The 54,127-nt window shown below is 35.0% G+C and overlaps 3 protein-coding genes and 1 long non-coding RNA gene across 4 annotated transcripts; 2 read left to right on the forward strand and 2 right to left on the reverse strand.

Moving 5' to 3' along the window:
• Positions 1 to 4,795: 4,795 nt before the first annotated feature.
• Positions 4,796 to 6,238, forward strand: LOC135087548 (TM2 domain-containing protein CG10795-like). The gene is made up of 4 exons (XM_063982296.1): positions 4,796 to 5,211; positions 5,296 to 5,377; positions 5,496 to 5,661; positions 5,862 to 6,238. The coding sequence occupies exons 1-4, from the start codon at positions 4,980 to 4,982 to the stop codon at positions 5,982 to 5,984; spliced, it is 603 nt and encodes a 200-aa protein (XP_063838366.1). The 5' UTR covers positions 4,796 to 4,979; the 3' UTR covers positions 5,985 to 6,238.
• Positions 6,235 to 8,121, reverse strand: LOC135087547 (evolutionarily conserved signaling intermediate in Toll pathway, mitochondrial-like). Its single transcript, XM_063982295.1, has 5 exons — positions 7,549 to 8,121; positions 7,250 to 7,476; positions 6,967 to 7,174; positions 6,689 to 6,808; positions 6,235 to 6,451 (listed from the first exon to the last, which is right to left on the reverse strand). The coding sequence occupies exons 1-5, from the start codon at positions 7,931 to 7,933 to the stop codon at positions 6,288 to 6,290; spliced, it is 1,104 nt and encodes a 367-aa protein (XP_063838365.1). The 5' UTR covers positions 7,934 to 8,121; the 3' UTR covers positions 6,235 to 6,287.
• A 383-nt stretch (positions 8,122 to 8,504) lies between these two features.
• LOC135087549 (uncharacterized) lies at positions 8,505 to 39,541 on the forward strand. Its single transcript, XM_063982297.1, has 5 exons — positions 8,505 to 8,774; positions 29,987 to 30,113; positions 33,389 to 33,703; positions 37,457 to 37,571; positions 39,315 to 39,541. Exons 1-5 carry the CDS (start codon positions 8,720 to 8,722, stop codon positions 39,453 to 39,455), a joined length of 753 nt encoding a protein of 250 aa, XP_063838367.1. The 5' UTR covers positions 8,505 to 8,719; the 3' UTR covers positions 39,456 to 39,541.
• LOC135087551 (uncharacterized) lies at positions 24,712 to 26,746 on the reverse strand. The gene is made up of 3 exons (XR_010260861.1): positions 26,419 to 26,746; positions 25,794 to 25,963; positions 24,712 to 25,482 (listed from the first exon to the last, which is right to left on the reverse strand). It is a non-coding gene; the product is annotated as an uncharacterized LOC135087551 (long non-coding RNA).
• Positions 39,542 to 54,127: the final 14,586 nt, after the last annotated feature.

The following is a 54,127-nucleotide window of genomic DNA, read 5'->3' on the forward strand; positions in this document are numbered from 1 at the left end:
CCGTTTGGTGATCGCAAACAGGTGACCTGGTCTTGTACGGTGGATTTATCACAAGTGCTCATTTGGTAGATAAAACATTCTGGATGTTTCTAATAATAATATGATATACAATGATATGTAGATAATATAAGTTATGATTTACCTATAAAGATGCCACTTCAAAACTCTGTCCCTGGTTTGGGACAAAAGATGACTACTTAAAATTAATATGCCTAGAACTAAGGGGCCATCCATAAAGTACGTCACACGAATTTTATGATTTTTTAACCCCCCCTCCGTCCTTGTCACAGGTGGTCACATTTCTGAGACCCCCCCCTCCCTAGTGTGACGTCACATGTTTTGCAATTTCACATCGAAAAATTATTAAATTAACAGCAGTTCCGAAATTAGTTTTATTTCCATTTAAATTAAGTACTTTTTTTTAATGAAATCAACATTCTATCAAATATTTGAAACAATTGAAATGTGATGTCAAGAAACTTAGGACCCCTCCCACCCCTTGTCACACCATGTCACACTTTGTCAACCCCCTCCCCCCCTCTTTACGTGTGACGTACTTTATGGATGACCCCTAAACTTGTATCATTAAAAAGTACTGTAAACAGATGACAAATGCTCTTTACACACAGGTTCATTATTGCTTACATTTCTAGCTCTCTACCTTAATAACTTTAACGTCTTTACGATAGTAATTAATAAAATAAAACTTGACTTACTTATTACTGCAATCTAAACGCCTAGAAATAAATCACCGACAAACTCTTGTTCCTTAACTTTCGAAAGGAGATAAAAGATAAGATGTTGTTTATAAACTCGATTGATTTTAGAAACTAAACAAAATTTCATATCTTTTAGCACTTCTTTCATACCAATTACTTACATTCTTCATAATTTACAAAAAAATAATTCATCGTCTTGTTTGGGATTATTTTAAATGAACGTAACTTTATTACACGAAATAACTATCAAAATGTATTGATATTCTTATTGTTTTATTAATAACGATTGCGTATCTACAATTCATTTTTTGAGTAGGTATTTTGGAAGCTTGCTAAGAGCATTAATTATTATTAAGTATGCTAGGACGGATCTTTAGTTAACAAAGATTAAACAAAGTATTTTTCCCGTCGCTTTTACATTCTCATTCGTTGATAGACTTGCATGTACTAAACTAACGAAATTAAAGTTTTGTTATGTTAAAAATTACGTAAATTTGTAGTTGAAAATGAAGAATAAAACAAAGCGTAGCGCTCGACGTCATTCGATAGACGTGTAGACGTATTGCTTGACTGTGATTGGTCAGTCTCGCCGCGCGGGGCAGCGCCTTTGTTGCTAGTCGCGCCTCGCGTTGCTCGGCGCTCGCGCGGCCAGTTCGGTTTCTTCGATCGTCGAATGCGCTTGCGACTTTTGATTGTTTTCTCGTGCGGATAGTTAGTGTGTGAACGTGTAATAGTGAGTGTGGTATTAGTGAATGAGTGTTAGAAAGATGCCTAACCATACGTACAGTGCTCGTGAGTACGTAAACATGGTTTACTGTTATGGGAAGGCACGTGGAAACGCATCTGAAGCCCTGCGGGCTGTAGGTATCGGGCTGAACATCCTACAGCGCACCACCGTACTGATGCACGTATTTTTGTTCTGGTTGTACAACGTCTGTTGGACATTCAGCCGATTGTGCCTCCGTCCGCCTCGTCTAGGCGTGTATTGTGTCGTATTTGAGGAACTTAAATACCGGACTGTACGTGAAGGAATACTGGAGCGCGTACATCAAAACACGCTTTACCCGGCACGCGTTTGCTTGCACGTGGAAGGCCGTTCAGTTCGAGCCACAACTTGTCCGGTTGGAGCGGCCGATTCCAGACGACGTCGAAGGGGATTAGTCGGTAAGTACCTACTTAGTTCTAATCCTAAACAAATGCTAAAGGAATGTGTTTTTTAAATGTAGGAAGTGAATAATCTGGTAATTTTGTGTACAAAATACTTCTGCGGTCGCGGTAGGTAGTGGCGGGAAAGCGCGTACGCTCCAATACACTCACACACACATAGGCACGGTCATTGCGTTGCGTGGTGCGCTGTACATTGCGGGCTGCGGAATATTGTATTTTTTTTAATCATAAAAATAAAAAATATTTCCCACCAATAATATTTTGTAATATTACTTGGTTGGGTGTACAGAATGCGTAGTTTCAGTCTTCGTGATAGGTTTTTTTACACCCTGTATAAGTCATTAAAACGGAAGTACCTAACAGTTCAAAAATATTTTATTAGGTAGGTATTTTTTTGTTCAGCAAAGCATTATCGTTCAATAGGCGTATATTTGAAATAACGACATGGATCGACATATTCGCCGGTTTATAAAAATAACACGATCTTTATCGTTGTAATTAAAGTAATGCAACAAAAGTTTAAGTTGCTTGGTAAGTGTAGTTACTTAGTTAACTTTGACGCAATATTAATTAATTCGTGGCAAACCAAAATACCTAATTACCTACCTACAGGGTGTGTCAGAAAATTACAGTACAATAAGGCAAAGGTATAAGAAAAGACAATTCAGTTGGAAGTAAACAAAAGTTGTTGTTCCCGTAATGAGAACATTAGTCGTGGCGCAATTAAGCTGACGGCACACCTTGCCAGTTGGGGCGTTACAACCTCCTTCCATAATTAGGCCCCCTTTTCTGTCGCTAATTAACAACATAAAGTCCAAATTGCAAGATTTTTGTTTTCTTTCGTAATTTTACCTCTGCTTTATCATGTTTATTTTTGGAATCATTTTTCTTTATTTCCTAATTATGTATAAGTTTCTACAAGTAAATCAGTTTCAATTATCATTACTTAACGGTTTTAGAAACTGATCGAGTTATCTACCAACCCCTAATATTGTAATTATGTATTTTAATGCCATTAGTTAAAGGTAAGTACATCGTCTAAGTTTTAAAAGGATAAATTGAATTCTGGGCACTATTACATTATTAACTCGTCCGAGCGGAAATCTACTCAAAACATAAAGCTCTGCTAAAAAAGTTGAGTGGCGTCGCGACGTGGAGAGCTCTCAATCAATTAAAGAGTCGACATTCCCGAGTGTCAGTCAATTTCCAGTGCAAAAACAGCCCTTAAAAGTTCGCTGTTCACTATTTTTATCACTAGATGCCTAAAATCTCAATTTGTTCGAACATGGTGAGGCTTTTATGGATTTTTTTTGTATATTTCAAATTGTGAAACTTTTGTGTTCTGTAATTTTTTTAAAAGCTTAAGTACTTAATACCTCGTCTAAGCACGACGACGATCCGGAAAATATATCAAAATCGTTAAAAAATGCTCCGACTGGGAATCGAACCCCAGACCTTGCGTTCGAGACTTGTCTATTTATCATCTACCCACTATAAAAAGTAGGGTCGGAGTACTATCAAAGCTCGTTTTAGATTTTATTCTATTTTATCACAGCTATTAAATTAATACTTTTCAACTTTAAAGATGATTCCTTTAAAACGTTTCGAGTTTGATAGTCATTGAGTTGGCGCCTTAGGTTGGCGCATTGCACTGATGCCCATTGGAAAACTTATCGATTTGGAAAATCTACTGGTGATTTACTTTTTTTACAGAGGATGCGTTTGCTTTGTAATCAAAAGTAAATTAATGTTGCGAGCTTACAACTACAAGCAGTCGGCAGTGTAATTAGTGGACTCCAGTAGACGGAAATCAAGTTCCACTAAAATCAGACAGTGTATTCTTTGGGATTTGCACCATTTGAACGAGATTGGTTAGTGAGCTTGTTGATTGCCTAAGTTACGATTCTGGATTAGGGTGCGGTCACAGATATGGATAGATGCAGCATGTGTCAAAAATTGTATGAAGCCGAGCGTGCCACTTTTTAAACGTCATTAGTGTCATTTTAGCGAATTTTAGTGATTGCCGCAACGTAAAAGTAATCGTATCATCATACTGCATTTGCAAAGTCATCGAATGATATCGTGTGACTCGATTTGAAAATTAATTAATTTTCCGATATAACTGATAATTATCAGTTTTATCGGAAAATTTGTTAAATACAAAACCAAAAACATCTTTATTTACCTTTTTAAAATAAATTAATTCTTACAAATCGTCAAATCTCGTTATTTTTTTACCCTACCAGCGTTTCAAGACATAAATTTGTCAAGTGCATGAATACATGCATCAGTGTGTGTCTTATTGTTATGAGTAAGTACGGTTCCTTGGGATCGGTATGAGTGCACCATATACAGGGACCATGGTTTTAACTCTTAAGAGTACATCGCAGGATATGTATTAAAAACAATGCTACTTTATACTTCTTCTACTGCTACTTTATACTTCTTCTACTGTTACTTTATTCTAATTAATTATTTGTTACTTGTGCTAATTATAATTCTCAATCCGTAAATAATTTCTTCTTTCTACCGTGTTCGTACTACTGTCCTCGTAAAATCATCGTAACCGATTGTTGTAATCGGATTACATGAACATCACTCGACCATGTATGTCCATTTGGACATATCGGAATGGCACGCTTTGACGATCAACTTGCTGTATCTACTCTAATCCATATCTGTGGGTGCGGTGCAGTAAGAAGTTTCATACAAATAATACTGAATGGATCTAGTCTAGACCGCCTCTCAAGTCTACATACGGTGACGACCCCTTTTCAAGTTAATAGGTGTGCTATGACCTTTACGGCAATCAAACCTCGGTCCAAAGTAGTAAAACTAATAAAAAAAAATTAAATAAAAAAAAAAACAACAAATGTCATCAATTGTCAATGTCATTATTGTCATTTGTCAAAAATTTCGAAAAAAATTGTGTTGAGCGAGCGAGACGAACTATAAAATTTAATTTAATACTCATCAAATTATTCATAAAATATAACGCTTTGTTTTTATACATTAACGTAATTCCAAATATAAGCAACATATGTGTACATTTATGAGATAAGGTTAGATCTTAGGTGTTAGGAAGCTGGAGCCATGTCTCGTAAGGAGTTTGCTTGTTTTGTACAAATATTTTTACTGCTCATGGCATGTATAGATGCTTCTGATGAAGCAAAGAGTGATAAAATCGAGGCTGTGGACTGCAGCACATTGCGATTAGGACAGTACATTTGTCCAGATCCGAGTATAAACCCTATAGATCCTGACACGCAGCAGTACCGTGGGTGTACAAAGGGTGAAAAGATACCGTCTGAAGGAGAAGCTGAGGGTATATACTTGATTTCTTTCTTAAAACGTGTTATTAGTAGATGAAAAAATGAAACACAAATTCTAATGGATGATTTCCTTGCAGTACAATGTATAGCAGCAGACCTAATCATTTGTAAGGAGACAAATAGTTCAACATTCAAAAAGAAACTCCCATGCAAATGGACGTAAGTTTGTTTTTCACTTATTTATCTCTTACAATTTCATCTGATACATAGTGAAGCCTATGAGAATCCAATTAGATGTTAAGGTTGAAGTTCTTTGAAAAGTTGTTTTTTTTTACAGAAATGGATACTCTTTGGAGATAGCACTGTTGCTGTCAGTGTTTTTGGGCATGTTTGGCCTGGATCGGTTCTACCTCGGCTATCCAGGAGTTGGGCTGGCCAAGCTCTGCACATTGGGATTTATGTTTATTGGCCAACTTCTTGACATTATTCTTATAGCTGCTCAGGTTAGTTATTTTGCATTTATTGTATCAAACATTCCAACTTACTTTTACACTTTCTGGTCTGTTATGTAATTGGAAAAAATCAGTAACCCTCATAAATAAATATGAATTCTGTTAGCATAGATATTTAGCTAGGACCTGTTTTATTCTTAATAGTTCAATATAATTATAAGAGGAAATCAATCACAAAATTTCTGTTGCAGGTTGTAGGACCATCTGATGGTTCAGCCTATGTCATACCGTACTTTGGAGCAGGAGTGTCAGTTGTCCGCAGCGACAATGAGTCGTACCTGCTCCCCCAAGCCGACTGGCACAACATCACCTGACAGTGGGGCACCATATCCTTCGACGTTGACGAGGATTATGAATGGACATAATTCTAGAGTTTACCACCAGATTTATGAACTGTGTTCTGTGTTCTCTAGTTGTGTATTATATAGAACTGTTACTATTTGTATAAATAGGCATGTAAATATAGTCTAATAAGTGAATTTGTATATAAAGTAGTATAATTATTATAACAGTTATCTAAGCAGTTCAATTATGCTTTCTAGGAAAGTAAATAAAAATATGTAATTAACTATAACATTTATTTACATTTCACAATAAAATACACATTGCACTAGCAGTTAACTAACATTACTTTCATCTCTTTGAGGCTGAGTTTCTTGTATTGATATATCCGAAGGAGGTGCAGTTAGTGTGAATATTACAGGTATTCTAGATAAAACTGGGTTTCCATTTTTTTCCAGTAATCTAATCCATGATAGTAGAGAATCCCTTGATGAAGTACCTGGAATAAAAGTGTCCATTAACCATTGGTTTACACTATTAGTATTGGTGACTCAATGGATTTTTAAAGAATATCTTGTGAGATATAGCCTCCTTTTTTGCCTCTTCCTACTAAATTTGATTTTTTGCTACCTCAAAGTGTAAACTAAGATTAGATCTTTGTCTAATTTTACTGATACAAGGCAGGTAGAGCCAAAAAGCCTTATATCAGTAATATGTAATAACAAAAATCACATACCAGTAGCACAAATTGCAACAACGGTACCATCATCTTGCTCATGAACAGTGCACTTGACAGATGGTAACTTTGTACTTCCTATGCCAGGTATACCTGGAGGCTTTTCAATGTTGGAAACATCTGGAATAAAATATACATGAATTAATTACAGTGTAAGAAGGCAATACAGCATTGTAGACAGGTAACCAAATGAGCACCAAAGTCTCCGATTTGCTTGTGCTGGGATAAAATATTTCAATAAAACATTTTATAATTACTTCTAAGCTGTTAGCACTTACCATCAGGGTCAGTATCATCTTTTATTTCCTCTCTAATTTTTCCTAGAAGAGTGAAGTAGGTGACTGCTTGATCCCTTAAATAGACTTGATAAGGACCCTTTATGACTAGAGCTTCATCTGGTGGCTGTTCCTCTAGCAAAACCTTTTGGCTGTCACTCTGACCAGACACTATCCATGTCTTGTCTAGCGATGCTTCTATTTCTTCTGTCTAACATTAATGAAAAATATTATTTTATTATTTAAAAAAAATGTTAATATTGTATTATAATAAGTAATATGTCACCTGCCAGACATCTACAGCTGTGCCAGGGTCGACAGAAGTGATTCTTTGTATTGCCAACCTTGCCAATTCCAGAGTATCATTTGGCAATTCTGGTGGAAGATACCATGGGGTAAGATTCCTGAATTTAGGCATCCAATATAACATTCTCCAGAATTTTCTTAATGGAATACCTCGCCTACCAAATATATTTAGAAGCATTTGTTCTACCTCACTGTCTGGCATTACTCCTGAAAATTTTCATAAAAACTAGATAACAATTATGAAATATTTAGTAAAAGCAATGGTGTGTTATACCATACCATTGTCCTCCATTTGCTCTAACAAATCGACAGCACACTGTTGCTGTTTTGGATAATGCATGAACTCAGCCTGGAAAATGTTTGTAGGAATAAATTTTCCTTTGGGTAACACGTCTATTAAAGCCTTATAAACTTCTAGGTCTTTTTGTACACCAAACTCCTTCATTCTAGCCATAGCGGCGTAAATAAATTCGACATGACCTCTTCGTCTTGTGTCTCGTTCCTCGAACATTTTTATAACCTGTAAATACGTTGTTTTGTCTTTCGATGGCTTATTTCCAAAAGGGTCATACACTGTCACTGTTTTTTCAGTATTTTCGAATCTCTTTATCATAACCGATGATGGTTTTGTACGCAAAAGAGCCCTCAGTATCTTTGTAGCCATTTTAGGTTATGTTATTATTAGCAGCCTTGGATAATGGATCGAACACTTGCTAGGTTTTAACCAGTCACTTATTATAACATTTTTTTCACAAAATAAGTCAACAACTTATGTTACAAATTAAATTTTAACATGTTTTTGATTTTGGGCTTTTTTTTAGTCTGACAGTAGTGACAGTTCACCATACACCCGGGTTGTGACACTTGACTGACAAGTTGACAATCAGCTGTTTCGATCAAAGATCTTAGATTTTTTATTGTTACATGTTACAATTAAAAATATTTAAAAAGATATTTGAAATAGTTTTTCAAAACTTAATATAGGAACTAATTCGTATTTTGAATCATGCAAAAGTATCATCCATCGTCATCGACGTCATCGTCTTTACTCCGCAGCTTCGGGTCCGGGACTCAATTCGCAGTAAATAAAATATTATAATCTCTTTGACTTGTCGTCAGTTATTAACGACTTACTCATTTACTACTCACTCGTTCGTTTTCCCTTTTCCCTCCAATTTCTCGAACACCACACCACGTTGAAAGGTGCTGTTCGTTCGTTCATTTTCAAAACTAGTTGATTCGAACGTGTAGAGAGGAGTAGACGTCTCCTTGCAAGAACTTTGTGTACGTGTTCGAACACGAAATTAAAAAGTTTTTGCTTTAATGCAAAGTGTAAGACACTAGTTTGTAGTGATGTAATTAACTAAAAAACTAACTTAGATTATATCTTGTGTAAAAGTAATAGATTTTTAAGAATTTTTAGCCGAAGAAAGTGTTAAGTGTTGCGAAGATGTGTAAATTCCTGGTTTCTGGTTTTGTTGTAATATTTTTCGTGAATCTATGTGGTAAGTAAAAAATTATTCACTTTTCTTAAGAGGTGTACTATTTTATTTATGAAAAACTTTATTAAATAATAATGTATATTTAAAATAACTTTAATAAAACTTTAACGAATACCTTCAGCGTAGGTAAAAAAGTATAAAGATAAATGTAAAATTAAAACTTGCATAATTTACCTATATAAAAACTTGTACCTATATAAACTTTATTTTTTTGCACTGTTTGTACAATTTTTCCGTTCAAATATTAGCATGAATATACTCTAATGAAAACCAAGGTTAACGCAGAATTCAAGCTCGCGGTCGGTAGTAAGTAAGCCCAAGACGTTGCACGTGGAAGTAAGTGAGTGCACCTACAAGTTTATAAAGATAAAACTATATGCACTGTCGGCCAAGGTGGTCGCGTTTACGAGAATTACGAGGAATAAATTCATGATACGTTATTGGCTATAAAACACAGTCGACGGTTGTTGTTGGATGAAAGTTTAACATTATTGTAACTATGCGCGGGCGTTTATTGGTGTTTCATTCATTCTAAATGAATTATTTTTCGTTAAAATACCTACCTACCTACTGTTTCTTAACCCCCGAATAAGTTTTACATTTTGTTTACATACGCACGTGCAAAAATAATACAATATCAATTCTCTAGGTTCACCAGCGCCGGAAAATTTCCAGGTGTGTCCTTTAAATACATCGGCTTTTTTTTTTTTAAAACTGGCTTCAACCTGTGCGTACTATAATAAATCATTGGCTCTTGATGTCATCACGTCACATGTGGTATAATACATTAATGTTTACAAAGTCTCAATAACTTTACATTATGTTATCAGGGTACTGCCAGACACGAATGCTGACTACATTTTAGGACAAAGTAGATAAGATTTAAATAACAATACCTTACCAAAATAACAAAACAATTAGTTGAAAATAAACAATCCAAATAAGTTTATAAAGAATTAGAATAGTTAGTTTAGTAAAGAACTGGCCACAAATCTTTTTATTCAATATACTAGCTTAAAAATGTGCCCGACCCACAAATATTAACAAAAGACTACTTGGAGTCGGGCTCCTAGAAACTAGAAAATGTGAATTAGGCACTCTTCCAAGTATCCAAACTTTGCAGCCCAACGTGGTGTTATCTACATTTTGCTATAAGAGGTCGATTACCGATAGGTATCAATTACCGTATTCTAGAATGAAATTCGCTCTTGACCGTTTTATTTACGTGTTGTTTATAGCTCGAGGCGTGGCATCCGGGCGTCGGGCCAAGCGCCCACGGCTGACGTTGCTCCTCATTGATGTTATATTCGGAAAAACGCACGGTGTATCGTAAACACGAGCATGCGACAATAACAACTTTTTTAAAGGTTAGACTGAGAATAGACCGAGAAACCGCATTTTACCACTGTGATTACATAAGAACGATACTGTACAACACTGCAAGTATATGAACCGTAACTGTAACCGGTGATATAAGAGATTTATCTCTTAACTGTGTTGTATGTAATTATACTCTTTAAATTAATGAGCAGGTATACTTAGCTTTATGATTAGACTTGGTAGTTTACTTACAACATGGATCTCTCAGCATTATATTTTAACTACCTAGGTACCAACTTGACTTCTGACGCTCACGAGATTGAAATCTGTCACAGGGACAGGTAAATGATGAAGTTCATAGGAGTTATCAAGGAAAATTTCATCTTTTAAGTTTTTTGTAAACTCTTTTTTCTAGATCCAATTTCTCTCTACGTGTTCATACCTATCAAAACTGCGGTTTAACGCGCAGACAAAAATTATAATTTTAAAAAATGGAGCAAAGATTTATGTTATTAGAATATAAATTTGGTTAGCGCTGCACTTCAAATACCAGCCATAACTTGATATTAGCATATAAAATTCTTATTACTCCTAAAACTTTGATTATGCATTTTACACGCAGCTGTCTATGTGAACATACGAGTATAACTATTCGCCATTTACCGCGTCAGAATGAAAATTTATTACGTCCGAAAAATAATTTTGTCGCATTAAAAATGTATCGCGTCCGTTATTCATCACTTTAAAACGCCCAGAGTTTTTCCGCGGTCGCCCAGCGCCGAGCCACCACGGCGTGTTCAATTATGGCCCTATTTGATTCAATAGCTCTGTGATGAATATCGATGATGACCCATTTGAAATGCACTGGAGTACTCATTCAACCACAGCATTAAATTTAATATCTGTTCGATTCATTCCCGCGAAAGTAACGGGAAATGTTTTAATTTCCTATCGTAAATTTGGTTGGTAAAAACCACTATGTAATATGTATTATAATATTTACTTTGAACCATAATAAAGGACAATTGACAAAATGCATTTAGTGTTTGTTTATATTAAAAAGGTTATTATCGCGTAGATAAGTGATTTTCAAGTCTATGTTTGCCAAACTACATGCACAGATAGTATCGTAAATAGTAATATCAAGTTTGCACCAAAATTGAAGTGGCTCTTGAATAAAATACTTATGGTGGGTTAATAAGCCGGCAGACACATCAGTCAGTAACCATTATTATGGGGTGTTCTTCTTATCAAAGTTCATAAAATTTTTTCATAACAAATACTTAATACCACATATTTTATGTTGCATTCAACATCGCACCTTTTTGCATACATTTGCGAATGACATTGTAACTGAGTTATTGGAACTTTTGTTATGAAAGAGTCCCACAATTTTTAATTTCGAGCACATAAATATGGAAAACATAAATATTCAGGCATCGGGAATTCCACGGTCATAACGTAAAGCAGTTATGTTTTAATATTGTTTCCCTCTTTAACAAACTCTTTAGCGAGTTGCCGTAAAAGAATAAAAATAAGTACTTTTAGTTTTTTAGTAATGTTAAGAAAAGAGCAATATTAAACTTTCCTTTTAATTCTCATTAGCATAGAAATTGAATAATAGCAATATCAAAGCTTAACCATTGCGGTGAACATATACAGGGTGTTAGGTAAATGGGTATATGAGCCGACACTAGCCTATGTTAACATGGTCGTATAAATGATATGATGAAGTCAGAAAATTGATATCTTCACTTTAATTATTTTAATTTTCATACAAATCGGATTTTATAAAATTTATTTTATATGAAAATTAAAAAAATTAAAATGGTGATATGAAATTTCTGACTTCACCATACCATTTATATGACCATGTTAACATGGGCTAGTGTCGGCTCATCTACCCATTTACCTAACACCCTGTATATAACTGAGTTAATGCACACGAAGTCTGTGACAGTATTAACGTTACATGTGAACCGTAAAATTATAATGGTCACGTAAGTTGCACTTAAGAGCAATAATAAGCTACCATAATTTATGGGTTTCATTAACTTTATGAATTGAATAACAACATTCTTGCCCAAATCTGGGCCATATTATCTGAAATGAAAAATTATAACACTGAAAAAGTAGATTTAAAATTGGATAATGACGATTTTAATGAGCGCTTCAGCAGTCATTAAAAATTATAACCTCAAACTGTCAAAATAGACGCTCATTTAGCGCTAATGACGTTTTGTGCAACGCAAAAATGTGCAACGCAAAGCTAATGTGCAAGATTGACACTTCATTACTTAAATTTAATGAGGCATTAAAATCTTTGTTAATGTTGGTTTGTGCAACAAGTTAATGATTCATTAGAGTTTAATGAAGTCATTAAAATTTAAAGTCTGTTTCTGCAACTGGGTGTTAGTCTTTCTGATTTTACATTCAGAAATATAACGAATTGCTCAAATCTTGATTGATTGATTTGTTTTTGGTAAATATTTTGTTGTCATCTTGTACTTTGATTTTTTCCTGGACGTATCATCAATCTTAAAAAAAATGTAGCCTAAAACAAATTTCTAAATGTTTATCAGTCATTGTTTTTTCACTACTAAGCTCTTTTTAAAAAACTGTTTGTAACAGTGCACCAACTGAAAAATGGAGCTTTTTGAGGAAAATATTATGTCAATATCAGCAATAACAAACTTGTCCGTTTTACTAGAAAAATCGAGTATTTGTACTAAATTCGTATCAGGCCTCCGTTTTTAGAAAACCACACAGAAAAGAAGTAGAAATAGAAAACTGTCCAGTGTATTTATTGTACCTAATTTGCGCATCTTTGCAAATTGTATAGGTACCTTCACATTCCTTGTAGGCCGAACCTTCCTGAAAGAGCGCAATCTCCAATTACAAAAGGCCTATTTCCTTCAGAGAATATGCCCCTAGCTATTTGTTCAATAAACATTATTGGCGATAATCTATTGATTCATTCTTTCAGCCGAGGGGTAATCAGGATTTATGAGGTAAGCCGCATAGTTTGGGGTGCGATTCCAGTCGGATGAAATTGTTTTATCCAAATTTATTGGCCGCAGGAGGCGGCTTAAATATTCCCGAACAAAATCTGCAATATATAAATATAATATGGACGCATATGTGCGCTGTGGTTATTTTTACATTCATCATTATGTCGCTAATAGGCTAACATGCAATTCATGTTTTAATCGGATTGTATTTTCAACCGATTACCTACAAAGAGCAGGAGAATATTTACTCTTGTTGAGTGTTTTACAATAAATTACGTAGTGTAATAAACTTATTACATCTAGATAAAAAATAGCAATCTCTAATATCAATCTTCTAGTTGATAAAGAGATAAAATATTTTTTGATGGCTGGCGCCGTTGTGGTTCGTATAGATTGAATCTAGATTATCAGCAATAAAATTGCGTCTTTGAAAGTTCGCTAAAGTCAATTCGGTCAAGTGTTTTATCTTTTGAATACTTATGATTTTTGTGACCTTAATTTTTTTTGGAGCATGAACAGACAAATCAGCGACAAACTATGTTTTTAATCGAAATTTAAGATCACCTGTGATGTGAACGTCTATAGACTATAATTAATTTTAATGTATGTAACAACTGTTATTATGAATAAAAATATGCGCGTGTTTCTTAATAAGTTAATATTTAAACATTTTTTAAATCTACATTTTAGATTTATTATTATGTGACACGTGATGTGATTCTGAGCTAATACCCAATAAAGTTATTTGAAAGAGATATCGTTTTTTTCGATTATGATGACCCATTTCATCCTTTCGTCGTAACTTAAACTCCCCTCGAGTTTAAATGCGCAAATGAGATGATTAGTGGCAACAGTAAAGATCGCATTAGTGTCGGACGCGATAATGAGGCTCGATTTCCTTACAAAAGTTGGGATGGAGTCAGCGGTCCGTACAAAAAGTTATCCCATCCGACTGCGATGACAAATGACCGTGCGCAAGCGTTGAGACATCACTAAAATGGCCGATTTGCTCGCGATCATTCCGGTTTTATGTGCCCGTCCCTAGGGCCGTCCATAGACTCGTTATTGGGGACATCTCGCCCATTTTTCGTTACGTCTTCGCAAAACATTCGGATATTGGTGATAAATCTTTTGTTCTCGCTAAACAAGCGCAGCGTTTTATGGGCCTCGTAACTTTTTCATTTAACTTTCGACGTAAAGGTTTTTTAAATTATGAACACTGAATATTCGTACTTACTGTATTTGCTTTTCACCAATTAAAATGGCACCATGATTTATGACGTGCGTTGTTTTGTTTCCGTTTAATTGGGATTTTGACGCAATTGATTTCCCAGCTAGCGTTACTAACAAAATTATTTTATTGTGTAACCATTTTGAGAGAATTCTATCACATTATTTGACGACTAGGTATGGTTAGTATCAAAATTGCAAACATTGATAAGGTAGACATTGTAGTAAATAAGACCTAACTAGATAACAACAGACTAGCGTACGTCTGAGCCTTTATAATATACCCCAGTCTTTAGTATGATTCATGATGATAAGGTTATCGTTATTATTAAGTAGGGAAACTTCCTTAAATTGAACGTAATATAGCAATCAATGCTTATGATAAAATTATTAGGTAACGTAATAATTACAAGCTTTATTTTATCGTTTTAATTGAGCTAAACAATTAATTAAAACTGTTATTCGTTTTTAAATCGTTTAAAGCAATAATATAGTTTTTAGAACGTTTAACGTGTTTATTTATTAATTTAATACCTCGTTAATAGTATGGTTGAGTAAAGCAAATTATAATTAAGTAGTTAGTGTATCGTTTTAGTGAAATCACAATGAATTAGATTGGGATTTATATACCTACTTATTGATTTTATTTCGGTAATATTATGTTAACCGTCTTAAATAGCTAATACGCAGATTTGCTCCAATCAAATCCCAAATCAATGCATTTGTTGCAACAAAGTAACTGCAATCTTACTAGTACAAGTCCGTGCTATAAAGGCCAAGATCAAAGTAAAAAAAAACATTGCCAACGCTCCGAATAGAATGATCAACGACTAAAGTCTGAATGAGGAAATTATGTATTTTGAATAAGAAACGGGAAATGAAGGCGAATGAATATCAATGTTGCTCTGACTCTCATTTAAACCTTTTAACATCGAACTCTACTTTTAATAAACTGCATTCCTTCTCCGCAGAGATTTTTAATAAAAGCTTTATCATTAGACTTCATGCAAAATTACAATAATATTTAATTGAAAAGTCCTTTAAACGCCCCCCATTTTATGTATTCAAATAAAACCTTACTCAGCTAAACACGTGCTTAGTCTTACGTTTGTTTAAATAACGTTGTATGCTCTCATTTACGATTTATCACGCTTCAGAAGCATTTACTTTATTTACTTTTGTTCAGTGAGTAATTTATTTATTTTTGAGGAAAGATACCAACTTTCTGATAAAACTACTGATAGTATGGCGGCGAAATTCAAACAACTACCGTGATATTAAGTTGTGGAAATCCAAAAGTAAGTTTGATAACCTCCGCAATTGACAGTTCTAACCCCCGGGCCTAGATAGAGAGATAAACCTGACAAATTTGATTGAATCACGCCATTTGGGAGATTTATTGCGGGAAACTTCTATCCCTATCTAAACCAGTAAACTTTATTTTGAATATTCTGCGAAAGAAGAGTTATGAAATTCAAGCTTGAAACTTGTTAGAAGAATACAATCTTATGTTTAAGCTTTTATAGTGTCTTGTTTTGTCTCTTTCTTTTTGTTTACTTGATGCAATGATAAAAATAATGTTTCTGGTATTCCTGAAAAACTCAGGGGATTATTTAGAAATAGCATTTGCCCGCGGCTTTGCCCGCGTCTGTCTCAGGAAGTCTTTATCGCGCGTCCTTTGAGTAATCAAACGCGCATCCCGCGATCAAAAATACGGCAATAATAAAATATTCATCCGAATGATTCGATGTAAACGTTTATTTTTATGATGAAAGCAATTTCTTTCAATAAAGATTTAATGTTACTTGTTACTTTAATGTCCTACTTATATTGCCCATAACATAGTATTAGTATTTATTCAGTCCCTGAACTTCCATTTCGACGTAGAACTGGGTTATATTTTATTAATTTCAAATTAACCTTAGAATTTAGATTGTCACAAAGTTGGTCTTTATGACAAATTGTTAGATCGAAAATTCCATTTTGAAGGTTCATTTTAAATTAGAGTAAAGTTTTGACGTTTTTAAATTGATATCTGTAAGGTTTAAATTAATTTGTTTCTTTCTCGGAATTATTAAAACAGATGACTATTTAATACTTTTATTCAGAAAAACAAAGGAAACGTAGGTACCTACAGTATTAATGCACCAAGGCAACGCTTGAAGCATCACAATGAAAATGGTTTCATGTTTTAATTAATGCGACAGTACTTTAATGTTGTGGCCGATTAAGGGTCACGGGAAATTTGTTTGCAGATTAAAATGTAATGGTGGGCAATTTTGTTTTATATTTTTGTGTTTCAAAAACAAAATAATATAAGTATAAGCGTACCTACTATTAAATTTATTGTCTCGTTTTCTACCTGAATAATGCGGAGAAAACTTCAAACGATTTCAGTTCAAGTTTTCTGTTGACCTTACCTAGCGCTGTTTACATTAATAATTTTATTTTTAGTACCTAGACCTAGATAGAAGGCGCCCGCGACTTTCGTTTTCGTAAAGTAAATCTTTAATTTTGTCATCATTATCTATTAAGTTAGTTATTTATTCCATCCAAACTGCCGTACTAAGAATTTTCAGCCAAAAAATACCGTAAAAACGCTAAAAATTCTTTACATTTGATGTCCCCATAAAGTTTAAATGCTTTTGATAGCACCTGTTCCGTCATGCATACTCTACAAAGGTGTTTGGGCTTTATGATAAAAACTGTCATATAAGTGCAAATTGAGCGCGTCGCTAAGCTTGCTGCTGCCTGACCTTGCCATACCTGTTTTTGTTTCATCAGTGAATGTGCGGACGCAAGGCGGTTTTATTGGAATCAATAAGTAAATATTGTATCAATTATGGCCTTAAGAGCCATTTTACATTTTCGTGCAAATTTCTAAGATTTTGGAAGCATGAATTACTATCTTAAGCAACACCCAGAGATTATTTAATTACTGCGAAAGATAGTTCAATCCTTTTTGTTGACCAATAATGTAACGGATTTACTAAAACTCTTTTGATTAATTCTCAGTGCCCCATCTCCCACAACCATTTTACGGAAAAATTGCCGCAGACTCAATTTCAAAGTCCTGTATCTATTATTTATGCTCGTATAATAAGCTTAAAAATATATAGAAATCATCGGACATATATTCTTGTAGTCCAATAATCAAACGGATTCTTGAATTTCATTACCATTATTGAGTAAAATCTAAAAATATTTTGGCAAATTTTTAAGATTTACGTCACATTTTGATCGTGATTTTTGGTTTTAATACACAGCAATAACAGCAATAAAAGTATCCCAAAATAAAGAATATTCATTGGAGAATTGATTTCCACAGTTATTGTTTAAATATTAGTAACTACTTTGTCAAAATATTGATGTGAATATCAGTATAAATTACAATGCGGAAGCCGACATCGATTAGTACGGCGCGAGCGCCCGTCAAGGCAGGACCTGTGTCATTTTTCCCGCCATGACGTTTACGTGTGTTCGTGTCATGAAGCGGAGATTTATACGGCGACCAAATACTTTTGATACTATGCCGGGAGGTCCGTTTTGAGTCGGCCGTTTGGTGGTTCGAAACGGACTAATATGCCGAGAGGTCCCGGGTTCGATTCCCGGCCGAGCAGAAATTGAAATGATGAAATTTAATTTCTTTGACGGGACTGGGAGTAACTATGTATTTATGTATGAATTTAATTTAATAAATAAATTATAAAAAAGGTTGTAAGTACATAGTATATCCATTAAGCTAGCACCCTTAACACAAGCATATTAGTTGCTTATTTTGGGACTAGATGGTATTGTGAAATTGTCCAAAGATTTGTTTATTTATTTAACCGCTTTGAGTTTTGTTTCGTGAAGAAGAAAAAGAACCGTTTTGTTTCGAGAGGAAAGTTTTGTTGTTAAATCAATAGTAATAAAAGAGGAAAGATTTGATTATTTGTTTGTTTGAAGGCAATAGGCTCCGAAAAGAAATTCTTTCACTAAATGTTTCCTATGTTGGCTATAAAATATTTTCAAAAACTTTACTCCAAAATCTTCGATAATTAGTCGTTTAATAAATAAATTAGATAACATATGAATATTTTTTTATTGTTTCCAGTACGATTTCAGTACTAGTTTTTAGAAATTATTTTATGCATAATTTATTAACTTCTAAAATATATTCCCTATTGATAGATGACGTGCTTCGTATTTGGTTAAAAAGGTGTAGAATGTTATTTTGAAGATAACTTGCTTCCATAGAGATGTAGAAAGATGCTAAGTAATGCGCTGAGTTCGAAACTCAGTGTCAAAGAAATCAAAATGTGTGCTCATTATCCACTGCGGTATCAGTATTCCACGTTCGAATAATCTTTAGTAGTATGCAAGCAATGTAAACTGTTTACATTATAACGTCGCTGCTGTCATCATTGCTTTCACAAGCAATATGTTCTGTTTTTGGGCATATTGTTGCGACACCGGCTCCGCCCTCTTATCACATCTCCCTTTAGTTTCTGTGATCTGTGCTTGCTTCGAAGTTGATATCAATTAAATATTCCTTAGTGCTTTTGATTTAAATTATTTTTTTATTTTGACACGTGTTTGAAAAATCAAGTAATAGTCAATAATACAAATGAAAACGAAACATTGCATTGCAAGTTGCAATGTTTCAATATTGATAAGGAGATTCCATTGGAAAGTCTGTATCCCACCAAAAACATTAAAATAAATTCATAAAATTCATTCATAAAATTCATTTATTTTTGCAAATAGGCTTTAAAAAAGCGCTTTTACACTATTCTGTAAAAAACTAGCCAAGTCTCGATGGAGCTGCTTGTTTATCTCTAAAAAGTAATGAAATCTAGACAAAGTCGTGCCAAGTCTATGGTTCCTTACTGCGATTTCTTTATTATTATAGTTAATGTTGTGTGACTTGGCCGTTGAAGGGTACAAAACGAGGTGCTCCATGACACCATTGCGCCAATCTGTCGCCAGAACCGCTACCCATTGACGATGGAAAATTGCCACTTGGAAAACGTTGATTCAACAGTAACCAGTCAATTGTAGGTTTAATAAAGCTGCGTATTTCAATAATACTTATGTATGATTATCTTAATAAAGATTGTTCAACGGCCAAGTCACACAACATTAACTATAATAATAAAGAAATCGCAGTAAGGAACCATAGACTTGGCACGACTTTGTCTAGATTTCATTACTTTTTAGAGATAAACAAGCAGCTCCATCGAGACTTGGCTAGTTTTTTACAGAATGTTTTTGGTGGGATTTCTCTTCTTTTTGTAGAAAGTGGCAAAATTATTTAACGTCGTCGTTTTATCGAAATTTTTTTACGATATTAAACACAAATAAACTCAACGACCTTTAAAATGGACAACGAATCAGAATTTTTTAAATAACATAACCTTAGCGAACCTTACAATATAATAAACGAAATCAACGAAATGCAAATTACACAACATTCAACTTAATCGATGGGGGACTCTAGAAAGGAAAAAAATCTGGACACCGCTTGCTAGTGCTAGCGCCATCTAGCGGTGAGCGATACAGGCGAACACCACGGTGCCGGAGTAGTATTGATTATGAATGTGGTGTTACTCCAGATCTTCGATTTTCCTAGTTTTTATAGTTTTCCCTTTATTTGGCCATTAAACCCTAACTCTGTACCAAATTTCAGCTCTCTGAGTTTATGGGAAGTACTAGTTCTATTTTGATGATCATCAGTGAGTGAGTGAGTGAGTGTCGTAAATGCGAAACTTTGCTTTCGCTTAACTTCGGAACTAAATGACCTACAGATTTGAAATTTTGGATTTTAAGTATGTGATTATAGCTTACTAGATGACGAAAATTTCTGCGTTCTGGTTTTATCCAGAGGTTCTCAAATAGGGGCCTGAAAATGCGGCGAAATGGTTCCAGTAAAGGATGGTACGGCAGTGTTTGCTTCGCGCTCGACTTGGCGGGGGCACTGCCGTGTCCCCAGATTCATTCCTAGGATTCCCCTAACACCATCAAATTCAAGAGAATTCTAGAGAGTGCAGTTTCCCATCTCATGCTTAGGGGCCACGGTTTAAAATAGCGTGGTTGCATAGAGCCTGCAACGGGCAACCGCGTGCGCTGCTCATACTAATTTTCGATACAAAAACAAGTGTTGGCTCACGAGTTTTAGCGGAGTTCCATGTGGTAGCGGGAGTAGACTTAAGGGAAATCTATGCCTCTCCGACGGCCAGTTGTAAGTTGTATGCTCCAGAGTATGTGCACACAATAGCCTGGTGATTTTAGCACCCGAAGGAAATGTTTCAATTTTGTTGTAGAAAGATATCATAATTTTGTAAGTATTCAGATATTTAAACATACCTAATAATTTGTAGGTTTTATATTAACAAATATTATCATATAACAAAATTAATAATTTCTTAGAATAATTTAATTTTATTTGAACCAGTTTCCACTTCTTCGCGGAAAAAGTCGCGGGCAAAAAGCTAGTATGAAATATGTAGTATTGCCCGCGGCTTTACTCGCGTGAAATTTAGTTTGCTACAGATCGTCATAAATATATTGTTATTCCGGTCGACGCCAGGGATGGATGAGCGTCGCTGTCGCTGGCGACAGGGTCTTCTGGTTAAGGGTTCATGACGTAGTTCTCAGGCAAAATGAAATCCACTCATAGTAATTAATAAACTTAGTGTATTCACGAGAATAATTACACACAGCACTAGAGTCGTATCGGAACTGAGTGAACCAACGGTCTTGCGATAGGAACGTCCGACCCGAGTGATAGTTGAACACAAACTGCCTAGTACTGCTGTACTGTACTGTAAAGCTTCATCAAAATTTGTTCAGTAGTTTTTGCGTGAAAGAGTAACAAACATCGAAACATCCGTACAAACTTTCGTATTTATAATATTAGTAAGACTAGTAAGAAGAAAGATAGTAAGATGAATTTATTTTAGTCATTTGTTTAATAATAATAATATTTATTTATTTCTTAGCTCTGTCTGATAATGGATCTGGAGGAGTTGCAATGGCCACCTCCATTGCAACTCTATAACAAAACAATAGAACCCTATGGAGTTTGGGCTTGTGTAATTCGCCTTGACGAATACTTCGTCTAGGTAAATGATATCCAGGGTCCGGTGATGGACCTGGATGATAGCTGCAAGGGGGCAGATATTTTTCACTATGTGACTGTCTTTATTTTGTACTTAATAATATAATATATTTTACATATTATACCTATTCGTGTTTCATTATTAATCGAAATAAGTATAAAAATCTTTAAAAGACTAAATAAACTCTATTAAAATTTTAAATTAATTTATCATGTTTTAATACCTTATTCTACCTTAAAATTAATAACTTATATCAAGTCTTAATACGGTCACGGATCAAGATTTTTTTGTCCATTTCGGCGTTCTTTTTACTCTTTTGTCGTTGCGTTGACAGTTTGTAGCTAAATTCGCGCGGAATATTTTTGTGAAATGGCTCTTAATATCACCTTTATTATCATCAAATAAAGGTATACAATATTATGGTTAAAATATGCGTTTGATGTATTTTAAGCACTAAAAATTATATTTGTATTCAACCGTAAAAAACTAGGTAGGGTAAATGCGCTAGTTTTCGTCCAATTATCGGAGTTGCCAACTTTGTGATGCGAAATGAATATCTTAAAATACCCTTACTCATATGTATCATATGCCATTTTAGTCCTTATATAGTCTACTTTACGTTAATATTATATGACAATAAGTAAATACCACGGGTTTTTTTATAAAAAATATTTTATGTAAAAGAGGCGATTTCACTAGTTTTCGTCCAAAAAAATCAGTTTTCGTCCTAGTGTACGCTAGTTTTCGACCACTGTGTAGAAAAAAGGGTGCAGTTGAATTATTAATTTAAAACCAATTGTACAATACAGTAACAATTGATTGTGGTATATCATTTGAAAGGTAATTTTGTTAGCTTTCAAATGATGTCAAAAAGATTTAAATAAGTTTCTTACCTAAATTTAGGAAAATATTGCAATAGGTCGAAGGACAAATGGACGAAAACTAATCTACAGGAATAGCTAATTTTGGTTTTCGTCCACCCCAGTGCTTGCTCATGACGTCATGGACGAAAACACAACAACGTTTAAAGCTGTTTTTTGTTTTCGTCCACATCTTTATAACGGTTTTTATGGGTTTATCACTGTTAAAAAGTGGACGTAAACTAAAATGTTTAATGTAATAGCAATAAAGATCATATTGGAAGAAAAAACATGGTATTTTGTAGGTCCATTGAAGTAAAATGATTATTAAAAATATTAACTAGGTATCAGGGTTTCCGTCCACGTGGACGAAAACCAAAATCTTGCAAAATTGTTATGCTAGTATTAGTCCACTTAATTATCTAAGATTTCTATACAAAAACTTTAGTAAACCCTTAAAATAGTGTTTATTATGCTAATAATTAGACATACGTGCCAAAAACATAACGTAAAGTAGCTAAAACAGTAATTAAACATACCATGAAAGTTCCCTATCGGCACGTTTTTTTTCTAACTTGATGACGTTTTCCGTTCACCTGTGCGCAGCAGCAACTTCCGTAGATTTTTTTGGAGTTATTACTTGTCAAATTACATTTTCATGCAGGCAGAACTGTTACTTAGATATTAAAGATTGTAACAAGTCTAAACTTGCACGGAAAGTTAGGTTTTTATTCTAATTTTTTGTATTTGTTTGTGGCAAGTCGGTCAAATGGACGAAAACAGGAGCTGGACGGAAAACCGGCGCAATTACCCTACCAAATACCAAACAATCACATAATTACAATTCTAGCCTGAAGAATTTATGACGATAACTGAAACATAAACTGCTCCAATATCTTTCAAACCATTATTAAAAACAGAATGAAACCTGAAATAAAATATTTTTGGTCCATGTAATATTACGTAGGTCCATTTTAATAAAAACAATTAGACCCTTTTCAATTAAATAGGGTTTGGCGTAAAAAGGTTTTAAAACAGAATACTTTCAGAGAATTGGTCTGGATAAAGGTATTCTAATGGTATGGTGATGTCGAGTGTTTGACGCCGTTTTATTATTTGTTTAAAGTCAGCTTAATATACTGGTATTCCCTTTTAAACACAAGCCAAAACGTATTTTCCTTTAATCATGTAACATTTACAAGGGATAACATGTGTTTTAACGGAACTCGACCAGTTAATGATCTGAAATGTGGGCAGGAGTAGAAGGATAAGAATATGTAAAATGGTCCCCAAACCTAAAATGGACACCTATGACACCTAAAAAGATCGACGCGGCGGTTAATATCATGCTTTTCATTTATTGACTTTCTTCTATAACTTTCAACATTCACAGAATGAATAAGTAAAACACAGTTGTCATTATGTAGGCATTACCATTTGCATACATGACTTCGGATCCTATGCCCAAAACACGGACAAACGTATGTACCTACGTCACTGCCACTTTTTTAACCTGAAACAATTTTCGTCACCTTCTGTGACCGATAAAACGCTGCCAAAAGCCGAGAATACCCCGAATTATTTTTGAAGCAGCCAGCTTGATGTCAAAATATCCGCCGAGACTGCACACACGTCATGTTCGTTTTGTTCTTGTTCATTAGGCGGCCTGTTGCAATCAGGGTCTCCGTTTGACTCCATGTCAACGTCTGTATGGAGCTGCAGAAATAGAGAGATAGCGTGGATTTAACATAATGTTTTACTTCAAAAGGTAGAGTGCAAGACATTTTATCAGAAAATAACTCTTTTTCAAAAGAATAATAGTTGTTTACATTAGGTCTTGCAGAACTTGAAAGCAGTATTTATGTGACCTTTACCTACGTGTGATAAACTTTGGTAACCAGAGAGCGTTTTAAAGATGCCACTAAAATGTAGATCATCGTATTATGTGTTTTTTCAGTGACTTAAAACGTATATATTTTTTTATAAGAATATTTGAAGAAAATTCATGAATTTGGTGTCAAAGAAACCGTATTTAGAGGCATACTGCATCGACCATCGTGTTTTTTGTTACTCGATACTGTTTGTAGCACGTAATCGACAGTAAAATGGCTTTATGCCCAGTGACACCGATATACTCGTTTGGTCTAATCTAACCCCGCGTTCGTTAGTGCACTGGCACTAATCATTCATAATAATGAAGGATTATTCTCGTAAATAATGATACTGAGTAATAACAGAAATGTTGGTTTATCTAAATTGATGGAGAGAGGAATTAACAGTATAATATTGTCGCCTCTAAAAATACAACCATGAATCCTTATAATGTTATTCGCAAACTCATTGGCCTTTCGATTTACTCGACATTTAGCATTATTTTCTGCTATTGTCTCTTAATCGTTTTCTACTCGAATACAGTTTGTCTATAAAGTCGTGACATAAAATGAGGGCGCTTTTTTTCTTCATGTAGCAACCCTATACAATTTGACCAAATGAGTTTGATACTAGGGCAATTTAATTAAGAGTAGATTTTTCTATCCTTAGATATCTTTTGACTGATGAATAAACTTGTCATTTTGACATATTTTCCATACTAAAACTGTCAATGTGCCAATCTTATTCTTCAGTTAAAAGTTATCCGACGATTGAAAAATCAGCCCTTAACCAATTTAGACGACGATATTTTGTTTCTGTTTTAATACCTACAGTAGGTACCTATGCTTATGAAAGGTTTTACCAAGCATTTTTATTGAATCAGCATAAAAAAAAAACGCATCATACATAGTTAATAAAGACATTTATTAATCACTTTCATCATCGGATTCCAAATATTCGATGTTAAGAAAAGTTTCGTTGCCACCTTCATAAGCAGCGCTGTCATCATTCACATCATCATCTTCACTGCTGGTATTATCGCCTAAGCAAATAACCAATTGTCTTGGTACAGGTCCATAACTATAATGGATGGCTCATGAAGATTTGGTATTAGTTTTTCTTTAATCCACTTCGTAAAGTTATGCGCATTCATTTCTGAATGGTAGTCTTTCAAATTATTTCTGCCAGTGAATATGAGGAGGCAGTTTGAAACAAACCCCTTTTCGCTTCCAGCATGGACTATGATGTAACGCTTTCCTTTGAAAATGTCTTTTGTGATACCTTTGATGTTTAGAGATTGCGAACATTTTGTGACCTGGTGAAAAAATAAATAGATTCTTGTTAGTGAACATTTTATAAAATTATACATCCATACTAATATTATTAAGAAGAAAGATTTCATTGTTAGTTTGTTTGGATGGGGGTTTAAGGGGGTATAAGAGGGAGGGGGAGGGTGTAATTGGCTTTGAAACTACTGGACCGATTTGAAAAAATATTTCATCATTACAATCTAAAAAAACTGCTTAACATAGGCTATAATATTATATAGGTTACCTTATATGAAGAATGAATATAGCTCACATCAAACAAAAAACATGCAAAAGATGAAAAATGTTATTTACCTACCTCTTTTTGTACCGTGTAAAAAAAATATATTTTTTGGCGCAGAGCACAAATATTAAAATTATCCATTTCTTTCTTTGGTCGGCCTTGCCTGTGTTTCCCAGGAATTTTAAATTTTCCATTATTCTGAAAACCCTCATTGACTATGCGCCTAACCGTACTCTCTGATTTTCCTGAAAAAAAGAAGTTCAAATTTTAAAGGGATGGAAAGAATAACTACAATACCTAACTAATATTATTTATTGTTAAAGATTTACCAACAAGATATCATTTCACATGCATTTACATTATAAGAGCTAAATCATAATCATAAAAAAATATTGCAACAAATTATTGTTTTTGTAGACGGACAACTTGATGTGAAAGTGATGTCATACAGTTAACAATGGCCAAAGCGAACGGGTAATATAGATATGAAGCAATTAATTCAAATTCAAAATTCGTAGAAAACTTGACTGAATTGATGTATCAAAAGAAATGGTCGTACTACAATATATCCTACTTACAATGAAAATTTAACCTAAAAATGTCCTATGTAAACAATGCCTGTTTTGGTCACCAAATCGCATAATGCAGTAAATTTGTTACTTTAGGTAGATTATAAACAAGCAGTAACACGATTACGTACCCGTCAAAGATGCTGTTCGCCCTTAAACATCATCCAAATCCCACAAAATTTGACCAACTTGGTACTCCGCGGAACATTGCTGGAAAACTTTAAAAATCACTTTCCGCGTGGCACTCCAATTTACTTTACTCATTGTTTATACTTTTCTTCGTAGCTGAGTAATAATTTACTGGAGATTAGTCAAACAATAAAAACCACAAAATGAAAATCGTTCCACAACTTGTTCTCGATGACAGCTGATGTACATATGTTTAGTGAACTCTGGTGTTGCCAGACACATGAATAATGTTAGTTCCTCAAACATTCATGTCACGACTTTATAGACAGACTGTACTCTCAAGCTCAACCTATTTAAAATTACCTACTTTTTATTTGAAGATAGCTATTGTTGCAACTTTCCCGGGCCAGGAGAAATTGTTCGAAAGAAACGGAAAAGAATCGTTCATTAGATTAGACATAGACATTACTCACGAGCTCACCAGCCAGATTTCCTGAACAGTGATATAACAAAAAATAGGATTGTACAGTAAGAAATCTCATCAGTAACAACGCTGTCTTGGCAACGTTAGTCAAACTTAGAAATGCAGTTAGTGTTTACAAAATAAGAAATCACCAAGAAGAAACAATAGAAAAAGTTTTCGATTTAGCCTAAAACTAAGAGCAACATAAAAAGGAAAATTTCCAAACCAGAAAACTGTTGCTAAACACTACAATATTAATGCTAAGTGTGAAATATTCTAGACATTTACCAGCAGCATCTCGAAAATTCTATTTGCGACTAACTAAACTAGACCTTGTTGGAATTTATGCCAACTGCGAACGCGCTTATGAATTGATAAATGGTAACTGCCGCTTTGGGTGGGAGAACTAATGAAAAAGCAAATGCTGGTTAAATGTAAATACATTTTGTTCCGTTGGAGATTACAGATATTCATGACTATATTGACAAGTGAAAACAGCCCGAAGCTATTCATATTGAGCTAATAAAATTCACGTGCTGAAACGAATTTCAATGTTGTGCTAAGTCAGATACTGATGAATGTATATTTTCTGGAATTATACATATAGATAAATACCTGTCTCTAAACGTAAACATTCGATCCTAATTGCTGACGCAGACAGTTCATTACATAGTTGTTTATTCAGTAAAAGGTTAACGATCAATCAAAACAAATGAAGCAGAGGCACGCAGCGTCATTGTGTCAAGGCGAAATAAGAAGTACCGACTTCCTATGGCTTGGAGCAATCAAATCAGTGAATTGTCTCAAACATGCTCTGTATATTGGCGCTAGATTATGCTTCGATTGAGTGAGAGTGTGTGGTTTATTCGTACAGCACTCATACACTCGCAGAGATCGTACGATGTCTTTCGACCAATGGCGTCGAGCGGCGTGGTGGGCTCGTCACCCCACCACAGCTTCGGAATGCATGGTTCTGAGAACGGCACTGTTAAAAATAACTACCTGTTTATCAGGACGCACACGGCATTCGATGATAGCAGCTGTTGTCGTCGTGTGGCAGATCCGATCCGCGTATTTTGCTTTTTTAAGATTATGAATTAAGTCTTCTAATTAAAAAAACAAAACTTGTAGGTATTTTTGTATTATCTTGAGTTGTATTCTATTTATTTCAAAAACTTTTTTTTAAATATTTTTCTACGCTCTACTTTATTTCTTTCAAAGGATGGATTAATGATTTTAGATGTTGGGTTAATAAAACACTGTTCATTACTTATTTAAAATTTTTATTTACTTCTGTAGGTGGAGTTAATTGGTAAATTAATAACAACAGTAAACTTGCTATACCTGTAAATATCACAATTGTATACTTTTATTATGAAAGAAAATTGTGAAGTCTAGTCATATTTAATCAATGTAATTGATTCAATTCAATTCAAATTTTAAGAATCATCATCATCAACAGCCTTTTACAGCCCACTGCTGGACTATGAGCCTCCTCCACTATAATTTTAGGAATAATAACTTTTAAATAATAACTCATTAAGATACAAAGCAATTTTCGATCTTAGATTAAAAGGGTTATATTTTCCTAGTCAAGATTCGTAGCTACGATTGTAAAAAATCAAAACTGAATATAGTGTTTTGCTAAAAAAATATTTTTCCTTCAACAAAAGGATCAACCTCCAATAAACTCCTATTAAAAGACGAGAGAAAACCTTAAAAAGTTCCAACATCCAATTAACGGATAATTCCGCGGATCGGATACCACTTACGGTCGGATTTGTCTCGTGATCTCATCGCATGTGGACGAACAGCTGATCGCGCGTGCCGACCACGTGAACACGACCGCTGTCGCCACCCGCGAGCAGTGACGCGTTGTGTGCACAAATGTTTAGTCGCCGATAACCATCGAGCGAGTGTGCGTCAAACCTTACTTTATTTCTTTTTCTGCAAATTTTATTGCGTTGTGCCAGTAACCGACGTTTGAACGCAAGAATTTAACTTTATTTTCAAGAGAATGACCTTGTTGACAACGTTTGGAAGAGATGTTTCCTCATTAATCATTGTAGGTAGTTAGTAATGGAATTTTAGCATATTTTTCATAAAAACTAACATCTTCATTACAACGTTTTAATTTAGTAGGTAAGGTAAACTATTCGTCACACCGAAAACAATTGAAAATACGCAGCTGAAATTAGATTGTCAATGCTGTTTTATGTAAATAGGTTGTAGTAACCTTATGGGAGAAATAACAGTAGGTAATTCACGCCATCTAAATCTGAAAATAACTTGACTTTCATTATTTGTTACATTTTCATACATTCTCGGAATCAATTTGATGAATTTTAAAATTATAGATAGAGTCAATTGATTGGACTAAGCAGGTAGCCTATGCAGGGTTATAGAAAACACAACAACATACCTAAATAAACAATTTATTTGGACTATCAAGGCTTTTAAAATTAATATTTTCGCCACTTATTTTTAATTGTTTTGATTTGGGCGATTGATTAATTGAAGGGCAATTAACAAGATTAGACACTTATCGTTTCGCTACCCAATTTAGATATTTTAGCGTATTATGTCCAATACCTCTTGGAGTAGTAGGCTTTTGGCAACTCATTTATTGAACCGTAGCCTTCTAAGTAAAGCCTATTGATGTTTGAAGTATGACGATGGTAATACTTACTCAAGATGATACGATGCTTCTGAAGTGCCATCCCTCAGCCCAAATTATGATAAGTATACTCAAAGACTCCTAAGTAGGTATATTAGGTACTAGATAATAATGTAAAGAATAAAAAAAAAGAATAATCACGTAAACTGCACATGAAAATAAATGTTATAACGATCTAAATCGGTCTAATTATTTATTTACCAGTTAGTAAGAATTGAACTTGTAATCGCTGATAAGTTTCAAATTGTTTTGGAAAATTCAAAATGGACTCATACGTAGGAAGAATTTTAATCTGAAATTAATATCTAGTAAAATTTAACGTAATAACAAATGAAGGTCTTACTCGTGTAGATCTCGTAAGTGTTTAAATAATAATTATGTATGTCTTTGCCTTGATTTTAATAAAAATAAAAAACTTGTTTGTCCACAGATGCTATCAAGGAGCGATGCAACCAGCAAGAAGATCTCTTGCAAAGGTGTTCCATGGCCCTCCCCGTGCTGAGCTCGAGAGAGATATCGTTCGCACTCACACAAGAGGAATTAGACAAAAGTTGTGTGTAAGTTTCATTTTTGTAACACAAACAAACAGATTATGTAAAAACTTATTGCGTTTTTGCTTTTACATTACCTACGCACGAGTTGCTCACGTATTTTTATGGCAAAAATAACTAATTACAGGAATTAGGAATTTTAAATTTAGAATTTGAATCCAATTGACCTTCAATTGTTTTTTTTATTAACTGTACCTGTACCTTCGGACAAGAATAGCCTGTTATTTATAAATACGTGCTATTTTTAACGGAGGAGGTTCTCAATTTGGTTGGTTTTTTAATTTAGTTAATTCAATTATGTACCTATTGGATAACTTTCAATAACCTATGATGATAATGATGCTTAGATAAGTGTAGGTATGAGACAACATTCCGTATCCCAAATGTCTTAAATTTCCCTTCAGCATTACACATGTAACACATGATGTAAACAAAGTACATAACATTTGTATGTATTCAATTACTCCAACGACCTCGCTTGTTCAGTACGAGTATTTATTAAAATATAAATATTGATTAAGTGAGCGAAACTTGCATTTTGCGGTAAAACATATGGGATACAACTTGGTTATTTGTTTCATTGGAGGCTTGGAGCCGTAAAGTTGGGCGGCATAGGGCTGCCATCCGTCCGGGTTTTCCCGGAATTTCCTAGTTCAGAAGGCATCCAGGGTGCGTCCGGGCGGGGTTTCATTTGTAGTCCGGGTTAAAAATTTCTAGTCTTAGGCCGACACTATTAAGTTTTAAAAAAACATGTTGACATGCCCGGGTTTTGGGCTCTAAAATACGTGATTTTCACGTGTCTTATCCCAGTTGTCAAATTTTAGAGATGGCATCCCTAGCGGCAAACTCCCACGCTACTTTGGTTAGCAAACTTTCATTCAGCGAAGGAACATTTTGATTGTAAATATCTAAAAGTGAAGTACAGTTTAGTATACTCGTACTCCCACAGCGATTCCGTGAATATGATTAAGTAAGTTATTTGTTTGTCTTATAAGTAGAAGCAAATTAACTATGTATCATATACCTATTTGTAAGAGTACATAACAGTTCAAGGGATAGTTTAGCAAAAATGTAGTCAGGTAGATATAAAATGTAACTTTTTTTTATTTATTTATTTAACTCAATTTCGTACTATGTAATATTCTATTCTGAAATGGCTTGAGTATCATGTCAGTAGGTCTAGGTATAATGAACCTTAGAAAGACGTAATTTTAAGTTTTTCTTGTTTCAGTTAACAGCCTAAAATTATCAGCTAAAATAGGTACTTATTTAGAGGCTCGTTATTATATAAATTCATGCCTCTTCCAATTAACTTAATTATCCACTTATTGTACCACTTATAATTATTACAATATAAACGTTTATTGGGCTACTTTCAAAACAGTTGCTAAATTTTAAGGAAGGGTTCTGCTCATTACTAGGTACTTTTACTATAGGAATAAGGTGGTCAACAAAAATCTACTGTAAATATGCTGCTTTTTGATCTTGCAGCAACTTTTTCTATGGAACAGCCAGGAACATTTTTTAATATAATCGTGAAAAGGCACCTTTAACCCTGTATAAATGACTTAAAATAGGCAATCAGAAATGACTAATCAGTAGGTAAGATTAAAGGGTCTCGGTTTGTTGAAAAGGTCGAACCATAGAGACGAAAGCAGTAATTAACAGTGATATAAATGGCGCTGATATTAAATGTATTCGCGTAGTTTTACGTAAAAAGTTTTACTAAAATTTTTCTTTCTTGATAGCATCAGACTACATATTTTATACATTTTTGTAGCAAAACGGCTCCATTACAAATACTTAATTATGATTACAAAGTGTTTAGATTGACCTGCTATTGTCTGTCGGTTTACCAATATGTCTTTATAATATTGTATCGTTTATCAAATTACAAATCTCATTGCCGAACCAATTGGGTATGAAGCACCCTCTTAGCCCATTACCACTTTCTAAGTTCACAACGTCTCAGTAAGTTTGATCGAGGCGTCTCAGCGGCTGAGAAGTTGAGCGGAAAGATTCCGCAGTTAGTTCTCCTCAATTTGGGACTTTTGTTGGAACTATTCCGCCATCAAACTTAAACAGTTTAACGAAAATATGTTAGGAAAATCTCCTCCAAAATTGTACGTGTTTGAAGCATATTTTCAGTAAAAGTCACATTATGTAATCGACTGAAAAAGTTAATACATAGTACAAGCTTTGCTTAGTTTGAAAGGAAGAAAGAAAGAAAGAAAGAAAGAAAGAAAGAAAAATAGTTATTTGGTTTGGGAAGTTTGGGACTAGAAGCGTAATGTAAAATGTCCAAGGATATTTATGTACAGGGTGTTAAGTAAATGGGTATATGAGCCGACACTAGCCCATGTTAACATGGGCATATAAATGGTATAGTGAAGTTAGTTTGATATCATCATTTTAATTTTTTTATTTTGTATGAAAATTTCATACAAAATAAATTTTATAAAATCCGATTTGTATGAAAATTAAAATAATTAAAATGAAGATATCAATTTTCTGACTTCACCATACAATTTATATGCCCATGTTAACATGGGCTAGTGTCGGCTCATATACCCATTTACCTAACACCCTGTATTTATTTATTAATGAAATTAAAAGTAACTATCAATTTGATCACGGCTATGTTAATATTAAATTAATCAACTTGTCATTTGTCGTTACGACGTTGAACACGCAATATGAATGGTTTATTCATAAAAGAAGCGTCATTATTAAGAAGCTACATTATTGAAATCGTCACGCAGTAAATACAAATGTCTATCATTGAGTCGCTTCCAAAAAGAACATTGTGAAATTTTAGGCGAAACATTTACTTTCTTCGATTCAATAAAAAACTCAAGGTACCTAGATCCTGATTAAACCATTCAGCCCAATCTCACAACCACTTTGCGATGTGAATAGAATCGTTGGTATGTAAAGCATTCCCTGAATGTAAATGAGGACTCGCTCACTGTTTTTATTTCCTTTCCGATATTTATTCGTGTCATTTTTATCGAATTTATGCCAATTCTTATCACGCTTATCATTATGGAATCATGTGATCAAATTGATGGGCATGATGACACGTTAAAACATCAAAGATTCCGACAATATCAGACTGATGTAGGTATCACTGCAAAATATAAATTAGACGACGGTTACGTCATACATTTACTTAGTTACAAACGTAACTTTCGGAAACTCCATTGCCTGCAAAGAGACAACGTCAAGACAAATGGCGACTTAACCTGAGCGTAGGATAAAATGTTTACGTCTTGTTGCAGTGAACTGCGCTCCGGGATAAGATGCATAGACAATTACACGACCGTCTGTATGGAGAAGCACGAGCAAGTCGTGTTCAGGCGGATATACTCTGGGATTACTGACGTGGTGCAGGACTTGTGTACCCGCGGGAAGTACCAGGACGAGTACTTGAAGCATGCTACTTGCGTGAAGCACGTCAGGCCAGAGTATGAGAAATGCAGCAAGCGGTACGAAGTGACGCTGACCACTCTCAGCGATTCTCACAAGACAGAGCAGTATCAAACTGATCATGATAACTCGGCGAGTCACGAAGATTATCTGCGCACTGTTTGTTGGTAAGTAAAATTTGTAGAACTTTTTAATAGCCTAATTAGTAACATATTCGCTAACATAACCACAGCTTCATTCATACGCATACCTGCCTGCTACGGAAATGGCAGCAGGTAATTAATATGTGGGGACTTAACTAAGCATGACTAATAAAACTGATTCTTAATGATTTCCGACAATTTAGCGGAAGAGTTTGCACTCAACAGTAGGATGCGCGCCGTGATATACTTTATCGACGTCAAAATGTTTAGGCAATATCGATAAAATGGCGTGATAACCGCTTATAGCGGCTCGCATCCAGACCTACAGGACAAGCCTTTCATCGCAGGGAATGTCATGAAACATCTTATCCGTATGAGTGATGAAGCTAGTGTCCTCACCTCCAATGGGTGCACTAACAAACGATTTTCATTATTCTGTGCAATGCAGAATCATTTAGGCGCAATATTTCATCCTGATATTCTATGTTTATTGTATACCATAATCTACATAATAATTAATATAGGATCTAATTATCGGCACTGTCAGTAACAGTACCGCTAAACGTCGTCTATTCTCTGCTTATAGCCATACTCGAGTACACGTGTTGAAGAGCTATATCAATATGGTGGGTAATATCTATCGTGCAGATATTATAATTTGTAACTCAGAGCAAACAAACAAACCCTAGTTCTGGTAATTCATCGCATCTAACAGGCATAATTTTTAAGCTTTATATCATTAATCATTACTACTTTAATGTAATATTTGTTCACAATAAATTTGGTCGAATTTGTTTGTAATCAAATTCGTACATTAAGTATTTAAATGTCCAGACCACCAATTAACGTAACAATTAATTTATCAAACTGATTGTACATTTAAATATTCGACACTCTCTGATTTCAATAAACAATTATTGCGATGGTATTTCAAAATGTCTTCTAAATTATGATTTAAATTATTAATGTTAGGCCACCTTCGTTAACGAATTCAATTAACATTTCCAACTATTTAGCAATCGTCCACTTAGTATGAGTGTCTTCCAATTTGAGTTCCGCAAATTAAACTGTCATGGAGGAGAATTCATCGGAAGATCCTCCAGAGTACAGAGAGGTGCTACTCAAAAGACTTGGGCAAAGTCTTGAATATTGAATAGTCCTCGTTAATAAAATATTCAACAAATCGAACCGGCTTTCCGGCGCTAATTACTCGTCTGAAGATTGACTACCAGAGCTATCTACACAGCTACGCAGAATTATAATAACTTCATTATTATTTCCGCGTTTAAATTTTGCCAATTTCTTGAATGTTAACTCGGGCGTAACAAAGTGTAATAATTTAATAGAAACTTGATTGCGCGTCCAAAATTTTTAGGGCCCACTGAATACAATTCATCTGTCTTGCAACTCGATTTATATAAGTGGATTCCTTATTGTATCCGTTAATTCTATTGGTTAGCATAAATACTTGGAAGCCGTCCACTTTAGCATCGTTCGGGTTCCCATTCAGAAGATTCAAGCTTCATTTTGCCCTCATTTTAGCCATCAAGCCCTGTTTAAGATTCTGCGTAAATTCTATCAGATTAAGAGACGCACTTAAGGCTCTCGCGGCGTGTTAATGACTCCCTTATCCGTGTTCTTAGCAATTGATTTTGTAATTTAGCCATACTTAATTATATTATATCCGAAGCATCCATTCTGCGGCTAATCCTCTCCACTCCAGTAGATCACCCGCAGCAAAAACGTACGCAATTTATTACTGTCATTGGACGATGGAAAAGTCTTCTGTATTCTGTAAAAACTTTTTGATATTTATTACTCTGCTCATCAACGTCAGATGAGAAACAATATCATTATGAATGGTTCTTGTGCTTTAAAAAATATCGGAAACTGTTATGTCATAATTAATTTACCTTCAAGCTTTATCACTCGTACTTCCTTAATTGTTTTGAGTTCAGATTTCAAACTACAATCTAAGATGAGGGTCAGATCAGTACTATTAGGGTCTGATGACTAGCATTGTCCCTCAAGTTAACAAAAACCATCGAGGAACCTGCATTAAATGTTAAATCATCTACCATAGAACGAATCGAAAATTTGAAACTATCCCTTAAATATAACCTTTGTGGCATTATGATAGAGTCAATTGTTGTTAATGAACAATGAAATAGGAGAATAGACAGTCACTAAATCTATGGATTCTACAGAATGTTTCGCAAATTGAAACCCTAAACGCGAGGGTCCACAGAGCTTAACTATTATTTTGCTCCTGTTTCTAATAAACGATTTCATTTACAAGGAAGCACAAACTGTGTCGGTGTTTCGTTATCTCTTTCATTAACCATTAAACTGTCGCGGTATCTACAAAACGTTTCTCTGTTCTGAAATAAATTTTATTTGCATTGTTAACGTTCGTGCATTGGTCAGTCCCTAGTTAAAAATATTCGTGCACTATCACAGGATTCATACATCGCTGCCCATGCACTGACACAATGGAAAGATGAACAAAAACGCAGTTATTTTCCACGGAAAAAACACGAGCTCTGGCACAAATTGCTATTTGTAACTACAGAAACAAACTTTAATTTCACAATTAAGCTCGAAGCCTATTCTATCCGTAGGCCAATTTAGTAAATGAAAGCTACTAAATGATTATAAAATGGATTCAGTGTTTGAGCTGTTGTACTTATAAGATGAAAATAGTTAAATTATACGAGAAAAATAACGTTTACATTCGTATTTTAAACTATTATGTTGCATTTTTACTATAAAATTATCACTTCACGTCGGGAGAGTAAACATTTTATTTACCGTTAAAATAGATATTGTTGCAATAAATCCCGTGAAGTGATAATTTTATAATTTACATTCGGTTTCGGTACAAAATATTTTTTCTATGTAACAAACTGTCTGCTGTTATGATGTTAATCATTACAAGATTCAAATTTTGAAGTTTGAACATAATTATTTGCTTGTAGAAGCAATTAATGAATGGTTGTTTGTGTGCTAAAGATTCATTCAATAAAACATAGGTATTAAAGTTGATTTTGAAAGGTTAAAATTATTCCAATATCCAACGACTCATCCACTTTAAATTCATAAAACTTTAAGGTTTAGTAGGTACTACGAGCGACAGCACATCAAGCTAATTGTACTCTGACATTTAAGTAGTTATTAATAGGTGCCATTTTTCAACAAACTTTAAGGTGCTGGCGAGTATGCAACAAAATTCAATAAAGTTCTTTTATCATGTGGGCAGCTGTAATAACTCTTGTAAATGTGACTTTATGAGCCTCCATTGCAACTGACGTGGCTCAATTGATCACCATCAGCTCAATGTAAAATGAACGATTACAATGATAATTATGAATGACAACATACTGCAGTGGATCAATAAAGTTACAGTTGAAGTTATTTTGTAAGTCCCGATTTTAAAACCCGATGTTTTGATAGGAAATCAAATTCAATCGTACCATTGTTGTTGTTAAAAAAATCTTTAACATAAAATATACAGAGCTTATGTGATTAGATAAAGCTTTTTGGTAATTATACAATTCCATAAAGTTACTAGTTACATCTTCCATCTTGTCGCACAACTATAATTGGAATGGAATTATGAAGTTATCTAACTAACATGCTCGTAATGATTATGTGATGAGATGAAATGAGATAAATAGGTATAATATATGGATAGTAAATAAATCATAATCCCCATAAACCAACAGTAAGTTTTAATAATAAAGTTGTCAGTGTTTGATACATATTTTGTATTTCCAGTTCATTCCAAGAGTACTTGAGGTGCTCCGAGCAAACCGTGCAGAGCTCGTGTGGCGACGACGCCGCCCTCTTCACCAGTGCGTTCCTGAAACGAATGGCTTCCAATATTATCAAGGTAAGGTATTACCGCAATACTCCATGATACGTATCACAAAAAGTCGGTCATGGATTGTGTCTATGATTCTTAAAGCCGTATCGTCTTCTTAATTCATTAATTCTGGGTAGCTTTCCTTTTATACTTTTCAGTAATCAAATGTAATCTGGCACAAATTGCTATTTGTAACTACAGAAACAAACTTTAATTTCAACCTATGCCTTTAATCGAGTTTTGGCCTTCTTTCTAGTGATACTATCGACTCGTAGGTTCTGGGTTCGATTGAATCCCATGGGACACACATACTTAGTGTAAAATCATGTCTGTATTTTAGCGCGGTTTGGTTTAGATATTTCAAGCTTGAACTAACCTGATTTTCTGAAAAAAAGAATCAAAGGTCATGATCAACTTGAGTTAGTCCGATTGAACCATTTCAGACAGTCATGGTAGTTCATCAAGTCTGAAACTTTGGGTGTCGCGAACTATTAGTCGCTAACTGTACTACGTACACCATAAAAGAAGATGGTAAGATAAAATAATAACATAATAGAAGAGGAAGATAGATAAAATACGTAAATAGATATAAACAGTACAAAAAGACTTGAACGGCTTCTCGGCACGGCCTGATGAATCTATTGATAAGATAATGAATGACATTTTCCTGTAAGTTGAGATTGACGACATTATAAGGCAAAATCTTAAGTCCGCGCAAAAATAAAATGCCACGTTTTCTAACAAATTTAATTATGAGTAGATTACAGTTTTCAGGTATTCGAAAATAAAGAAAACATGTAAGACGGCTTTACTTTCAAGTTAATTTAAACTCTTGGAATAAATGTTGTTAAGAATAATGAATATAGAATATGCGTTGAAGTTATTCATATTAAAAATCTCCTTCAAAGTAGTGAGCAAATATTTCTTATGATAAAACGTACCCTTTTAAGAAAATTCAATGAACCTAATATAAAGTGTTCCGTAAGTTTATCATTTAACGAAAAATAATGAAGTCATTCTTTCATAATAGTAATTCCGCATCGATGAACCCTAGAACAAAAGCCCCACTTTTGTTCCATTCGGAATTTCCTCGTGAATCAATTATGAGGTGAATTAAAAAATAATACTGTGTATTCTGGTCACATATTTTTGGCTGTCGAAACATGTAATAAAAGTCGATTAAATGGCAACATATTTTTATTAAAGTGCGGGAATATACTTCGTTTTAAATAAATACATTAACTTGTTTAATTTATTAACTGAAATTATTTAATCAAATAGTACCTACTGCGAAAAATAGTAAATTACTACGAACACTGTTTCAATTGACACATGACACATTATTTCAATGTAAATTAATTAAACCAAAAAAATACTAACTATTACATTATTAATATGGGCTACCAAATAGTAAATAGGTATGCTAGAATTCTATTATGGAATAAAACGGATAATTTAAGTACGTATCTAAAATAATGTATGTTTTACTCGCTAGTTTCGTCATCTCTTTGTTCAAACTCGTATTATTATTTTCTTTTTTACATAAAATATAGACCTAGCCCTTATAAAACATCTCTCAAGTATTTCGATATTGATACTACGGACACTTCAGTATTTCGATATTGATTGATCTACTGAAATTCAATCAAATTACAGGCTTAAATTCCCTTGAGTTAGAATTGAGTGTTTACCGTCGTTCTACAAACTCTTGAAGTCTGTAAGTAGAGTTATTAGCCTTATTTTGTTTATAATCTAAATTTCCATTTCCAGAACTTTTGCCTGGAGTACCGGGGCCACGAGTGTGGGCTACCAGACAAAGCTACAAGCAGCAATTACAGCCTGGTGCTGGTCACTGTCGCTGTATTCGGGAACCTACTGGTCTACCTATCTGGTGCGTTAGTTCCCACGTAAATCGCAACGAGTTTAGGTAAAGTAGAACGCTGTAGCGGGTAAAAACTTAATATTGTTCCAGAAGTGGTTGCGTGGTGCAACGAGCACTGAACTGTAAATAATGAATGTATGAGTTACAGTTCCTCTAGCAAGACTTATTTATTGTAGTTGCATGTGATTACACTTGTTTGAATGTTTGTTTTTGTTTTAATGGAAGCATTACGGCTAATAGTAGGCGCCATGAAAATGTTCGTGACATTTTTTTATAATAGCAATTAATAAATGATTGGGTTTGTGATGATCGTTCATACATAATAGATACCTACAAATTGCATTCAAAAATACCAAAAGTATTGTCAGCCGTAATGTTTTTTTTACAAAATGCATAGTGGTTTTTTGTATGTGTCTTTTTATTGTTTTACCATACCTTAAGTATTGGGTTTCAATTTATGAGATTTAATTTTGTGTAATAGTAAGAATATGTTTGATAAGTTGTTGTATAATTCAGTAAGAATGGTGTTTCTAAGTCTAAACTATGATAATTAAATCTTACCAATGAATAACAGGGTACCAACCACCAACCATTTTGGTATCCAGACTTTTGTCTTATCTGCATCGAAAAAATATTAAAACCTTGTATTAATACGGGACAAGTGTCATACTCGTATAGCTAGAAATGTCAGGTGAAACCGCGGAATATCGTGTGATGTCGCCAATAGTCTTTTGTATGACTTTTTGTACAAATTGTCGTTGGCTGGTATGTGCTATGTGTGATATCACACTGGTCGCGATAAAGTTAGTTGTCCACTAGAGAATATTAGGTTTAAAACGAATTATGTTGAGTATTTTAATCTTTTCATTTGTTTATATGCCAAAAGAGTGTGAAATGCATACTTTGCACAATACATGGGGATATAACTTATTCTACCTTAATGCAGTATTGCCTTCTATTATGAATACTTACAAATACATAATTACTAATACGGCAAGTAACATGTTTAAGCTATAATTAGTGTATTTTATGTTATGTTCGTCGTAGCGTATTGAAATTCATTGGCGTGTACATAAATGATATTGAATACAGTTTTTTATTGAGCTCAGAAATTAGCGTTAAGATTTAGATTGTATTTCGTTTTCATCATATATTTTCTTAACTTTCATTACATTAGTGTCATTTTCTTTAATTAAAGTGTTCAAAATTGATTGTTAAAAAATAAAGAGATTTTTTCCAATTTGTTTTGTAACGTTATCACGATTATAATCGTCTTTTAGCTCAGAACATCCTGTGATAGTTTTAATCGAATAATTGTTCTTTGTTTAATTGTTAATTAATATTTTAAAATTATGTTTACAGTTTTTTAAACACAATATGTGTGTATAAACTATTATGAGTAATAGTTATTAAAATATTTATTAAGTAATAAAAATATTATTAATAAATTGTATACTTATTTACTTATAAAAATCTATAGACAACAGCCAGTTTATAGGTACTTATGAAATATTTCGAATTTAAATTAAATATAATATTATGTTTTGCCAATTTATTTTAGTGTTACATACCTAATGTTAATATAAATTAGTTTACGAAGTCCGCTCTCGAACATATTACTTAGGGGTCATCCATAAAGTACGTCACACTTAAAGAGGGGGGGAGGGGGTCGACAAAGTGTGACATGGTGTGACAAGGGGTGGGAGGGGTCCTAAGTTTTGTGACATCACATTTCAAAATCTAATATATCTAGAGGTACTAATCACGTAATTTGAAATATTAATTGAACTAAAAAATATTTCCAACTATCTTTAGGACAATACGGTTTAAATTGTTTTGTTGACGAGTTCATACCCGCTCTAGTGATACGCGCCGATCGCCTACGAGCCCTTTGACTAATGCCATGGACTGAAGATGTTATTAATTTAAAAATAAATAGTTTATTGCTATGTTATTGTTTCAAATATTTGATATAATGTTGATTTCATAAAAAAAATACTTAATTTAAATGAAAATAAAACTAAATTCGGAATTGGGAATGCAAATCTCGCGAGATTAGGGCTCATGTGAGATCCCGTGAGACTATGATTATGAACGGATAGTATAGTACTGCGAGATCTCGCCAACTTCGAGATCTCGCGAGATTGGCAGTTTCAATTAGGACAAAAATAATAAAATTATGAGTAAAAATTTATTTTCACGAATCAAAAACTAACAACCCAGTATTGACAATAGCGCTCTCCTGTAAATGTCATAAAATTAAATAAGGTTGTCCAATGTGGCAATAATCAGAACTAATAATCCAGGATAGATAGTAGCGCTCTTCTGACAGCTTTGAACTTTGAGCTAGGACGGTTCAATGTTGGATATCTAGAGTAGAAATGATAAGTGATCTCACTCGATTATTTCCAAACTATACAGAATATCGTAAAACTAATTACTGATCCTGAAAGCGCTTTACGAGCTCTATCAATCGGTATACTTAGTTAGTTTTTAATATGATGGGGCTTTACTGAATGTATGGAAGCTGGAAACATTTAATTTTTGGATAGATTCAGTTTAAAATAAAAAATTAAAATTCATAAAATTCATTTATTTTTGCAAATAGGCTTTAAAAAAGCGCTTTTACACGTCCCAATATTAACCCTACCACTGCTTCGGGACAATAAATGGGCCAGTGCTGAGAAGAAGCAGCGCAAGAAACTCAGTCACTATTGTCAGCCTCCTTTTCAAGGTTTTACAGTCTTTAAAATATACAAATTATAGTCATAAGTATTAATGCGAGCTAGGTAGTTAAACATTCCAAACATTTTTATCCTTTATATAATCATCAACTTTATAGTAGCCCTTTTTCATTAAGGTGCTTTTGATATGTGCTTTAAATTTATGAATGGGCAATTCTACAACAGTTTGTGGTAATTTATTGAAAAGTTTAATACATTTCCCCATAAATGAATTACCAATCTTGTGCAGTCTGAAATTTGGAACGGCAAGTTTATTTTTGTTTCTTGTATTGAACTTGTGTAAATCACTCTTTCTAGTAAATTGCTCTATATTTTTGCGAACATATAAAAGGTTTTCATAAATGAACTGTGAAGCTACTGTCAGTATATTAATCTCCTTAAAGAATTCTCTCAAGGAAAATCGGGGTCCAAGGTTATAAATGGCCCGCACTGCTCTCTTCTGCAGAACGAACACAGTTTCAATGTCCGCAGCTGAGCCCCACAACAATATGCCGTATGACATTATACTATGAAAATAGCTAAAATAAACTAGCCTTGCCGTTTCAATGTCAGTTAATTGCCTTATCTTTCTCACTGCAAAAGCAGCTGAACTGAGCCTTGCTGACAAGGTTTCAATATGAGGACCCCACAATTTATTTTGTAACCTTATGTTAATACCGTCTGATAGAGCTCGTAAAGCACTTTCAGGATCAGTAACCAGTTTTTAGATAAGTATCTTGTATCGTTTAGAAAATCAAGTGAGATCACTTATTTATGGAATAAATGACTGTGACTATGACGATCGATTCCATCCTCTATAGTAAACTTTGACTTACGTATCTATCAAATAACAAATGAAAGAAACAGCCAGTCTTCTCTTCTAATATCAATCGAAAATCTTTTAGTGATAAAACAGTTCTTAAAAGACATTTTTATGCTCAAGTGCAATCTCGTTAAACTCGCGAGATCTCGCCCTTTTTTCGTCCGAGATCAATCTCGCTAAAAAAGGCCGAGATCTCGCGAGATCGAGATTGCATTCCCTAATTCGGAACTGCTGTTTTAATTTAATAATTTTTCGATATGAAATTGTAAAACATGTGACGTCACACTAGGGAGGGGGGGGTCTCAGAAATGTGACCACCTGTGACAAGGACGGGGGGGGGCTCAAAAAATCATGAAATTCGTGTGACGTACTTCATGGATGGCCCCTTAGTTCAGCAGCCGCTAGCCGCTAGAAGAACAGACTTTTTGTAAACCATTTTTTGGCAAATAAAATACTTTTTACTTTTGCTGGTCGTACACTATTGATATATTGTTACCATAGATAATTTAAAAGTATGGCCAGACCAAATCACAAAATCCTAAACGGCAACTTTTGTTGCTATCACAAAAAGAAGACTTTGTAAAGGAGTCTGTGCCTTTTATTCGAGGATTCAGCTCATCGCTGGTACGATCGAATAGTGAATAATCGCCTTTCATTAGTCCTCGCTTCTGATTCCTCAGAGGAACCGATCAACCGGCTTACGAGTTTGATGGGGGTTTGAGTTTTTTACTGGCGCTCCACAGATTAAGGGGTAATACAGACGGTCGCAATTTTGATGGCTGCATTACGTCTGCAATTGGGCTAATTCGATTCTTAACTAACGAATTTTGGTACATATTGTCTTGTTTCTTATTCAATCAATAGTGTGGGGCTAATATCAGATGTCACCGATACATTACTACTATACACATAATTATGTAGTAGGTACATACAACTCTCAAATTAGTAAACTTTTTAGCCAAATTAAATAAAGATTCGGAAGTGTCTCACTTAAATATTATCAATAAAATTGTTCGTCTGCGACAGGCTTAAATAAGTTAGTGGCTTTTATCTCAAACGGGGAAAGGAACCAGTTTTAAAAACGAGTTCGTTAATCCAGACATATAGTTTTTCAGTTTTACGTGAAAACTCTGTAATGTAGGCCAAAGTGTAGGAGGTATTTTTAATGTAGGTCGTCGTAATTTGTTAAATAATACATTGAATATCTGTTGTATTTTATGAATATAGCACAATAAACACACATATACAATTCAATTGTAATTTTTAAGCTACACAACCCAAGAATATTGAAGTAGCTATCAAAAACTAGTTTATTTTGTAGAACAACTGATTAAGCAGTCTGCCAATCAATCTATAAGCTGTATTAATTAATTATACTTAGTACTTAGTCTATTTAACTGGTTTTAGACAGCTGGTTAGCCTAAAACTCACTAAATCCCTTTTTGATGCTAATGATCATGATCCTATAGTTACTACGATAACACTGTATTTTGACTACTCTGCATTAGTACGCAAATGAGATCATTACGCTTCGTATTTGACCCCTTATTATTATGCTAGTTTTGATGGTTTAGCAAAAATACCAATAAAACCTAATTAAATCGTTTAATAAAAATATTAAGTCACTTTGTTCTTGTTATTTTTGTTAATCTCATTCTCGTTTTGCACCAAGTGGTGTACAAAATGTCTTGTCCAATTAAAAAATATCGCCTTCGTGTCTCAAGAGTATGTAGCTATTACTCCAACTTAGGCACAAGAAAAACTAAAAGCTGACCCGTAAAATTAATTATTAAAAGCTAAACTTTGTGCCCATTCTGGCATCAGCTGCGGCAAAAAGGCGACAACTCCGCTCCTATCTACGGAATGAGTCATTCCCACCGAAAAAGTGGTCAAAAGAAAAAGTTTTACAGCAAGCGAGCACTTCATCCGATTAATTTAAGAGCCCCATAAAAGCGCGGTGTTCAGCAATTTTTGGCACTCTGTATATTATGAAGTTTTAACCATGCATGATTTAGGACCGATGTGTACTGTGTAATAATTTACATAGAAAACAAAGTTTTTCATCTTTGAAATATTTGCGAGGTTTACAAGGCACTATTTAAAAATTTTAGCATAATGAAGTCGATTTGATCTTGGTAATTGAATTTACGTCACAATAAAAATTGTCTGGGATTACAATAAGTAACAAAAACTCAACCCCTACCTTTTATTAAACTACTACCCTGTGTAGGTAATCCACAAAAAACTTTTCCAATAACATTACACAATAGGCCCACTTGATACTGATACTGATAAGTAAGTTTATCTATCATCTCTCAGCAAATCAAAGTTCCATTGTGAAGATTGCGGTAACTGATCCACTCTCCGCCTAATGAAGGCTGAACTCTTCGTTACTTTTGTGTACTTTCACAATTGATTTTGTTGTTACTAACTTCATAGAGCAAGCAACAGTGACAAAGCCAGTCGGTTACCAAAGAGGGTTTTTACGTACCTACGAAACTTAAAAGAGAAACTTTTTGGGATCTGACCGAGTTTCCTTTTTACGGGCACATCGGATGCGCGCCCCACCGTCAAAGGTGTACTTTGACTTTTCGTAGCTCGCAGCACATTTCATTAGCTTCAGTGTAAGTCGTAGCTACGAACAGGTATACCTATTGGATGTCTCTCCTGTTACAAGGTTACCATTGGAAACGACAATACAAATCTTTTATTAGTTACTTATAAATATAAAATATTTAAGTTTTTATATTGGATCGCAAAACTCTTGTTGTTTATCGTCTATACTTATTATGATTTAGATTGTCTGATTCTTAAATAAACACACAAAACAACAGAATTACGTGATCGTTTTGGAGCGAAGTACCTAGTTACCTACATAACGTTAAAAACAGAAGCGAAGCGATTTCGGAATCACTCATAAAACTTACGAATGTTATTTTATAGCTGGCACTGAATTATTAAGTTCTCGAAAGGGCAAATACTGAACTGATTCTCTTTCAGTGGCGGATTTACAAATTTGCCGCTTGTAGGCCATTCAATTTTTGCCGCCCCTACCTACTGACTTTTGAAATTCAATACGTTTATTTAATCCCGTTATTAGTATGATTGTGAACTTAATGATATTTCTGTCAGTTACTAGATTATTATTGCAACCCGCTATGTACTGAAGAGTTTAATGTTGACCTAAAAACTGCAGTATGTAGGGGAAGGGGGGGCATAGTGGAGTACTTAACTTCAATCGAAAAAATAAAAAGAACCAGATAAGTTACGAAGACTAGTTTTAATCGAAATGATACTACAAGTATTATATTATAGGTAACTCTAAAAAAAATTTACGAATTATTAACTATTTTGGCATAAAATAAGTTTTTTTTATAGTCTATAATTTTCCGCTTTGCCCTTATCACAAGGGTAAAGTGGAATTGTACTTTGGGCAAAGTGAAAAAGGCACTTACTAAGCGTTTATCTACTGTATTTGAGCATTTTGCTAATGAGGTCAATTAAATGAAATAACATAAACAACTTATTTAGTAATTAGGAACTGTTTTAGGCCATAAAAAACCTTGTCCCTTACTACTGCAAGATCATATATTTTTTGCTCCAGTTTTTTTGAAAAATACTGGACGAAACCTATCAATCTTCTTCGATGCATCACCAGATTTCAAATGTCAATGAAGAGTTCCAATTAGGATACCATATTTTTGATGCCGAACTAATCGTAGTAAGTAAGACTCGCTTCCTCCATCGCTCTTCTCATTTGATCTTCTCTCCATGAGCCTTGGTTCGTTTTACTTTTGTAATAATTATGAACCATCTGAAAAAACAAATTAAATATTTCTATGTGGGAATCATTCCACTTTGCCCCCTTGTAATTTTTTCCACTTTGCCTTTTTGATAATAATTAAAGTTTTCAATTGATAACTAAGAAAGTATTAAAATTTGTTTAATTTACAAAATGTCAAAGGACTCTATGATAAACAGATATTAGATTTAAATAATAAAAATACCATCACTACTAACTTTTCACAATAATATCCAGTCTCCAAAATCCTTGAATTTCGTAAGAAACTCACTCGATCTATATCGCGCAGTCATGTAGCCTGCTCGGTGGCGCTAGCCGGACTGATTTTGGTCAATGACCTTGGTCGGCCCTGTGCTTGGCTTACGTGAAGCACGAGTGCCGTTGGGTGAAAGAGTGTTGGTAAAATCAAATTTTTCGCTTTGCCCACCCCTTCCACTATGCCCCCCTCTCCCCTACTAATCATAAGGTGGGCAAAGGCATGACTTAAAAATACCTACACTATATGAACACAGACAAAATAATGTGTGGTCAGTAAACATTGTTTTTGGTAAATATTTTTTATTGGACTTAACAGTTTAAAAACAATACAAACAATTTCTATTAAAATATAACATGTTAACAATCCAGTTAATGGGGACAGACAATGAGATCAAATAAGTTTTACATTATTTTCTTGCGAGATTTTAAATTTGCAAAATCATTAATTATATCGACGTATGAAATCTTTTTCATAAGTTCTGACTCTATGCACAAAAGAGATAAAGCATTAATAGTCCAGTCAATGAATGCTTTAACGACGGTGTAGAGAGAAATCCGTGGAACACAATTTCTGACCTCGGGACTTTATTTAGACTAGTTAGGAGGTGAACATAGCAAAAGTCCCTGCCCTTAGCCCTTAAGCCGGCGGGGAGAGGGGGATTCAAAGGTACCACTTTTCGGTTTTTCGCTTAATCCTCGGAAACTATGCGTCCTAGTGACATGACTACTATGAACCAAAAAAAGCTTATTCAATTTGCTACAGGTGAGAGAGTCAAGTTTTTCTATATCTTGTATAGTTTTCGCGGCATCTGCTCTAGAAGGTCTGTAATATTGGAAATTTTATTTTTGGCTTACATGTTCCCATCAGGAGAAAATTGACTAAATCAACATTGAGCAAACATTCTAGACAAGCCGGAGCATGTTAAGCCTAATTCCAGGTAAGGGGCTGCACTGTGCGTATATTCAGACGAACCACTAGGAGCCACTTTTGACTCCTCGTCACTCAAAAAGTACTGTGCATTAACACTTCAAATTTGGCTCATGTGTTGAGACTTGCAAAATAAACATCAGCTTCAAATTTCATAAATATAACTCAAACGGTTTTTTAGGTATTGACGTTCAAAAATCGACATTTAGGACACTAAAATCTATCTATCACCTGTGAAATGTTAAAATTTACTGGTTTTTTATTTGTTCCTTTGTATTTACACAACTACCTAACTGGATGCCAAATTTGAACCTTCAAGGTCACCTGGAAGTGGTTAGAATGTGGTCTTATAGGTCAGCCATGTAGATTTTTGGACGTCAATACCTAAAGAACCGTTTGAGGTATATTTATGAAATTTGAAGCTGATGTTTATCTTGCAAGTCTCAACACATGAGCCAAATTTGAAGTGTTAACGCACAGTACTTTTTGAGTGATGAGGAGTCAAAAGTGGCTCGAAGTGGTTCGTCTAAATATACACACGGTGCAGTCCCCTCCCTGGAACTAGGCTTAACATGCTCCCGCAGGTCTAGAATATTAGCTCAATATTGATTTAGTCGATTTTCTCCTGATGGAAACATGTAAGACAAAAATAAAATTTCCAATATTACAGACCTTCTAGAGCAGATGCCGCGAAAACTATACAAGATATTTAAAAACTTGACTATTTCACCTGTAGCAAATTCAATAAGCTTTTTTTGGTTCATAGTAGTCATGTCACTAGGACGCATAGTTTCCGAGGATTAAGCGAAAAACCGAAAAGTGGTACCTTTAAACCCCCCTCTTCCCGCCGGCTCAAGGGCTAAGGGCGGGGACTTTTGCTATGTTCACCTCCTAACTAGTCTAAATAAAGTCCCGAGGTCAGAAATTGTGTTCCACGGATTTCCATCTATAATGCTTTATTGACTGGACTATAAGCTTTTCTTGACTTAAAGTAGATCGTAGATAGTTTTTAACCCGTTTTCCTAAGCAAGAAAAGCTTCTCACCTGAACAATTTGTCACCGGTGTGCACAGAGCCATTCGAAGTGTTATATCCAGTATAATTAGCTAAGAACTACTTAAAGGTAAACAGAAAGACCAAGGCTTGGTAATACAGGGTGGCCCAGAAGAAAATTAACTTTTTAAATTCAAGGAAACGAAAACTGTACCTACATTTTTATAGAACTTTAACTATTGCAATTTAAAGAAAATTTAATGCAATTTATTTTTAAATTTACCTTTATTAAATTACATCGCCCAGGAGATTTCCTTGACGCTTACAACATTCGATCAACATACACAAAATCTTGGAATGCGTTCGTCAGAATTACCTCGAAACCTATTTTAAATTTTTTGCCGAATGCTCAGCTTCAGTTGCTGCATGGTTGTTGGATTATAAAAGTATTCTCTATAATCTATAAAGTATATTTTCTATTAATGTAACACCACAAAAGATCAGGGCTTCCTGGTGACCAGAAGATGTCACCCCTGCCTGAAATTATTTTTTTGTGGGAACATGTCTCTTACCATCTAAATGCTCTCAGTTGAAGTGTGACACGTAGCCCAATCTTGATGAAACCAAGTGCTCCGGTCATAACCTTGCGAATCTTGCAGCTTTGAAATCAAAAAGCTTTTCAGCCTACCAGTATAGCGCTCTCAAAAATTAATCATCCTTTCAATGCAACAAACCAATTAAGCAGTGGTGAAATCTCACTGCCTCTAAGAAGCGCTAATCTCATTCCAGCAGACTTCTTTTTGTGGGGTTACCTTATGAGCAGAGTATACTCTCTAATAATCCAAAAACTCTGCAGCATTCCTGCAAACATTGCTGCAAATTCCTGCAAGCAAACATCCTGAATCCATTTTGAGGTAACTCTAAGGCCTCAGCCTCGAATTTAGCGGGCAGCGGCGCGGGAGCGGCGGCGGTGCGGGAGCGGCAGGATCTTATGTGTAAAATCAAATAGACCAAAACAGCGGCGCGGGAGCGGGCAACGAGCGGGCGGTGCACTCCAGTCTAGCGGCGCGGCGTCTTCTTTTGCCTACAATAAATCGAGCGTTAGGAATAAATTTTAATCGAAAAAAAATTGTCGCCGTTGTTCAGAAATTTCGTTCGCGAATAAAAACAAATATCTCGACTACACAACCCCGAACACAACACCAACACTTCGCCGCTAAAGTGCCGCGCGAGCTGCCCGCTTGTTTGGAGAACGGGTCTGCGTTGCCCGCCCCGCTCCCGCGCCGCCGCCGCCGCCGCCCCGCTGCCCGCGCGGGAGCAGACCCGCGGGCGCAGACCCGTTCTCGAAACCAGCGGGCAGCTCGCGCGGCGCTTTAGCGGCGAAGTGTTGTGTTCGGGGTTGTGTTGTCGAGATATTTGTTTTTATTCGCAAACGAAATGTCTGAACAACGGCGACAATTTTATTTCGATTCAAATTTATTCCTTACCCTCGATTTATTGTGGGCAAAAGAAGGAGTGCGCTGCCCGCTCGTTGCCCGCTCCCTCGCCGCTGCCCGCTCGTTGCCCGCTGCCGCCCCGCTGCCGCGCCGCTGTTTTCGAGAACCGGTCTATTTGATTTTACGCATAAGATCCTGCCGCTCCCGCCCCGCCGCCGCTCCCGCGCCGCTGCCCGCTAAGTTCGAGGCTGAGGCCTAAGGGCTCCTGCTCCTGCGCGGCGCGGCGGCGGCGCGGCGGCTGCGCGGCAGCGGTGTTCACGCGGCGCGTATAAACAGTACAAAGGCGCGGCGACGGCGCGGCAGCGGCGAGGGAGCGGGCAACGAGCGGGCAGCGCACTCCTTCTTTTGCCCACAATAAATCGAGGGTAAGGAATAAATTTGAATCGAAATAAAATTGTCGCCGTTGTTCAGACATTTCGTTTGCGAATAAAAACAAATATCTCGACAACACAACCCCGAACACAACACTTCGCCGCTAAAGCGCCGCGCGAGCTGCCCGCTGGTTTCGAGAACGGGTCTGCGCCCGCGGGTCTGCTCCCGCGCGGGCAGCGGGGCGGCGGCGGCGGCGGCGCGGGAGCGGGGCGGGCAACGCAGACCCGTTCTCCAAACAAGCGGGCAGCTCGCGCGGCACTTTAGCGGCGAAGTGTTGGTGTTGTGTTCGGGGTTGTGTAGTCGAGATATTTGTTTTTATTCGCGAACGAAATTTCTGAACAACGGCGACAATTTTTTTTCGATTAAAATTTATTCCTAACGCTCGATTTATTGTAGGCAAAAGAAGACGCCGCGCCGCTAGACTGGAGTGCACCGCCCGCTCGTTGCCCGCTCCCGCGCCGCTACCGCGCCGCTGTTTTGGTCTATTTGATTTTACACATAAGATCCTGCCGCTCCCTAAGTTAAGTTCGAGGCTGAGGCCTAAGGGCTCCTGCTCCTGCGCGGCGCGGCGGCGGCGCGGCGGCTGCGCGGCAGCGGTGTTCACGCGGCGCGTATAAACAGTACAAAGGCGCGGCGACGGCGCGGCGGCGGCGCGGTAGCGGCATCGTGTGCAGGAGCGCTTACGAAAGTTTTCCAAAAAGTTGATGTATGTTGACCGAATGTTGTAAACGTCAAGGGAATCACATGTACGATAAAATTTATAAAAGATAGTAAATTTTAAAATAAATTGCACTAAATTTCCTTTAAATTGCAATAGCTTAAGTTCTACAAAAATGTACAGTTTTCGTTTCCTTGAATTTTCAAAAGTGAATTTTCTTCTGGGCCACCCTGTAAAACAATATACCTACACGAAATTGTGGAGAGATGGTGCGTCCGAAGATCCTGTGTTACGAGTTTTTTATTTTATTTTTATTGAAACGCTATTGGAATATTTTAAAATTCATGATCACATAAGTACCTAAGTATATATTACAGTGCGTTTATTAATCGTTTATTTATATATGGATTGTGTAGGTATACGTATAATTATTATTTTTTTCCTGTAAAAAAAAATTAGCTAAATTTGCCGCCCCTCTAAATCTGCCGCCCTAGGCACTGGCCTACTTGGCCTATTGGTAAATCCGCCACTGTTCTCTTTACATAAGTTCAGACCCCTGTATTATTCGCTGATGATTAAAAGTTAAAGCCCTAGACAAACTTAAGGAGTCTGTAAGCTGTAACTTCTGTTTAAGTAAGGGTAGGTTTATGGTTTCAAGATTTCCACCCTCTTTTGCAATTGTGTCGTCGGCTGATCGTTGAATTGGCCACATAGTGATAAGTCACAAAACTGTATGTTCAATGTTTGCTACTCAACAAGATCAACGAATTCACAGATTCTTATGAAGGTTGTACAAGTACTTACCTATCATTATTTCTGTACGCCATTCAGGCAAAGAAATCAATAACATTTGAATCAAAGCATGACCCATTAGATTTCTCCAGACAAAATACATATTTTTATGAGCATTTTCTTTGTAATTACCTACTTTTTTTATTTATCAGACTGTCATTATGATTGTTGAAGAGCTTCACTGAAATGACGAAAGTGGAATAATTGGCTGAACTAGTGATGAGATACGTTTACGAATATGATTCTGCTGAAAAAATATGAAACCACAATAAAAAAAATGTAGAGACAATGTCCCTAATTTAGTATTTCCGCAGAAACTCATGCCAATTCATTAATCAAATCCAACCAGTCTGTGTGTAGCCAAAAATATATTCAAAATGTCGTTTGAAGGGTCCTCCTAACAGAAAGAAGCAAGTAAGTATTGATTTTATTGATTAACTAGGTGGTTGAGGATTCCGGGTGAAGCTCGCTTCCACCTTCGGCCTAATCATCACTTACCATCAGGTGAGATACAGGCCAACAGCTTCCTCGTTGTGGATAAAAAAAAACTAGCTTTTGCCCGCGGCTTCACCTGTATGATATTTGGTTTGCCACAGATCGTCATAAATTATACACCCTTTAAGTTATTCTGGGTTAAACAAAAGTAGGTACTGTAAAGTTTCATCAAAATCCGTTCAGTAGTTTTTGCGTGAAAGATTAACAAACAAACATGTTAATATCCATACAAACTTTCGCATTTATAATATTAGTAGGATTCACAAAACTAAACATTTTTATGAGACAAATATTTATATGAAGTAAGTACCAAATGTTCTTCACTGCGCTAAATTTTGTTACGTAATTTGTATTTTGTTTATTGAAGCAATTAGATCGTAACTAAGTGATCAACCAATTTGCTCAGTGGAGAGTTGAGTGATTTTCTTTCACTTTCAAAGGAGGAATGAGCGTTCATTATTTATAGAGAACTGTACCTATAGATAGAAAAGGTTTAGGCAGTTTTTTAAAGAAAAAAGTGCCAACACAAGTCTAAAACTACACTGCTAGCTTCTCGCTCGCGAAAAAATATATTTGGAATATGTATGTAGGTATATTACAAACAATCCTTTCATAAAAATTCGGTGCTTTGGATAAAATAAAGTAAATAAAAATATGTCATAAAAATTGCAATTTATTTGAACTGAACAATCTCTAAAGACTATGTCTTTCAATTTCTTCAATTTATTCCTAGTGGATACGGATTGACTAATTCAATTACATAATGCAGAATATTAACTATCTTACAATTTCAAATACTACATACTTACAGAAATAATAAACGACTATCGAGTGAGCACTTGAGATTTGTTTATATGTTATGTATAAAGGTTGTTAATATTTAAATGCGAAAACAATGATAGTATAAGAAACGATTAAATAAAAGGTTTCTTTATGACATAGGTAGTTTTATTGCTGAGATTCGTTGAAAAGATCTTATTAGGGTAATGTCGCCTATTTGCGTTCACCTACATATTCCCGTCTGAACGACGATTCACTACAAAAACAATTGAAAATACTTAGAGGAGCATATCACCAATATACTTGTACATATTGTATTCATAGAAATTTATTCATTACTTCTTTTAGTTTTGTAAGTGTGTCGGTATACTTATTGTTCTCTGTGTGCTTACCATGAGTTCACGTTAGGTGTGCTCGCTAGCGACTGCGTAAAAAAATGACAATAAATGTATGACATAGTGTGCAGCGCCCCTAGCGGCTACTTTCAAGAAATAAAATCTTCATAGATTTTTGACGTACTCGCTAGCGAGCACACACACCTAACGTAAACTCATGGTAAGCACACTGCTTTAAAATTGTAAT

This window comes from Ostrinia nubilalis, unplaced genomic scaffold, assembly GCF_963855985.1.
Source record: "Ostrinia nubilalis unplaced genomic scaffold, ilOstNubi1.1 SCAFFOLD_49, whole genome shotgun sequence".
Lineage (NCBI taxonomy): Eukaryota > Metazoa > Arthropoda > Insecta > Lepidoptera > Crambidae > Ostrinia > Ostrinia nubilalis.

Excerpts from the sequence above, each read along its gene's own strand:
- LOC135087548 (XM_063982296.1), top strand. The coding sequence starts at position 4,980 with ATGTCTCGTAAGGAGTTTGCTTGTTTTGTACAAATATTTTTACTGCTC. Across the intron at positions 5,212-5,295 it reads GTCTGAAGGAGAAGCTGAGG|TACAATGTATAGCAGCAGAC; the intron begins GTATATACTTGA and ends ATTTCCTTGCAG. Across the intron at positions 5,378-5,495 it reads AAACTCCCATGCAAATGGAC|AAATGGATACTCTTTGGAGA; the intron begins GTAAGTTTGTTT and ends TTTTTTTTACAG.
- LOC135087547 (XM_063982295.1), bottom strand. The coding sequence starts at position 7,933 with ATGGCTACAAAGATACTGAGGGCTCTTTTGCGTACAAAACCATCATCG. Across the intron at positions 7,175-7,249 it reads CAGCTGTAGATGTCTGGCAG|ACAGAAGAAATAGAAGCATC; the intron begins GTGACATATTAC and ends CATTAATGTTAG. Across the intron at positions 6,809-6,966 it reads AGATGATACTGACCCTGATG|ATGTTTCCAACATTGAAAAG; the intron begins GTAAGTGCTAAC and ends ATTTTATTCCAG.
- LOC135087549 (XM_063982297.1), top strand. The coding sequence starts at position 8,720 with ATGTGTAAATTCCTGGTTTCTGGTTTTGTTGTAATATTTTTCGTGAAT. Across the intron at positions 8,775-29,986 it reads ATTTTTCGTGAATCTATGTG|ATGCTATCAAGGAGCGATGC; the intron begins GTAAGTAAAAAA and ends GTTTGTCCACAG. Across the intron at positions 33,704-37,456 it reads TATCTGCGCACTGTTTGTTG|TTCATTCCAAGAGTACTTGA; the intron begins GTAAGTAAAATT and ends TTGTATTTCCAG.